Source organism: Lactuca virosa, chromosome 4, assembly GCF_052849685.1.
Source record: "Lactuca virosa cultivar CGN04683 chromosome 4, Lactuca_virosa_CGN04683_v6, whole genome shotgun sequence".
Taxonomy (NCBI): domain Eukaryota; kingdom Viridiplantae; phylum Streptophyta; class Magnoliopsida; order Asterales; family Asteraceae; genus Lactuca; species Lactuca virosa.
Window position 1 is genome coordinate 3,470,136 of NC_136429.1, and position 72,089 is coordinate 3,542,224.

Here is a 72,089-nt window from a genome sequence, read left to right on the forward strand (position 1 = left end):
TGAGAATGCAATTAACACAACTGCTATCTCCTCAAAATATTCTTAGTGAAAGTGTTTCCTCACACTCATTTTCATGAAATGGAGAGAAACCTTATGTCACTTAGATTTTATGGCTTATGTGTTCCTATCCATGTGAATTTGTTATTTTTAACCATTATCATAGGATAAGGTCTATGACAAATTCAAACTCATATGTACTGAACTTGTTCAATCTTAATTTCTTGCCACTTGGCAGCACAAGGGCCTACCATGTCTTCCAAGTTGTTGAGTAGATCACCCTTACTGATCAATGAACTTTCACTGATCAAGGTGCTTTGCCTTATGCAATCAATTGTGAACTCATAGAACTCACATGCATAGTCATCTTTAACTGGAATGGGCACATAAACAAGAATATGTCAACACGATATGTTACAAACCTTAAGTCGTGTGCTAGTGATTAACAACAGGTATATTCTTGATTAGTTCTTAAAACTTTTTAAGATATTTAAGACTCCCACTGACCTCTTTGACATATAAGATTCTCTTTGTCAAGAAACACTCCTTGATAAACAAATATTCAAGAGTTAGTGTCGGTTCTTATCAAGAAAAACACTTCACACAACTGGTCTTAGTTGGTCTTTGTCTTATCCAAGACATCACAACTTACCAATTTCAAATGTGCTATAAACCTACTTAAGATATGTCACTCACGGAACAATCTCGGAGTATGACTCTAAGACTTGATTTTGGAATGAAGTATGATTCACCTTAATTGATTAAACCATTTCAACAATTCCCGATTCCTCTTCTTAGCCATACAAATGCATTAAGGTGTCCTTAGAGGATCAATTGTGATATGGTTTCATAATCATTAAGATAATCATATAACACGATACTAGAGTACTCTCCTTTCCTTTCAGATTGGCGAAACTTTTATCTTTCTGCCTAATTTGGTTCTTCTTATTCGTTCTGCTCTACATTGAAATTTTTTCAATGATTCAGAATCACACTTAATCTTGTAAGCATAACCATATTTACCAAACTTTTAGTAAATCATAACGAATTGTCTTATTGTTCTTTGTGGTGGAACTGACCAGTGCACAATGATGTGTACTAGATACCTTAGTCATTCACTTGACTCACATGTACATGTGAACAAGGAATTAGTCTTAATTTCCCAATGATGAAAGTTCTCATTCATCACACAATACAAGTTGCATGATTCCAAGTTTCTGTCCAAATGAAACTTGGGTGATGAGAATATTTCCTTATTTGGTAAATTCTGACACTACCACAAACGATAGAATCAAATCCATTTTATTGCTAAAGAATAGATACATACAAACATCAATTTTCACAAATGCCATTGTAAGGAAATAAAGTAAGGTAAAATCAAAAACTTTATTTATTTATAAAATGCGGAAAACGTATCCTTACAATGCAATTACAAATGAAAACTATGTTACTACATATTTCTAAGCAATCCATCATAACTTCTAAGCAGCAGCTCAAAAATCTGATTATCGAACCATGCGATCGAAATCCATCTCTTCGCGATCAGACTCAACTTACTCTTCTTTTAAGCTTCATTTGATTCTACAAAACATCAAAATGTAATATCATCACATCATGTATTAAGAACCTACAAATAGGAACTTAATAGAGTTAGATAGTGGACTTACCTGAAGTAGAGTCAAACACTTTGACTTTACCATCCTTGTGGTCCTTTAGGTAGATAAGGCAGCTTCGCAACCAATGCCCCTTCTCTTGGAAATAGAAACAAACAGACCTTCTCAGAATGTCACACAAGACAATCTTAGACTTAGCCTTTCTCTTTACCATCTGGTCAAACGGTTTGACCTTGGCCGATCCATTTCCATTGGGAAGAGAAGACTTTTCTGGACTTCCAATGTTTCCATTGTCAATGTCCATAGAAGTTTGGGAAGTAGATCTTCCAATAAAATTTGCTTTACCAGTGCCCAAATCATTTCTGATTCAGTAACAATTAGCGAATAGGTAAGATCGATAAGGGTCATGTCGTGGTCTGTCATATAGTAATCTTTAATGAACTCACTATATGACTTATAAAGTGATTGAAGAACCAAGTCAACAACCAACTTCCTCGAGACATCGACTCCTAACATTCCCAGCCTGTCAATATGCAACTTCATCTCCAAGACGTGAGCACATACAGACTTCCCATCTTGGTGTTTGCTAGCCAATAGGTCTTGAGTGACCTTGAAATTTTCTAGTCAACGAAAATGTAGGTCAGGGAGCATTATTGGAGGAGGTGCAGGAAGTGAAGTATGATATTGAGGAATATCATCTTCATGTGGAAAGCTTTTTCCAAAAGATTTGGTAAGACCATAGTTGTCAGTAATAGACATCTATAAGGGAGAAATTCAAGTTTAGTTGATTTAAGTCCTTAATATAACACCCAAAATAAAATATTAAGGCTAGGACCCAACACAATATTTCACAATTTTGAAGAGGGATGCCGTAATCCAATTGCAAAATATTTGAAGGTAGGTAAATGACGATTTACCAATTTCCACAATGAAAAACGAAAATGATTTTAGTTTTTAAATGAATTGAAATTCCTAGATTCTTTGAGATTCATTGAACTTTTCAATGACATGTTTAAATCTCGATTATGCCCTTCAAGTTTGTGACTGGGATGTCGAGGATCACAAACAAAGCTACCCTTTGCTACATATTGTCAGTCCCAAATTAGTGTGCCGGTTAACCACACATGCTCCACTAACGACTTAACAAGGTGCAAAGTACAATTTCATGGAATAGCACCATTTTCACATTTTTTCTAAAGTAACTAAGATTGAGAATTTATAAAAGTTTAGTTACTTTATATTTCATTATACTTTTAATGAGGATTTAAATGTCCTGTCAAACCCGTTCGGCTAACGACCCTCCAATGGTCAAGAGTGCGGTGGGTAAGAGTGTATACCTAATAAAGATCATTTTATAGGCCACTTCCTTAAACACCCCTTATAGACCAGCTTCGTGAATGAGGCCTACTAACGGTAAGACTGACTTTTAACTTATACATATATATAATATATTAGACTTTTAATTTTATATAGTAGAAGGGTGTATTTTAGACATTTAAAATACTAGGTGGTTTAATCTATTAATAAATTATACTCTTAATTTAATTAAACTTAAACCATATGATTATGGATTTAATAATACTCTTTTAATTAAACATTTAATTAACTATTAATAAAGTCCATAAGAGTTATTCCAAAAAAAATCAAGATGCTAAATCAAATTAAAACTATTTAATTAATTTTAATTTATGAACCCATGAGTTTCATTTTTGAAAACTTTTCAAATTACTAGGGTTTTTATGAATTCAATGTTTCTTAATTAAGACTTTTCAACTTTTAAAACTTGAGGGCATAACTTATGAACTCCATGACTTAAGGAGTTAATTTGTTTTATGAGGATGAGACTTTTCATGTTCCATAACTTATGGAACTCTTCAAAAACATTAAGATCAATTTAACTAATATTTATTTGTAACTCCCTAAAAACTTTTGAGTTCCAAATTTGTAACTCCTTAAAACATTTAGATCAAACTTTAAACTAATAAAACAATCATATCATTTTATCTTTTACTAAATTGATTTAATTCAACTCTTGTAGCAAAATGATTCAAAATTTACAAATAATTAGTTTTTCATAAAATCAAGTAATTATCTTAAATTTTGATAATCATCATGTTATTAGATGGGGATAGTCATTATCATATTAGTACAATCAAATTTTATGAAACAAAACAATTTGTGGTAACGATCCTAATCCAACTCAAGCCAAAAAACCCGAAAAACTGCCATCTGTTGATCCAACTCGTCGAGCCAGGCTATGGACTCGTCGAGTTCATGCCCAAAATCATCCAACTCGTCGAGTGTAATAGTGGACTCGTCGAGTTCATGCTGACAGAATAATTTTTTTTCATTTTGCTTCAACTTTGAACAATTAGCTACGCATGAATATAATAGAAAACTACTCATGGCTCTGATACCACTGTTGGGTTTTGTGTACTATAACACTCCTATGGTGCACATACAACCCTAATAGCTTTGGATCTAAGTTTTCTCTAGTTATACATGCAATAAATTTTCCAAAACTTGAAACCTACAACTAGCATACAATACTGGCAATTGAAACATAAAAGTAAGTTAGAAGAATACCTCGTAATTGTAGCTTGTAGGAATTGGTCTTTCAAGAGCCTAGCACCTCAAGTGTGATGCCTCAAATGTCTTAATGTAACTGAAAACAAACATTTAATACAAAGTAGTGCATTTCTAATTTATTAATTTTTTTGCTTATTGTAGAATGCTCTGAAGTAAGAAAAAATGAACTTGTCTTGAACTTTTGGTTTGTCTTGGTTGTAACAGACTTTGATTTTACGTTTTGAATTTTTATTTTTCTAGATTGTGATAATATCATATTCATTTTTATTCAACATTCGTTAGATCAATTTCGAACCATGTAGCCCGAATCAAAGAGACCACAAATCATACTAATGGACAATCGTAATTAATTGTATAATTTAATTGACGTTGTAATCGTTATGGGGTATGATAAATTGATATACTTAAAATTTCATAAAAAATTACTTCTATTTTGACGTATGTTTTATTCAAATAAAGAATGCATATTTGGTATATATATATATATATATATATATATATATATATATATATATATATATATAAAAGATAACTAGAATTATAATGACACTTTCTTACAACATGTTTAAATATAACAATTATGTAGTTTAACTATCTAATATGTATTCTTAAAATATCAATTTTAACATCCCTTAATATTTTTAAAATTCATATAAGTTGATTTTTATAAAAAAATTCAAAGCTTGAAAACAATTTCATCATTTGATGTCACATTGTTTTTTATGGAATCAAATCCTTATTGATAACAGTTTCTAAGCTTGAATTTATATGTCATATGATCGGTGTTTTGTGGACTGTATAATGCGGTACTAATCTTCTCCTTTTGATACGACATTTAGACGTGTAATGTAGTTAATCTGTTATCAAATATATTTAATCAACATTGAAAAATATTATGTTTTTTTTCCATCAATGTGTTTGTGATACCGTATATAATCAGGACCGGTTCAAATTGATTGTTTTTCGTTTAACATCTTCATTTTCCCCTTAATTGATTGCTAAACTTAGTACAACACACTCATGTTCTTTCATCTTATGAAGTCCTTAATATGACTGAAAAAATTAATGTTTACTTTAAGGATACTTTTGGAATTTTATAGACACAGTTGTCTTTATCGACATCGTCAATTATATAAATTGGCATTGTACTTGCAATGCTCAATTAATCATGGAACATCTTACATCAATATTAGTGTTGTAAATAACTATGCACTAATTTTTATGTATAACTTATCATATTTTAACCATATAGAGTTAGAATGATAAATTTTTTATAGGGGTGGGATGTTTTTTTTTTAAAGTTTAAGAGTAGATTGGTCATTTTCCATTGGTTATATGTTTTGCGATGATAATAAACAAAAGTCCAGACAATCGCTATTAAATGTGGGTTTATTCTTTAGACAATCGATGTTTACTTATAGGCAAATGTATGTTGCATTGTTCAGAGTTAAAAGCAGTGATAGATTGGAAATATTAATTTTATAAAATGACAATAACCTTAGTAATAAGACATCTAATGTTGTATTCAAAGAAGTTTTTGAAAATCTGTAATTCATAACAATTATTTACAATATGTCTTTACTAATTTTTATTAAATTGGGTTCAATTACATACTTATTTATCAAAGCCTTTGTATATATGTAAAAGTACTACTTTAAAAATTGTTTAATGTTCATAATTTGATATTAAATTTATTTTTTTAATAAACCCGTGTAATACACGGGTCTCACACCTAGTATGTATGTATATATATATATATATATATATATATATATATATATATATATATATATATATATATATATATATATATATATATATATGAGATCAATTGAGAAAAAAAGGTTGAGAACGAGGGAATAAATCTGGACCACTCATTTAGAATTTTCCGCTTAAGCGCTCCAGCGTACCAGGAGGACGAAACATATTTTATTTATCTATGAATATGTATTCATATATGAATAAGTATATACCTATTCATATATGAATATGTATTAATATATGAATACGTATATACTTCTTTATAAATAAATATATATGAATAAGTGTATCCATATATGAATAGGTATGTATCATATCTATTCATAAGTGATTATTTATATATGAATATAACAGTTGGTGGTAGAGGTGGCAGCGGTAACGGTGGCGGTGACAGTGGTGGTAGTGGCGACAGTGGTTGTGGTGGCAGGGGTGGCGGTGTCGGTGACGGTGGCAGTGGTTATGTTGGTAGTGATAGCGACGAAGGTGGCGGTGACAGTGGTAGCGGAGGTGGTGGTGAGTGGTGGCGAAGGTGGTGGTGAGTGATGGCGGAGGTGACACTGGCAGCGACAAAGGTGGTGGTGGTGGTAGAGGTAGTGGAAGTGGTAGTGGGTAGGTGGCGGAAGAGATGAGAGGTGGTGGATTCATATATGAATATACGTAAATTTATATTCACATATGAATATTATCTCTCCCCTGTTGCGCTGTTACGACGAAAGGTTTTGCGGTAAGATATACATATATCAATCTATCTATCTATATATATATATATATATATATATATATATATATATATATATAGGTTCAAATGTGGATGACATCTATTATGTATATGTGTGTGGATAGTGTTATTCTATGAGAATGACAAAGATAATAAGTTATTGTTAATGTGAATATGTTTAACCTCACATAACTATTGTCATTATCATGCATTTTCACTAATTCTTTTTAAATTTTGTTCTCATGCATCGTTTTTCACTAATTTTTATTTTACAGAATACGATTATTAAGAATACATTCTGACAGAATGAGAATATATATATATATATATATATATATATATATATATATATATATATATATATAATACTATTGTAGACGATTTAATTAGTAAGAGTGTATGATATATATATATATATATATATATATATATATATATATATATATATATATATATATATATATATATATATATATATTGTAGAAATAATATTACAGAAATGTACGAAAACAAATAAGAAATAGGAAAAAGATGAGGCATGTGTTTAACACATTGTCCTTAAAACAAAAATTTTCCAACAATCCCCCACATGAATGATAATTGATCAAACATTTTCAAGCTACCTAGATAAAATCCAACAGTTGAATCATGCATAGGATAGGTAGGTGTTATCCTTTGAACCTTACCTTAAGATACATATTTATTTTACTAGCGGACCAGTAGACTCGATGTCCTTGAACTGTTATGCCGTGTGTGTAAATAATCAATATATGTCTCACATGATTCTCCCTGACCTAGTTTGGTTCTCATTAATGTATCCGTTATGGTCATGGACACTTGTCTGGTTCTGTAAGAGCTCTTAGGAATATGCCCATACAATTCCTTTTGAAGCTACCCCACTTCTCTCTCACATAGGTGATTCTATAATAATCATTAAAAGCTAATTCGTGATCATTTCCAATTTATCATCTACGACTATAAGCTTAACCTACATCACTGTTTGTTTTAGGAATGGGTTGGGGTTAACCCCCATAGTGATTCATAAATGTTATATGCAAGTAGGTTGTCCCATTGAACCTAGATCTTGGGATCTCTAGTCTACTAGGTTGGGTTTTCCTTCGCAATAACTTAATAATCTATGGGTTTTAGTCCCATTCCTCATAACGACCTCTCATTCCAAGCATTTCGTTAACGGATCCGCAATCTTATTTTGACTTTATGTAGTTATTAAAGATAATTCATCTTGAGGGTCATTGTTGAATGGTGTTATGTCTTTGAAAAATATGTCTAGACTCACCATGTACACATGTAGGAGATATTGGCTTATTATGGGACGTCTCCCAAGAACTTACAAAGTCCTTTAGTTTCATTACCTATCCTTGGATAAACTTGAAAATTTGTTCTCCTATATTTTCCAACAAATGTTGACCATTATCAATATGATTACTCTTACATCATAGTTACCACTATTGAATATGCATAATTGTGTCAACATAATACGATAAGCATATGTACTAAATGTATTTGTGAATTCACAATAACATTGGCCAGATGTAATTATGAATATACCATACACGATTCTCCTTGCAAATATCGTATTTTTCCATCCAATGTCTTCCTTTAACTATCTACATGTATAATTCTTAGGCATCCTATCTCAAGGATCCTACTATGTCACAAAATGGAATAACACTTTGAAGTATCATTAAATGGATCTACTTCATCACATGAATTAATGTTGAATAACATAGTGAAAATTTTGATACCATTGTTTTAAAACTCGATTTAAGTCATATAAAGACTTTACAATTTACACATTTTGTTGCTTACCCTCGGGTAAGATAACTGTTAGGCAGTTTCATGTAGATTATACTTCTAAATGTACCTTTAGATGTTTTGGTATCATATCAGGATGATATACTTCCATATTTCAAGAAGTTACAACCACATATAGATATAAGATCATAAAAATGAAATTAATCAAGGCATTCTTATTTTGATGAATTCCAACCAATATTATTGGATTAAATGGAAATAGCTTCTTGGAGTATATAAGTATTATTTGATTCTAAATTTCCAAACAAGAAATCGGTGCATATTTCTATTGAAATCATATACGATTAAGTTCTAACCGATTCTCAAATTCTTTGGATCTATCTTCTTTCTCTTTCCTCTTGAAAATCCATTTATAGCCTAGTGGTTTACATAGTAGAGGTACATCCACTAGCTCTCATGTGTGATTTGGCAAGATAGAATCCATTTCACTTTTAATTGCCTCTTTCCATTGACATATTTCAAAGGAAGTGAATTCCTTTTTGAAAGTTTAAGACTCTTTTTCAACCATATACATGCATAAATCATCTCCAAATGATTTCTCACTTGTCCCCTTTTTCTCACTTGTCCCCTTTTGGAGCACTTGTCTTTTATTTATCAAGACATGGAAACACATTTTCAAAGTATGATGCATTTGTTGATTCCATTAGTGTACAAGAAAACAATAAACACCATTGTTTTGCGTATAACCAATAACGATGCAACCAACAATCTAGTGTCCAGTCCTTACAACCATTGAGTTAGGTATAACACCCTTTGCGAGACACCCCCACATTCAAATGTATTTGTAAGATGATTTTTATACCCGACCATAACTTAGATGGTATTTTTTTCTCATTTTCTCTTGGGGTACCTTATTTAAAAGGTAATTAGTTGACAACACAACTTCCCACCGACATTGAGTGTGGCAACCCAAAACATAAGCAACAACATGACATTCATCATTTCATTTAAGATATGATGTTTCCTTTCGGCGATGCCATTTGTTATGGTGAATAAGGTGCCTGAAGCTCATGTTTAATACCATGACTTGCAAAAAATTCCTCAAATGGTGATGCATATTCACCTCAACATTCACTCTTTTTGTTGAGATGATTCTCAACCTCACTTTTGTATAATTTAAACTTGTACATCTTTACTTTTAAGTAAATTAACATAACAAAGTTTAATGCAATCGTCAATAAAAGTGATAAAGTACTTATATCACCGTTATATGGATTCGACTTCATATCACACACATTTGTGTGAATTTATCCAAGGGGTTTAGTTGTCCTTTCAACAAACTTGAATGATTGGTGTGTTAAATTTGACTCAACACAAGTGTTGCATCCATATTTTGACTTATATGAAAGTGAGGTATGTGTTCAAGTTTTATTAACCTTCTTAACATGTCAATATTAATATGTCCAAATCTAGCATGTCACACATTAGAAATTTAAGCAAGTAAGCGGAAGAGTTATCCAACTCATTGATATTAGGCTCATTAGCCAATATATGGAATTTAAAAATCCACCATCCTCATAGACCTTGCCTACAAACATACTTTTCTAGGTTAGTACAAACTTATTGGACTCAAACACCAAGCAAAATCGATGTTTGTTCAAAAAAACCATCCAAACACTAAGTTCTTCTATGGAACATACAACACATCATTAAGTGTTAGTGCATAGAATCACAATTTCAAGAATAATTTTTTTTTGCCTCAACTTGGACAACCTTATAATTCTTGAGTCACTCCCTCTTTGAGCACACATGGCGTGTAGCACCCATATCAATCATCACTCAATGAAGTTAGCATCCACAGAGTTTACTTCGGAAATCGTTCCACTTTGGATGGTGACATTTATGAAATCATTTATACTCTAAATATAAATGTTTAGAATTCTAATTTCCAGAAAATATGTTTGCCTCTTGCTTGGACAAAACTCAACATAATTAATAATCTATATTTGAACAATTATGAAACATGATTTCTGATGCATAAATTCTGAAATTTGATTTCTCATGCAGAAAACTGATGCATAGATTATGATATCAGAAAATATGATATTTTCTTTCAACAAAACTATTTAAAATGTGATGTTTTAAGTAAAACCAAGCTGTTTTTCTAATTTCCAAAACTGTTTTACATAAAATTGAAGTTGTTTTTGACTAAACAATGCCTTTTTGTTTTTCACAAAACAATGTAGTCTGTTCAAGACTGCTTTCGCCCCGCTTAAACCTGTGAAAAATGTAATCTAAGTTCATAATCAACTAGTCCTGTCTCTTAGCTTTCCAGGGACTACTTTCACAAGTTCATACGATTTTTCTACAATTTATTATGAATTTTACAAAACTATGTATCATAGCTTCTAAAATCTAACCACTCAGTGAAAATTGTATTTTTCACCCTAGTTAGTCTTGTTTACAGATTTCGGCCAAAATTAATGAAATGAAGTAGACTCATATACCAAACTTTAAGAATTGGTTTCAACAAAAAATGAGCATCCATGACAAAGTTATGATTTTTCAAAGATTGGGACAGATTAGAACATTTCACAACAACACGTAAATTGTGTTTTTAAGTTAAGCTAGCTTCTTAATCCATTAGGTACTTAATGAAATCAGTATCGAAGCTGTAAAATTCGATACTTAACAAAAAAAACATGTCTTAATGAATTATTGTCCAAAGGTGCTTCAAAATCACAAAACAATCCATTTTTTTCTTATGAAAATCGTACAATATCAAAATAATGTAAGTAAAATTGTTTCCGATTTCTAGTTCGATTCGTACAAACGAATTTTGCTTTAAGATTGTAGGAATAATATTTCGGAAATGTACGAAAACAAATAAGAAATAGGAAAAAGTTGAGGCATGTGTTTAACACATTGTCCTTAAAACATATTCGCCCGCTATCGGGTGTTTGTTTCCCAAGATACAACAACTAGAAGTGGTTCTTCTAGACCACCCGAATCCTCATTAGGCCTGGATTTTACCTTTAATTCAGCAAGAAAACTAATAACATATAATGGAAAAGAAGAGAGTTTTTGTATTCTTATTGGTGTGCTCAAATGGTTGTATAGCAGTAGTATTTATACTGCACATTTTATAACCTCCCATTTAAACACCTCTATTAATCACAAAATTAATGTGTGTTAATATGTAATTAAATTGTAATATTAATTACAATTTCAGTTACAAAGAAAAGAAATACTTGCAAGAAAGGTCCCTGGACTTTTCTTTTCTTTCTCCCAACCATTAAACTTTTTTATTTACTTCTTCCAACACCCTTACTTTAAGGATTAATTTCTCAATCATATAAATCCATTTTGGACGTGTTAAAGAAAATGGGAAAAGCCCATTTTTATAAATTGGTTAACACCAAATTTCCAACATATATATATATATATATATATATATATATATATATATATATATATCATACATTCTTACTAATTAAATCGTCTAAAATAGTATTATATATATATATATATATATATATATATATATATATATATATATATATATATATATATATATATATATATATATATATATATATATATATATCAAGGTTGCAGAAATCGCTTGACAGTAGCTCGACGGTCGACTGGGGTTAAGGGATTAATCGGTCTCGACGGGGATTAATCGGGGACCATTATTTATTAATAAAAAATTAAATATATACTAAGCAAATAACCATAAAAAAGTCATAACTAGTATTTAAACATTTAAGTCATAATCCCTTATATTACAAGTCCAAAATAAGTTTAATAATAATAGAAACACACATTTTCATATATTTAAATGTCCATATTTTTTTAATCTTCAAGTTCTTCCACTATTTGAACTCCATCCGACTCATATTCATCTTCTTCAAACATTTTCTCATCATTGTCGGATTCGAAATCTTCATCAAAAGTTCTCTCGGTGTTAAATCTCGGTCGGATAATTTCCCTTTTCTTGGTGTGGTTTCTCATCATAGCCAAGGTTTTGTGGTGAGCATAAATGAAGATGGTTAATTTCTTTGCTTGATCTAAGACTTTCTTAAACCTTGGAAGTCCACTGATACCTTGAAAAAAAAGATTATATAACAAATTAACGAACTATAGTATAAAATAAGACATGTAAAAAACTAAAATAGTAAATAATGTAATAAAAAATATAAATACCTTCGAGCATAAGGTTAATTGTGTGTGTCGCACTTGATGTCCAAAAAATAGTTGGTCTTTTCTCTTGTAGTAACTTTGCAGCTCCCATGTTATTCGTGGCATTATCGGTCACAACTTGAACAACATGATCGGGACCAACTTGTTGAATGCAAGATTCCACATAATCATATATGTATTGGCTTATATGTGATTCTTTGGAACATTCTTTTGATGATATAAAAACGGTACCCATTCTTGAATTTACACATAAATTCATAATGCTCATTCTCTTTCTATCAGACCAAGCATCTGTCATGATCGAGCATCCAATCTCTTTCCATTCTTCTTCTTTTTTTCAACAAACTTTTTGTTCTTTTAACCTCATGCTTTAGAAGTGGGTCACTCAAAGAATACCTGGTAGGAGGTGGGAGCCCTGTTCCAAATTGGCCAACAACCTCCAACATCATTTTGAAGCTATCATCTTCCAATGCATGAAAAGGAATTGCAGTTTTATATGCCCACCTACTAATGAATTTATGACCCGCTAAAATTCTTTCTTTCCGAACAACATCGTTAAGATCAACTTTTTTTCCCTTTCCCTTCATAATTTCAGGGTTTATTTTGTTTGCATAGCCATCCATGGGGCCTATATAACTTGGTGCTTTCATCCCTAAAGAATCTTCTATTTCATCCATTTCAACACTATCATTTAACACTTTTATTGCCTCCGATCTTAAGGCCTTACCATGTTCGTGTTTAGCTTTCTTTTTTTTTATCTTCCCTTCATTAATAAAATTCCGCATTCTCAATTGATCATCTTTTGTAGAGTTTGGACATCGACTTACATTTCCCGGCACATGACCAATATGTTGTTTCAATCTAGTAACCCCCCAGTAAACACTTTTCCACACAAGTTACATTTCTTTGTATCCATCTTGTTTTTATCCAGGCAAAAACCATATTCCCAACCAATATCATCCGAGTTCCGTTTATGAGCACCGCTTGCGGTTGATCCCACCGATGGTAAAGTCGAATTTTTGGATGTCATGATTGGAAACTCTTATATACACCAGAAAAATACATCAAAAATGCACCAGAAATCATACCATCACAGCATATATCTTCAGAAATCAATCAATCATAAATTCATAATAAGTTAATAACACAACAAACATGCACCTGAACTACAACAAATCATCAAAAATCAGCATAAGAACTACATATCAACATAATTCTTATTCTCATTAAAAATTAGCATAACAACTAGATAATAGCAAGTCAATAAGCATTTTGGCTGCATAAATCAAGAACAGATGCAACTATGCAAGAAATTCAAACAGATGCAAGAAATACTGAAATACATACAGATTCAGAAAAAAAGTTTGGTTTAAATTTGTAAAATACTGAAATACATACAGATTCAGAAAACAAGTTTGGTTTAAACTGTTGCTCTGTTTACATTAGCCATGGCTGCTGCTACTGGTTTGGGTGCTTTGCCATTCTTCTTTGTTGAACTTGATGCTCAATGAGCAGGAATATGTAATGGAATGGCTGCGGGAGTTATGTTAACAGCAAGTTTTGATTTGATACAAGAAGGACGGGATCATGGTAGTGGTAGTTGGGTTGTCATCGGTACCCAGCAAACAGATTGGAGTATTCAACATTTTTTAGAATAAATGAAAAACACATAATCACAGATATAGCGCCTCAAGGTTGCTGGAAGAAAAACGAATTTAGATGGGAGAAATACGAGATTTGTTTTGGAGGAAAACGAATTCGGTGCAAGGAGAAACAAAAATCGCATACCTGAAGGCTGAGTATCTATTCGCTGGAGGTTCGCCGAAGTATCTCTTCGCTGGATGTTCGCCGGTGCCCAATGGAGGTTCGTCGGAGTCTGGTGGGCGTCGGCTTCAGCTGTATCGCCGATGTAATCTCTTACGTTTGATTCAACGGCTGAAAGAGAAGTCAAAGACAAAAACGGCGATGAAATGCGATACTAGGGTTAGACGAATTGACATTTGACTGCCTTTGGAGCCTTTTTTTTTTAATTGTGACCACCTTTGACATTTGACTAATTTTGACTTTCAATGACCGTCGTTGACCGCCAAGACCGCCAAGCCCGTCGTTGACCGATATTGACCAATTACCTTCAAACACTCCTAATCCTAATCGGTTGGAGAACGCCAAACGATTAATCCACGATTAATCCCGATTTCTGCTACCTTGATATATATATATATATATATATATATATATATATATATATATATGAATCATACATAATTTGTTTGATATATACCTTTTTTGTATATATATATATATATATATATATATATATATATATATATATATATATATATATATATATATATATATATATATATATCAAACAAATTATGTATGATTCATATATATATATATATATATATATATATATATATATATATATATATATATATATATATATATATAAAAGAAGGGTGAAAAGGGTGGTAGGCTCCAAAGGGACATAGTTGTTCGAGGCAAAGCATATTTATGGAACATCTTTGTGGGATTATGCACCGACATAAATAGCATGTTGTTAGACTAAATGGTGACATCTTATTATTTTTAGCTACTACAATTTACCAACTCTATGTTAATTTGGTTACTTCACTTGGTAGGAACTCATTTCTTTTGAATATGAATGTAACAAGATTTGAAGTACTTATACCCATATTAAATTTGCTTTTAAATAGAAATGTGCTAGGGCTTGATTCCGTTGTAAACATTCTTGCACAATGTAGGTTATTGTATGTAACATCGTTCCAAGAATATATATATATATATATATATATATATATATATATATATATATATATATATATATATATATATATATATAATGTGGATGGACATTTATGGTGCGGACGCGTGGATAATGTTATTCTGTGAGAGTGACTAAGAAAATATGTTGTTTGATCATGTGGATACGTTCAACCTCATATAAATATTTTTATTATCACGTATTCTCATTAATTAAATAATCTATAAGCGTATTATATATATATATATATATATATATATATATATATATATATATATATATATATATATATATGATTCTCATTATGTCAGAATGTGTTATTGATAATTTTATTTTGTAAGAATGAAAATTCATTGTTATTTTGTTCAAATGAAGTCGAAAATCACAATAATTTCTTTACAAGAACATCTAATCGAAGTAACATCTTCGTTAATTGAAATGAAGGCTAGAATCTGATTATATTCTACTTTCTGTTTATTTATTTTTTCATAATCCGTGTTCATTTTAACTATTTCACTGTAGTTTTTTTGTTTTTTTTTTGTTGGTTTTAGTTATAGATGATCACTTTTGTTTTGATTTAGTAGCTTTTCATCTTTTTACTTGATTTTGGCAATATGTTCATTTTACACTTCATTTTTTTATATTATTTATGTTTGTGGTGATTTTTGTTATTCATAGTTGTTTTAATGCATACCGAAAGAGATTTCAAAACAAAGTATGTTAGGAAATTTTTTTTAAAAACAAACACATCACGAATATGGCATAAGGGATGCTATTGAAAAATATATAGTTAGAAAAAATCGATGTTCAAAGAGGTGTATGTTATGTTTTCTACTCATATTCTTTTTTTGTTCAAACTGCCAATGTTCATTTTTATTTGTGATCGTAACTGATTTTGGTCTTTTTTTTATTTCTATGTAATCAATGTGAATTTGAAGATGATTCTCTTCAAGGTAAAGATAAAAGGTCAATTAAAAGGAATAATAAATGTATGTTTTGTAATCATTAGTCATTATGTGAGTTAAAATCGTAGTTTTATATATAGAGAAAGGTTATATGAAAAACAAAAAAACCTAAAAATCATAAAAATGTATTAAAAAATTACTTAGAGATCACAAAACTTTTTTTTGACTTTACACATCAAAAAATCGCAGTTTTTTTAAAAATTTTGCTGAAAAAAAAAATTAAAAAAACGATTTTTTTTGGTTTTTTTTAAAATTTTTTCACCGAATTTGTTAAAAAAGTTACGAATTTTGTATATATAAAGTCAAAAAAAAAAGATTTTTGATCTCTAAGTATTTTTATTATGCATTTTTATGATTTTTAGGGTTTTTTGTTTTTCATAAAACCTAAACCTCTATATATATATATATATATATATATATATATATATATATATATATATATATATATATATGTGTGTGTGTGTGTGTATGTATTTAATCATATGCATTTGTGTTGTAATCATCAATGATTATGTCAATTTTTATATTCATTGACATTTTTAGTTCTAGTTATATGTTTTTACTTTTTTCTCCTTTTGTATTCATGAGTGACTTTGTACATTTGTAGTTATAATCCTAATTGATTGTGTTGATTTGTATATGTAGGAAATCAATATGAATCTAAAGGTGATACTCTTCAAGGTAGAGTGAAAATGTCGAAGAATAGAATTGAAAAATATGTTGTAATCATAAATGATTTTGTGAATGTTTAAATTGAATGAAATTTTTAGTTCTAGTTATATGTTTATTTGTAGAAGTAATCATAAATGATTATGTTTATTTTTATATTTATGAAATCAATATGAACGAGAAGATGATGCTCCTAAAGGTAGAGAGAAAAGGTTGAAGAAGAGGAATGATAAAGGTATGGTCCCTTAACATGAGAATACTTCGTCTTCTTGTTTGCACCATTCCTAATTTCCAAGTTAGGAGCAGTAGGTTTGGAGCTTTTGTTCTTAGCTAAACTAGCTTCGATGGTTTTCAACATACAATGAAGCTCCATAGGGTTCTTGTCGAGATTGTTCATATTATAGTTCAAGACGAACTGATGATCCGAACTAGGAAGCGAGTTCAAGACCATGTTAATGGCCAACTCCTTTGGAACTACGACAACCAAATTCCCCAGTCTGTCAATGCACAACTTCATATTTTGAACGTGCGCCCACACAAAATTCCTATCTTGATATTTGCATGCCATCAGGGATTTGACGATCTTGAATCTTTCTTGCCGAGCTTGCTCTTGGAACATTTCCTAGAAATGCTTGTTTATTTCAAATGCCCCAAGACTCACGAAATTCTTTTGAAGCTCAGGAGACATGGTCACCAAAATAATGCAAGCAACTTTTGTAGATTCATCATCATGTTTGTTGTAAGAAGCTATATATTTTTTTAGAGGATTCTTCATCCACATAAGGGAGATTCTTTCGAGGACATAATCTTTGCCCTCGTACCTCAAGGCAATCCTTAGGTTACGAATCCAGTCCAAGTAGTTTTGATCGGCGAGTTTCTCCTTGTGTAGGATCAAGATGAGAGAGAAGTTCTACTTTGTAGAGGAAGGAAAGGGAGGTGGTGGAGGAGGATTGTAAGGTCATACCTTATGATCTGACGAGTCAAACACTTTATACTCTGATTGCCAGCGCCAACGCCAACATCAGCATCAACACCAACGCCTCTAGCCTTATAAGCGTCAACGTGTAGATAGTTATCTTATGTAATATTTTTTATATTATGTAATTATATGGATATGTATAGAATAGATAGCATATCCGATATCTTTGTGACAAGGATCAATTTTAAGTATATATTAGATACAATCCCTTCAATCAAGGGATATACTTGTATAGTTTAGTATATATTCAACATTAGGGTGAAATCCTAATGTGAACGTCTTGGTGATCGTCTTTGTGACAACACGTTTTCTTGGTGAAAACAAACCCTTTCTCTGTGAAAGACAATATGGTGAATTTTTTGTGTTCTTTACTTTTTGTGTTCTTTATTTGCTTAGTTTAGTTTGTTCTTGTTTATTATACTTGAAGTGTATCTGATCGATACAAACCTTCAATTGGTATCAGAGTGGGTTTTTGATAAACTCAAGTAGTCATGTCAACTTCCTATAATCCCAAATCTTTCGGTCTCAACAAAATTCCTCCTTTCGATGAGCATAATTTCGCCATATGGAAAACCAAGGCCATGATTGTTCTTGAAACCATAGACTATGAGATGCTTAAATTTGTTGGAAAAGATTGTTGGGTATTAGATGTTGCGTCATTGGGCTTACAATATTTAGTCCAACGTGTACACTGTTTTGGGCCTGTCCAGCCGTCTCATTTATTAGGGTTTATATATTTATAGTGCATGCATGCACCGTAGGTTGTCAACGCTTTTGATCTTAAGTAATCTTTTGTAAACCCTTATCACGCCTCTACACTAGAAGTTCTTTGTCGAGATCTTCTGAGGCTTGAATCATTAAGCATACGTTGATTCATTGTCGTTTTCTTCTTTGTTTTCTGTTTTTGAATCTTATCGATCATTAAGGATTTTATCCCAACAATTGGTATCAGAGCAGGAAATTATGTAATATATACACATCTCTTCTGTTAAAAGAAGCTACTAGGGTTTCCGTTAATATTGGATCCTGCTTAGTCGTCATCTCACTATTGGAGCTTTTGTTCACTATGGGACAAAAAGGGAGATTAAAACTCAATGTGATCTCAATCGACTTCTTCTTGATGTCAAGGAAGTTCCTCAAGATGAGAAAGAAAAACTGCAGAGCAACATCAAAGCAATGAGAATCATCAGATTCGCATTGCAGGCCGATACATTTTGTCTTGTTAGTTCTTGTGACACAGCCAAAGCCATATGGGAAAGGCTTAAAGAGCTTTACTCAACAGATGCAGATCTGGAGCATTCTACTCAAATGATATTGCTCTCTGAATTTGGTGCTTTTGCGCAAAAGGCTGAAGAAAATCTTAGTCAAACGTTTAATCGATACAATCATCTTTTGAGTAGGATGACAAAACATGGCATTGGACATGAAATCATCGAGCATAAGGTAACATTTATGAATGGGTTAAGGTCTGAATGGATGGCGGTGGTATCAACGGTGAAAGCTCACGAGCAGTTCCGAAATTACACCTTAGAAAAGTTGGTAGGTATTCTGAAGTCACACGAAAGCGAGGTGACTAAAGAAGTAAAAGTTGTGTCTAGCATGGGTACATTGGCTCTGGTTGCAAAGGGGAAGCAAATTGTTGAGGATAAAGATGAGACTAATCTTTACGATACTGAGCTCTCAAATGAAGAGTTCGCTCTAATGGTATCGAATCCCAAGATATTCGCAAAGAAGAAGTTTCCCTCCAAAAACCAAAACTGGCAGGGAAGCTACAGTTCAGAAAAAGCAAAGGAGGAGAAAGTGAATAGCTTCCAAAAAGAAGAAGAAAAGAAAGAGAAACTGCTTGCAGGTGATTCAGGCTATGACTGCAACTATTGTCATGGCAAGAATCATTTGGCTAAAGAGTGCATGCTGAGGCGATTGAATGAGAAGAAAGAGGGAGAAGATGATGAGGCCTACTATCTTCGCAAGCTTGAGGAAATCAAACAGAAAAAGAAAGCTGATAAATCTATGCCTGCTTTGATTGTGCAGGGTAATAATGATGATGATGAGTTCGATGGAGTTGAGGTATGGTCCACTGATTCAGAAGATGAAGAGGTTAGAAGACCCACTCATGGAAAGAGCTTTGTGGCGAATGAAAAGGATTCGCATATGGGCGGAAAGTTTTTTATGGTGACAAATGACGTGTCACAAATGCGAGGGTATGCAACAGATGGAGGACAAGAAGAAGCGAATGGAAGAAAGGATGATAGCTGCTTCACTGTGAAGCCAATTCTTGCACAAATCAGCGAATGTGATCAGCTGAGTAATAAGGTACATTCCATTCTTAAATCTCTTAATGCTCATGTATCTAATTATGAAACTGAGTTAAACGATTTTAAATTCACCTTTTCAAGTATAAGTGAAAGTTTGAAACGAACTCGTCTAACAAACTCTAACAACACCAATCAAATCAGTAGGGTGTCGTCAAAAAGTGAGGAACGAAGGATGTGGATGGAGAAGATAGAGTCTGAGCTTTATAGGTCTAGGGACGAGTCTATTTATTTACAGCGAGACAACTTAAAGCTTTTAAAACAACGTAACATATTTTGTTTGATTGCTAAGAGACTTTATTTTAATATCACTCAATTGCATTTGGATTGTGAAATTGGTAAGAAAATTCATAAAATGATCTTGCCATTTTTGGAATTAAAGGAAGATGAAATTGATGCTGATTGTTATCAATGTGAATCCATCGTCTCATCGGACGAAACCTTAGAGGCTTATAAAATTGGACTTCACAAAATTGACTCATATATTCAGTCCAAGGACCACAAGGACATGCTGAGATACTTACTCGATGAAAATGACAGGTTAAAGATCAAAACCGAAACTGTACAAAAATTTGATTCATTAAGTTCGAAATTGAGTTTAGACAATAAATTAAATGTTGAAAATGTTTCTGAATTCGATGAGGACAGTGAAATGAGTGAAATATCTGTAAAAGATGAGGTTGACTGCTCGCAGTTCCTTAAAGACGAACCTGAAAAAGCGAAGGCTCTCATTTCAGAAAATTTGGTTGAATTCGCACGACATTATCAAAATAATCCAAAGGTTCTAAAGGAAGTTGCGATTTTCTTTCCAAAGGTCGAAACGACACCTAACCAATTTTTTGCAGTCAATGGAGTTTCTAAAGGTCAAACAGTTGAACTAACATCCTTAGTCGAAAATAATAATGTTGATGGGTGTGATGAGCACTTCTGGTCCACCCCGATTGACAATTCAGACGAAACAGTAGGTCTATCTGAGAAGACCTCTTGGAGAGTTAAAGGGAGGTATGTAGTTGAACCTTTAAACAAGGTTAACACCACCTATGAAAAGGGAAGTTCCAGTGGAACCAAAGACAAACTCACCACTAACTCCTCGGTTCAAGAAAACACTCCTGTGCGAAAATCACGGGCAAAAGCGAATGTTCACAAATCTGTTGAACAATTTGCATCACAAAAACATCAACGAAACGCGAGATACAACAAAAATCTGCAGGAACGAAACCAGTTTTGGAAGTCAAGAAATCCAAACTATGTTCACCATGAAAAGCGTTTCAATCCTCAAACGAACGTTGAATCAAATGCTAATTCTAAAAGCCAAAAATTCTCTTCAAACGCGAATCCAAAAAGCTTCTCATCTCGTAACTCTCACAACCCTCAGGATCCAAGACATACAATTCATCATCGATCCTCTATCTCCAAACCATCCTATCCCTCAAACCATAAGTCATCTCCCAAAACCACCTTCGATTCCAAATCAGGAGTTTCACACTCTTCCACCTCCTCGAGACACGATAAAGGGAAGGCGAAGATAGTTTCAGAGTCCCACACTCCTTTTAGATTTAAGTAGGAAGAGAAAAAGTTTGTTAAAAATCAAATTATAAACAAAAACAAAAACAAAAACAAAAACAAACGAACATGAAAGAAGCGAACCAGAAAGATAATCGTATCAAGGTTTTCACAATAAAGAAGAAAGACCAAACTACCTTAATAAAACGAACTTTTATGGTTGATCTCTCTATTGCTTATCTTGTTGTTGTAAAAGGCTCACATTGACCCAAACACCTTTGGGTTCCTAAATCTGCTTAATTTTTGCAAATTATACGTGACGAACAGTTTGACACTGAATGGTATATCGACAGTGGTTGTTCGCGTCACATGACAAGAAGAAAAGAGGAGTTGAGAGAATACAAGGAACTTAAGAATGGTGGTCTCGTGAAGTTTGGCAACAATGCACTTGGGGAAATCAAAGGGTATGGCATGATAACGAATGGCAAATTCTCAATTCGAAAAGTAGCATATGTTGAAGGACTGCAGCACAACTTAATAAGTGTTTCGCAGTTGGTGGTTGGTAATGGGTTAAAGGTCTCGTTTGACGATGAAGGATCTGAAATTATTGAAAATAAGTCTAAAACATTGCTGCTTAAATCAAAACGCAAAGGCAAGATGTATCCATTGAATATCAATCTGATACGAGGGAAGCCTTCTATCTATCTACTCACTAAAGCTGCTTTAGACGATAGTTGGTTGTGGCATAGGAGACTTTCGCACCTCAACTTCAAAGATATCAACAAGTTAGTTCTTGGTGATCATGTGCGAGGTCTTCCTCTCTTGAAATATGACAAGGATCATCTCTGTGCCGCCTGCGAAATGGGGAAGCACAGTAGGAAAAGTCATCCAACTGTAGTAAACATGAAGGTTCTTGAGCCACTCGAACTGCTTCACATCGATCTTTGTGGCCCATCTGCAATCGAAAGTATCAGCGGTAACAAATATATTATCGTTATTGTAGATGATTTTTCACGTTTCACTTGGGTGTTCTTTCTTAAGCAGAAATCTGAAGCAACTCTTAAGATCCAAGACTTTATCAAGCAGATTGAGTTACAGCTGCGAAAGGTGGTTCGCAATGTTCGAAGCGATAATGGCCTGGAATTTAAGAACCAAGCGTTCGATGCTTTTCTCACTGATAAGGGAGTATCTCATAATTTTTTTGCTCCCTATACTCCATAGCAAAATAGGGTCGACGAAAGACGAAACCGTTCGTTGTGTGAAGCAGCCAGGACCATGCTTTCATTCGCATCACTGCCTCTTTACTTCTGGGCTGATGCCGTTGCCACCGCTTGCTTTACACAAAACATATCGCTTCTCAATAAAAGATTCGCTGTCACTCCCTATGAAATTATCAATAAGCGAAAACCTAACGTCAAGTTCTTCCATGTTTTCGGCTCTAGGTGTTTCATTTTCAATTCAAAGGAACAACGGAATAAGTTTGATGCAAAGGCTGATGAAGGCATTTTTCTGGGATATTCGCTTACGTCGAAAGCATATAGGGTTCTAAACAAACGATCCAAAAAGATTAAAGAAACCTATTATGTTACGTTCGATAACAATTACTTAAAAAAGACAAAAGCGAATGATAATCAAGCTGAAGAGATCTTTCCTCAATCGAACCAAGCGACCATTCCATCGACGAATCTTTATGAAGAATTCATGCTTTTATTTGAAGAACCTGAGAAGGCCATCACTTCTGAAGCGAAGGCAGCTGATAATAAGGTTGATGAATTGGAGAAGATAATTGATGGTGCTGCAAAAGATATGCACAATCAGCCATCAACAACAAACATGCCTCAAGACACGAGCACTTTATTCCAGGGGGAGAACTGTAACTCCAATGCAAGTCCTCAGGGGGAGCAACCTACTCCACAAGAAACGAACACTCCATCACCGGAGGCGGGTTACACTTCGTCTCTTTCTCTAAATCCACCCACTGATTCCAATGACTCTCTTCCCACAGTGTCTCTTGAACCTCCACTCACAGGAGATACTTCAATTCCTGAAGAAGAGGGCCACTCATCATTCGAGGGGGAGAATAAGGATGCGAATGACGATTCGGATGTTCAATTTGAATTCGAAGACGTGAATCCTGAACTAGATCCATCTTATTATCCAAATTACCCTCCATTAACAAAATGGACCAAAGATCATCCAAAAACACAAGTGATTGGTGAATCATCTGCAGGAGTTCTTACAAGATCTCAACTAAAAGCGAAACAGACTGCTCTATTCTCTTAAGTGGAATACTACATGTTTAATTCGTTTGTCTCCAAGATTGAACCTAAAACTGTCAATACTGCTCTTGATCATTCTGATTGGGTACATGCAATGCAAGACGAGCTCAATGAGTTCTAAAGAAATAAGGTTTGGAGATTGATTCCCACTCCAAAGGATGCATCTGTGGTTGGTCCGAAATGGGTATTTCAAAACAAAATGGACAAAGAAGGCAATGTCATAAGGAACAAAGAGAGACTCGTGGTTAAGGGATACTGTCAGGAAGAAGGCATCGACTATGAAGAAACCTTCGCTCATGTTACAAGGTTGGAATCCGTTCGCATCTTCTTGGCATATGCAGCGCACAAGAACTTCGAAGTATTTCAAATGGATGTTAAGTGTGCTTTCTTAAATGAAGAATTAGAAGAGGCCGTATACGTGGAACAACCACTGGGTTTTGTAAATGAGAAGTACCCCAATCACTGCTATATATTGGACAAGGCAGTCTATGGTCTAAAGCAAGCTCCAAGAGCCGGGTATGAAACTCTTACTCGCTTCCTTAAAATGTCTAAATTTAAACAAGGTTCGGTCGACCCAAGCTTCTTTCGCAAGAAATGGGTGACCACTTAATGATCATCCACATTTATTTTGATGAAATCATTTTTGGCTATACGAATCCTAGCTTAACAGCTGAATTCAGAAAGTTGATGGAAACTAAATTTGAGATGAGCTCTATGGGTCCGATTAACTTTTTCCTTGGCTTGAATATAAGACAGGGACTGTAAGGCATTTTCATAAATCAAGAAGCATACACTAAGACCTTATTGTCTAAGTTCGGCATGACGGGAGACTCCAAAGTGAAGGTTCTAATGGCATTCAGAACGAAACTAACACCATCTCTGGAAAAGTCGGTTGTTTATATGACTCTTTATCGCCAAATGATAGGATATCTAATGTTTCTAACAACCTGTAGACCAGATATTATGTTTTTCGTTTGTTATTGTGCTAGGTTTCAAGCTAATCCACGCGAACCTCATATGGTGGCATTTAAGAATATCTTTAGATATCTAAAACGAACCACTTCACTCGGTATATGGTATCCTGCGAAATCAGGTTTATTCGTCCAAACATTTTCAGATGCTGATATTGGAGGATGTGGGTTAGACAGAAAAAGCACAACTGGAAGATGCCAATTTCTTGATGGCAAGCTTGTCAGCTGGCAGTCCAAAAAGCAAACATATGTCTCGTTGTCAACAGCCAAAGCTGAGTACATTGCTGCTGCATCTTGTACTTCTCAGGTCATATGGATTCAGATTCAATTATGATACTATGGCCTAAACATGAAGCGAATCCCACTCTATTGTGACTCCGAAAGCACAATTCGCATCTGTCACAACCCAGTGCAACACTCAAAGACGAAACACATAGCACTGAGGTATCATTTCATCAAGGACCATGTAGAAGATGGCAACATTGAGATTCATTTCGTTCGATCCGCCGACCAATTGGTTGACATATTCACGAAAGCTTTGTCGGAAGCATCCTTTAATAGAATACTCCAAGGACTGGGAATGATGGAAGCTGAGTCAGTTCCAAAACCACTTTCGCCTATGAAGTAGCCCTTTCTCTTTCGGGTTACCTGTTCACTTTCGCTTTTAATCTTTTTGACAAGCAAAATAGAACGAACGCTCGCTCTATTTCGTTTTCCGATTTTTTCGGTACACGAACTGAGACGAACGTTCGCCCTATCTCGCACCCAATTTTTTTTAAAGCGAACTCTCATGGTCTGATCTTTGTGTACATTTTGTATCTTAGGCTTTCTTGTTTCTTTCTTTTTCAGAAATTATCAAAATCCAAAAATATTTTCTTTTCTTATTTGATATTTTTTTTAGTAACATTGCAGGTTAGATTGCAAAAACGAATGATGGGGCATGTATAATTTCTATATCTTTGTACTAGCTAAAAGTACCTAGAAGCATTCTGCTGCATGTTGACCAAAGCTTCAACAAACTTAATGTGAAGCCTTAATGAACCGAATCTACCCTTCGTTTCTTCTAAACTAGGCTGTTAAATTCACATTGGTCACGAGCTACCTTACTCTTCTCATCTTGAGTTAAGAGTTATCTGCTTGGTCCTATCCGTATAGCAGAGGTACATTTACTTCTCTGGAGCCACCTTCACTTCTCTCCATTTGCCTTCATACTCATAAATGTAACTCTTGAGACTCTCAGTTATACCAGTGAGGTTTATGGTTACAAAAACATTTGAGTTAATGATCTTAGCTTCATTCACCACGAACTGAGTGAAACCCAATATGTAACACACATAAATGAATTGACGGTGAACAATTAAAAAGTTCTCGCTCTCACCATGGAATTAATGTAACTCCACCTTTGTGGATTGTACCACGAAATCTCTTTTCTTTTTGCGTGATCTTTATGAATTGTTCTAAAACCAAGACTTTTCTACCCACAAGATCCAGTTTCATTTTTTTTGAGATTTCTAAAATCATCCAGTCACTGAAATAATATCAAACCTACTTGTGGTTATGGCTACACCGGTCACACAAGTACTTCATTCAACTTTCGTTCTGATGTTAAGTTTCGTAGTTTGGGTTGTAGATTAAACCACCTTTTCAAGCCTAACTTCAAAAGATGTCTTTCATTGTTTCTTAACAAACAAATGATCGTACTTCAATGGGAAACCACACAGACACTTCTCAGTCTCTCTTGACTTAGAAGGAAGAGATTCATGCCCGGGATCCACAGTTTCATGTCTTTATTGACATCACTTCAATCCCACAGTTATAATTTGCTTTACTTCTTTATCTTTGGCACACTCTTGCACGAAGATCTTTATGATTTTCCAAAAGTCTAGTTCGTGACACTTATGGCATTTTTTAGTTTCGCAGATTCGTTAATACATGCACTTTTGAAGTTGTTTCTCAAAAATAAAAGATGATTATATATTTAAAAGAAATCAAGGAATCTGAAACGTTGGGGATTAACGTTGCTGACGCGGCAATTGAAGATAAGATTTTCAAAATAAAGGCGCGTGGAATTTTAAACAATTCCATTCCTCACGCTGCCTGATGTCACCTGACACCCTATCAGCCGCTACAGTTGTCACATCCCACTTTCCAGGTGCCAAATCAGGGATCGTCACGCAATTGTCACTTGGTTTTATCTTTCACCGTAAAAAGGGATTTCAATCCACGATTCAATCTTTACAACTCTCAAAGACTTTACGAACCCTAAAAGGCGATTTTTCTCATAACTGTTCATCCTCTTCTCCGACCTGCAACAATGGCTGACTCTTCCTCAGTTCAAGAACAATCTGCTCAGTCATCTCTTCTCACGATCAAACAGAATCAAAACTTGGTTCTCGATTTGGCTCCATTCAAATACGATGCATACATGTTGCCGATCGTCGAATGTCTAAAGTACTCGCCGTTGGTCACCGCCTTAACCAAGTTCGAGAGTGTTCCGATTTCGCTGATGTCAAAAGCTTATTCTTTAGTATCCAATGTCAAGGAGGAGGAACGGATAACCTTTGAGATACTTGACAAGAAGACTTCTATCACGAAGGCTAGGTTTTTCTCTCTTCTAGGGCTTTCCAATGACGATTCAATGGTCAATCCAGAGTCGATCTACACTGCTCAAATCTTCGACATGTTCTATCAGATGGGGTACATCGATCTCATCACCTCCATCACCAAGTTCAAGAAGTCTAACCTTCCTCTCCAGTGGAATGGCCTATTTACCCTTCTCTTCAAAGCCTTTTCTGAACGGTTACTTGTTCGGACTGCGAAAGTAAGTCCTTCATGATGATCCTTTATGGCCTCTACCATGGGATCAACCTCGATTATGGTTTCGTTTTATGGGCTCAACTAGTGCAAAGCACAAACTCCACTACTCAACACAGCGAGATTTTCTGTGGTCGATTTTGGACCATCGTGGTAAGGCGTGTAATAGACAAGTTCAACATTCAAGTCATGGAAGATTCTCTGATGTCATCGATTGCAACATTTCACACTACCAAGATCATCATCGCTGACAACTCCAAGTTCTCTTTTGTGGGTTCAATTCCTGAATCCATGTATAGGTGTGTGTCTGCGGCGAGCAAAATAATTGGGGAATACAAGAAGAATCCAGGTTCAGGACCCAGGGTCATGACTCCTGAGATGCAGCTTACTCTTGATGAAGCAGATAAATTCAAGAAAGGGGGAAAACTGAAGCAACCGAAAGAGGGTCCATCTGCCAACACTCTGGTTCCCAAAAAGCGAAAAACTAAAGGTGAATCTTCCAAGCCAACTCCCTCTTCTCCAAAACGAAAGCGAGTCAAAAAGCCAGTTCTAAAAGCTCGCATCCCTTCCTCATCTTCATCATGCGAATCTGATGATGCAAATCGAGGCGAATCTGAGGATGATGTCAACCGCAATGATCAGGAGGTAAAATTTTCTAATCTACCATCCCCTACTTCCACATCTATTCCTATCACAATTGCTCCTTGCCCACCTCCTGTTAGCACTCAACCACCTACTTTAATTCCTTTTCAATCACCTATCTTCACTGAAACCACTACCACTACAACTACCACTACACGCGATCCTCCTGTTAATGTCAACACATCTGATGTGGGGGCAAAGACTTCAGGTTTTGCAACTACTTCTACCACACCTCCCCTTTCTCCTCAACCTCCACATGATTCTGACGATTTTCTCGGTGCTGATGGACTAGATTTTGACACATTTTATTATAGTCCATTCTCTGTCCAAGGAGAAAGTGATGATGATGCCCCTATCACTCAGAAGCATCTCAAAGATCTACACGCCAAGCTGGATACTCTTATTGCATCTTCTATTGCCTCCTCCAGCCAAGCATATTCTGAAACAGCGGTTAAGAGTATGGTTGATACTCTTGTAAAAGAACATGCAGCCACTCTCGAAAAAGCAAACCAGGAATTTGCTGATTCTGCTACTTCATGTCAACAAGCGACCGTAAAAGTCGATAAACTAATCTCAGAAACAAAGACCTTTATGACAGAGCTCCAAACTGCAGCTCAAACGAATGCTTCTAAAGTGAATGCTGAGGTTTCCAAATTAACCACTTCGCTTCGCACTGAACGGGAGAAACTGGAGCAAATTCGTACAGGTATCTCTGCTGATAACACAACGTTTCACACTTCTATGTCTTCAAGGCTTACTTCACTCCAAGACAATCTGGCTCTTGAAAATAAAGTAATGGACGAACTTGCTCTCCACACCACTCAACTCCGAACTCAAACCATCAAGCTCAAGAAAGCGAACAAAGAAATCGAGGAGCTCAATTCTGAACGAACAGTAATGAAAACATGCATAGGAGATGTTAATTCGCTCCTCTGTAATCTTCTTGAGGCACATGATTCCATTCTGACCATTAGTGTTCGTAGACACTTGGCAGATAAACTCCGTCCTGCTTTTGCTATTCTTAACAGACTGGAAGGTGTTTCTGAGGCACCCATCCCTCCGAAACAAGGCTTACTTCACTCCAAGACAATTTGGCTCTTGAAAATAAAGTAATGGACGAACTTGCTCTCCACACCACTCAACTCCGAACTCAAACCATCAAGCTCAAGAAAGCGAACAAAGAAATCGAGGAGCTCAATTCTGAACGAACAGTAATGAAAACATACATAGGAGATGTCAATTCGCTCCTCTGCAATCTTCTTGAGGCACATGATTCCATTCTGACCATTAGTGTTCGTAGACACTTGGCAGATAAACTCCGTCCTGCTTTTGCTATTCTTAACAGACTGGAAGGTGTTTCTGAGGCACCCATCCCTCCGAAACAAGGGGGAGAAGCTGAGAAAGTTCAATCTTCAAAGGCAGGGGAATCATCAAAGCAAAACGAACCGAAGGATAATGTAGGTTCGGGTTCAAAGGGAAAAGATCCAATGGTTGATGTTGATGAAGATAGTGAAGAAGATCAACTAAAGTGAAAGGCTCGTGATCGTGAGTTAAACGAAAATGCTCACATTGTGAGAGAAGCCGAAGAGAAGGAAAGAAGAGAAAAATAAGCTCACGACGCTTTGGAGAGCTGAAAAACGCTCTTTCCATTGTGGACGTTAGAGTGAATGTTGCATGAGGTAGTTGAATTTCCAAGTGTTCACTAGTTGGAGCTAGTTATTTCTTTTGAATTGGAAAACACGAAGGATTCCCAGTTCGACATGCCAATAACACATAAAGCCTTCGTTTTTCATTGCTTTGATTCAACTGCAACAGTTCCTTCTCCTGATGCGAAAGTAGATAAAACCTTAATTGACTTTTATCTCGCTTATGCCAAACCACAATATCTGACCTGGAGTGCTTAGAAGTTTACAACAGTCAAAGTCACAAGGCCAATCGCTACAGGAAGATTTGTGAATGTGAAGTTCAAGGCAACAAAAGGCTCAACAAATGTTATACACGAATTCACACTTGTTGATTTACCCAATCTTAATCCTCATGATTGGATTCTGTTGCTCAACCTTCTGCTGAATGAAGAGCAAAAATATGAACCCATTCTGGCTCACCTAAAGCGAATGTTTGTTTCATATATATATTAAGTGGCGAAGCTCGATGTTGAAATTGCTGATGTTTTGAAACGAAAACCTACTGTCAAACCGATTGGAAAAGCTAGTGACATGAGCGAAATGCATATGGGTAAGATTGATATAGACCACATGACTGTGATGTTTCAGCATGGGACTGATAATCCTGGAGCTTTCCAAAAATGCCTCTTCACTTTACCAGACAAACACTTGTTCTCCACCATCCGCTTAGAACACATTTTGGAGATCATTAACAAGTGTGGCCTAAATGATGTTGCTGCGAAGAAGAACTTCAAGGATATGATTCGGTGGTATATCGCCTTTCGCAAAACTCTACTCGCTGTCATACCCAAACTTTTCAAGACAATTAAGAAGACTCAGCAGTGAAGCATCTCTCGCCTCAATTGACGCAAATGGGGAGATTGTTAGGTATTAGATGTTGCGTCATTGGGCTTACAATATTTAGTCCAACATGTACACGGTTTTGGGCCTATCCACCCGTCTCATTTATTAGGGATTATGTATTTATAGTGAATGCATGCACCGTACGTTGTCAACGATTTTGATCTTAAGTAATCTTTTGTAAACCCTAATCACGCCTCTACAATTGAAGTTCTTTATCGAGCTCTTCTGAGGTTGTGAAGCTTGAATCATTAAGCATACATTGATTCATTGTCGTGTTCTTCTTTGTTTTCTGTTTTTGAATATTATCGATCATTAATGATTTTATCCCAACAAGGTCCTCACGTTCCTATGTATCAACCTATGGCCAACAATGCTCCAGTTGGTCCTTTAAAGCAAAAAACAAAGCCTAACTATGACGACGATGACAAGAAGCTGATTAGTCTTGATGTGAAATCTAGAGCAGTGATAGGAAACTCTCTTCCCTATCACGTGTATTGTAACACCCATAAAAATCATGAAAACTTTAAACTTTTAAAACCAACCCATAAATCATCATTGTTTACAATGTAGTTTTCAAAACATGTTTAATATAAGAGTTTTCCCCAAAATCATAAACCAACACATGAGGAGGTGTACAATCACGCCTTGGCCTTCTTGCGGACATCTGAGGTACCTAAAACATAACCCAAAGCTGTAAGCCCAAAGCTTAGTGAGTTCCCCCCGAAGTACCAATAAACAAACAAATAACACATATACAATAACAGCATACTATGGGTCCAATCAACCATCGGGTTGGAATACCCCCAGGCCCCTCAACCATCGGGTTGGAATGCTAACATACTATGGGTCCAATCAACCATCAGGTTGGAATACCACATGCCTCTCAACCATCGGGTTGGAATGCCAACATACTATGGGTCCAATTAACCATCGGGTTGGAATACCCCAGACCCTCAACCATCGGGTTGGAATGCCAACATACTATGGGTCCAATCATCCTTGGGATGGAATACCCTCGGGCCCATTCAACCATCGGGTTGGTATGCCCCATCCTGTTGGCTTACGCACAAAGCAGTGAAGCCTCAGCTACTGAACAAACATGTGCACATATAAAAGATAATCATATAATAGTCTACAACCAGTCAAATAGATCTACATATTACTAAGCATAACATCATCCTATATACCAGGATACCGATCTAACATATCACTACAGTACACTAGCATGCATAACAAAATATCAATCCAAGGGGCTGACATTGGTGCCTTCGACCCGCAAGTATAGTGAGGAAAACTCACCTCGCAAACTGAACATAACTGTTGAGGCCCGACTCCGAATCTCAGCTCTCTAACCAATACCTATTTCCACCAAGTGACCAATTCCATCAAAATCGCAAAATACCCCAAATGCCCTCAAGGTCAAACTTGGTCATAGTTAACTGGTCAAACCCAATAAGTCAACTGAGTCAACCTAGTCGAGTCAACTTAACCGAGTCAACTCAACAAGGTTGACCCATACGAGTACGCGGGGCGTACTCCGGAGGTACGCTTAGCTTATGCGAAGCCTCACAGTTGATTCTAAGGGTGATTTACCGAGTACGCGGGGCGTACTCCCATGTACGCGATGCATACCCATGCATCCCTACAAACTCCATTTAGTTCTTAATGGCTTAAGCACTTAAGCCCATATTTCAGATCCATAATCAAAACACACTCTAGAGTCATAAAGTTTCTAACTTTATGACTTTACACGCCTAATAAGAGCTTAACACAAGGTCTTAATCCAATAAGACCTCCTACAATATGCATGAAGCAAATATAACCAAAGGGACTTCATTTTTATGGCTGAGGACCCCTCCTAGGGTCTGAAAGGACAAATGAAAAAGTCCAGAACATGCCATACTCAAGATAAGACTTTTGGGACCAAAAAGGTGACATAAAACTCCCATTTCTAGATCTACAAGATTACAAGACAAATGTGCAAGCTTTATACGTTGAAAGGCTTGCATATGAAAGATGAATCCTAGATCTAAGATGCTTCTTCCTCCAAGGCTCCTCAATGCACCTTCGTTCCTTCTTCAACACACCAAGAACACACACTTAAGATCAAAACACACACTCCAAGGGCTAGGGTTTGCAAAAACGTCTCAAGGGAAATGGAGGCTGAAGAGGTGAGGGAAAATGAGGCTTAACGTTGCTTAAATACCATCCAAACCCTAAAAATTAGGGTTTTCCTCCTAAAGCTAGTATGCTCCACGTACATAGGTGTACGCCCAACGTACTAGGGCGCACCATAGTACGCTCACCGTACACACACGTACGCATGGCGTACTCCTCCTGCCTTAATTACAAAATTGCCACTAGGGCTTCAAAGCACAATTTCTTGGAATTAGGGGCCAAAATGACATATAATAAAATTAAAGGGATGAATTTGGAGATACCAAAACCTCGGGATGTTACATGTATCATCTTTTTTAAAAATGTGATTCAGCTCAAGAGATGACGAATACGCCGACAGTGGCCTATGAAGGCAATGTGGAAGTTTAAGCCACTGCCATTAATAACCTTAATCGAAGATACAAGCATTTCTTCGCTCAACAAGGTGAATCACTAACCCAAACGTTTAACAAATTTAACTGATTGGTTAATGATATGTGCATGCTAGGAGTTGTCAAGCATTCTTCTTAGTTGGTTCTGAAGTTCCTGGACTCTCTTGGGAAAAGCTGGGAACATCACGTTGATGTCCTTAAAAATAATGAAAAGATCGATACCATGGATCTGAACTCCTTGTTTTGAAACCTACGAAATTACTAAGAGACCAAATCTCTTCGTAAGGATATCATGAAGGAATCAAGCAAGGAAAATTTTGTAGCATTGGTTTCTCGAAAGGAAGCAATGAAGCACATTAGCGACTAAGATCACTCAGATCATGGTGAGGAGAGTGGTGAAGATATCACTGATGAACTTGTTGCCAGCGTTGCACTTAATGTCAAACGTTACGAAGAAAGCAGATCAAATGGGGTTCGAAGAGCTCAATAAGGGAGGCAGTTCAGTGAGGAGATCCACTTCAGAGAAGAAGAACTCAAGTAACTGTTTTAACTATGGAAGTCCTGATCATTTTTCCAGGGACTTCAAAGAGAAGAAAGAAGCTCAAAGTTTTGAGAACTATGAAGTTTTTCAAAAGAAGCTGCCTCACATGAAGAAGGATAACATCTCTATACCAAAAACTTTCATTGTAAAACAAGAGGATCGTAAAGAATGGGTGGAAGAAGAGGAGACATATGAAGATAAGGGGCTGAATCTTAAGGGTCTAATGGCTCTTATCAATGTTTCCCCTAATGGTAATCTCAACATGTGTGACGCTGATCCCTATCAAGCTATCCAAGGATCAAGTCAAAATCTAGAAAATACTTGGTTCCTAGACAGTGGGCTCTCTATACACATGACCGGTCTCAAGTCCTGATGTGTGCTTATTTAGTTATATCTTTCATACATTATCTTTATATTTTATGCTACATTTTGTGTTAATTCTAGAACGAAAGGTACTTATTATGTTTTTAATATGTTTTGTATTAGCGAAGACATGATCGGGACAAAAATGAATCATACAAGAAGTTAGAAGCAGGAAAACGGGAGATAAGGCAAAAAGAAGACAAATAAGGTTTTGGTGGACAACTTGACCCCTCGTCAGTGTTTTGACCATATCTCATGACTCGTAATTCCGATTGACGAGCTGCAAAGTGTTCTGAAAACTAGACACAATTTTGAACAAATTTTGTGTTTTGATAAAATGTGGATTTCCAACGAACACGCCGTGGTGAATGGAATCTTCGCGATTCTTGACGCTGACTTGGGGAATACATGATTTTAATGAAGAACACGCCATGTTGGATATCAAACACACTGTATTGACACTGAAACCTATAAATAGAGCCGAAAATTAGCCCAAATTATAGATCTAAAACCCTATATCGATTCCTGCGATTATAAACCCCCAAGAAACCGTTTTGAGGGTCTAGAAGGGGACCGGAAGGCCGTTAAGCTGACAGGAGCGAAGATCTGAAGGGTTGGAGAGCAGATTCATGCCGGTAATCATGTGGTTCGTTGTTCCGACAAAGATTAGCGTTCAAATGTGATTCTATATGCATTTACTTTCTGATTTGGGTGTTAAAACCCTTTGCTTTGTATTTATGATTGAATGAAACCTTGATTTTGTGGAATAATTGCTATTTGGAATTTTTATTCGTGTTTAATTTATTTTTTCAAGTTTGATTTCAAGATCCATATATGTTATAGATTGTTACGTATTCCTTATTGCTGAATTGATAGAGTTTAGATGACCATCTGACTTTGTTGATTTGAATTAAATCTATCCACTAGTGTTTTGACCAAAACCTAGGGTTTGGGATGAAGTAATGAACTTTAATGTGTTTGCATGAGTAGAATGACCATTCTCTGCATGATTTAATTTCTATGACCATTAGGGTTAAATAAGATCAAATCTTGCTTAATACGAACTAAATACTGGTTTGCATGATTGTTTGTTGACCTGATCAATGAATTAATAGTTGTGTTGAAATCAAAGGATTAATATTAGTGAAAATGAACCTAATCGTATTAGAAATCAGTGAACATGAATAAATAAGTCTATGTGCGCAATTATCGATGATTTTAAGATATAATCTGTGTAAACCAAAGTACCTAAAGAGATTTGTCTTCGATCAGTTTATCGAGATTTGCTATTTAGACGTTTGTTGAGATTTAATTCCATAAAACCTTTCTTTACTGCTTTCGTGCGTAACCTATAATTAAACACTCCAAATTAATTCACTACCTTTCCCCTTGTGTTCGACACTTGTTCTTACCACGTCTATACTATTACATGACTAGGTTCACTTCCTAGTGTGTGTGTTAGTTCGGTTGCGATAAATTCAATTTTATAAATTTAAAACTTGAGCATGTAAAATATATATATATATATATAAATCACACATCAAGTTTTTAGCGTCGTTTTCGGGGAACGGTTTCAATTAATTTAGTTTGTTTGATTATTCGTTATTTTTTAATTTTAATTTTAATTTTAATTTTCGTTGATATCATGTCACTTGTCAGGAAGGTTTTTGTTGTTATTTGCATGAATTCGTGATCATACGCATTGCTTGGTTTTACTTTTTGCATGGGTTTCGAGATTACAATTGATTAGGGAATTCTTGACTTGTTTAGTCTACTACTTTGGTGACTTGTCCAACTCAATCCATGAGGCGTAGTATAGCAAGGCATATCGTGGTGGTTAAGTGGAAGACCAAACTCTTGCTACTCTTGACTAGTTAGGTCAACTCTTGTTCTAATTATTAGTTAATGGTGCAAATAAAACAAAGGAAATAGCCTAACAGGTCCCAAAAAATTTTGTTTTCACAAACCACTTCTTGCATGCAAGGGATTTAATCAACAATTGTAGCTTGATTTTGACGAAGACGAGTGATCGTGATATGCTTTTTAGTTATTTTGGTTTGCTATTTTTTTTAGTTATTAGTGAGTTTTTATTTTTATTTTTAGTTTGTTTAAATTTTGTTTTCCATGTTGATGCTCTTGATGTTTCAGATCTTTGTAGAATTTTTGCCCTTCGGATGCTTTCAGAAATTTCAACAATTGGGGTCTAATGATGATTTCTCACGAGAAGAAGCTGAGAGATATTTGAAGATTACAATTGAAGACTTTGTTTTTGGATAAGTGTGGGGTAGGAGATGGGAAACATTTTACTGAAGATTTAGAAAGGTGTACTACACTGGTACCCTTTTTATTCAAAGAATCGACGATTGGGCAGAAACACTTTAGTGACGAAATTACCATCAAATACATCGTTGTAATAAATAAACAGGGCGTGTGTAGGTCAAATTACACGATCCCTCGTCCAGTCAATAGAAGAACACGGCGTGTTTCCATATAAACATGGCGTGTTGAAGGTTCAGTCAACATTTTCAAGTCATTGCTTCACACCTACTCAAGGCATGCATTTTCTAGGACTCTTGAGTCCATTCCAGGAGCATTCCAAAAGTAATTTTTCCAGTTGTGTTACGAGCTGTCAACCACACGAGATGAATGCCAACCAAGGCATGGATGATATGTTCCCACACCAAAGTCAGTTAAACAAAGCAAAGAGAAGAAAATCAACCTCGCCACTTCTATCCCAGGGGAGTCTGTTCCTTTTTCTCCCTTTTTACTTGTTCTTTATTTTGCATAACATGTAATGGGGACATTGCATTAATTAAGTGTGGGGTAGGGGTTGGTTACATTAGAATCCAAGTATTATTTTTGAAAAATTGCATCATCATGAAAAAAAATTGCTAGGTTAATTCAGGAAATTAAGGTAAAATTAAAAGCAATTTTAATTATTAGGATTTAATGCTAGTATTGTGTTTGATGATTCAATGCGAAACTAAATTTTAGTTGAGCCAACATATGTTATAGTGTATTTGTGGCCTCCTTATCCTAGTGAAATCATGGAACTAAAACACGACCTTGCTTAGTTTGAGGGCCGCAATATGTTTAGCATCGTGTACCAGAAATGTATCCAGGAGAGATTATGTAGTCATTGCACATTAGACTAATACCTCTAATCAATAAAGGTTGAAAATAAATCCCCTTTCTTAAGTATATGTTTTTATAGGGTTTTTAGTTTTGAGTGAAAAAAGTGAGAATGTTAAAAAAAAGAGTGTTGTAATGTTTGAAAGAATCTACAAGTTATGAAGACATGAAGAAGAGCTACAAATTATCAAAGATTTAAGGCAAAAGTTGTTATTTTATTTTATTTGTATTTTTATTTTCTAGGTTATTTTTCCATATGTATGCTTGGCGGTTTAACCAAATATACATTGAGGTTAAGAAAGTTTTTTGCAGATGGATTTGGAGGGATGCATAAAATGAGCGTTGTTCAAAAGAAGCTGGTGAGTGTTTATGAAGATTGTAAGTATTTAGGATTGGGGAGGTTCTTAAGAAAAATTAGACACAAATACACGCGGTGCGGTCATTCCATAATGGTTGGGGTTTAATTTGGATTGTCTTATGTGGTATTGGTATTTTAAAATTCAGTTTTGCTTGGGGACAAGCAAAAAGTCAAGTGTGGGGTATTTTCAGTTTAAGGGAGGCAGTTCAATGAGGAGATCCACTTCAGAGAAGAAGAAATCAAGTAACTGTTTTAACTGTGGAAGTCCTAACCATTTTTCCAGTGACTTCAAAGAGAAGAAAGAAGCTCAAAGTTTTGAGAACTATGAAGTGTTGCACAAGAAGCTGCGTTACATGAAGAAGGAGAACACCTTTATACCAAAAGATTTCATTGAAAAACAAGAGGATTATGAAGAATGGGTGGAAGAAGAGGAGACATATGAAGATGAGGGGCTGAATCTTAAGGATCTAATGGCTCTTATCAATGATTCCCCTGATCGTAATCTCGACATGTGTGATGCTGATACGTCTCAAGCTGTCCAAGGATCAAGTCAAAATATAGAACATACTTGGTTCCTAGACAGTGAGTTCTCTAGACACATGACCGATGTCAAGTCCCTCTTAACATACTTTATGGAGAAAGATGGTCCTATGGTGGTTGCGACAACAATGAAGAAGTTGTTGGGAATTATGCAAAACATATAAATCCTATGTGTGCATGCAACCCTAAATAATTGATCTATGTTTTCTCTAATTGAACATACAACTTTGAACAACAAAATAGAAATCCTAGAGCACTAGTATATAATCAAAGAAATATAAATAGAGTTATAAGAATGATAACTCAATTGTTATATAGTAATAACAATGAAAAACCTTTTGTTGTTGAAGCCTTGAGAGCAAGCGTCACAAATGTCACGCCTCTAATGGTTCACACCTAACACTAGCAAAGAAAGATGATTGAGAAGGAAGAGATATGCTAGAATTTTCGGCTAGGTTTTCCAAAGCAAGAGTTGGCCGAAAATCATAGGGTTATAACCTATTTATAGTGCAGTCAGGAAACCCTAGATAAGCCCAAATCCAATATCAACTTAAACCGAGTAATTATCCATTTTCCTGTTTATCCACCTGGGACAATTCTAGAAGCCGTTAAGCTTCAAGAAACCGTCCACCCCATATGGAGGGTTCTAGAATGCCTCTTGCTCAACAATTAAACAATTACATTTCAGTCCCTACACTTTTAATTAATTCCTTTAATCCCAAAATTAATTCCAATTAATTTCTGATTAAATATTAATTAAATATTACTATTTCTAATTAATATATTATTTTCATAATATATTAAAAAATTATTTATTTCAATTTATTAATCAAATAATAAATCAAAACTCTCTCTCCAAATATCATCATGTCTAGTTGCTAGTCTTGAGAGCAACCCAAAAGGACTGTGCTACTATCAATTTAAGTTTATAAAAATTATAGTTATGGGCTTAGACACCTAATCCAACCGTCTCCCACTTGGATAAGTCTAATAATTATAATTACCAGTATATTCTTCTAAACTGATCAGTAAATTGTAGCTCTCAAAATCCGTTGTCGAACTCTGACCCAATCATTTACGTGTCCTAAGATAAGTGATAAAATATTCCTCTGTTCTACAAGATACCGTACAAACATTAGATATGGATTATAATCAATCTCATTGTCCAAGTTTTGTTTCCTGATTTCTGATTTATGACGACTGAAATCAGACTATCAATTGAACACATCATTTCAGTCCAGGCTTGGCCAATCACTTTAGATGTCGACATCAAATCATCGAGGGGTCTAAAGATATCGCTTTTCCCGTTAGGGAAAAAGAAACGAATAAACTTTGACTCATGTGCTTGCACTATTTATTCATTCAATCATTCACAACAATACGTTTTATAACATCAAGTTACTAATGCGTTTACATATTATCAATGCACAACTGACTTGTAAACAACAACTCATATCTCTCCGTTTCAAGAATATAAGATATTATCATCTCATAATTACTCATGATAAAATCCATAAAGTAATTCTCTGAGCGTGGGTTTATCCAATACTCAAAATCCCCATTTTCTAAGTACTCATGAACATTGCAGCAAAGCTATCGCTATGTCTAATCCCCATAGACAATCTACAATTCTATTCATGATAGTCTTAATTCGCTACTTACTTCCAAAAGTACGAGTGACTATGGATGTTTCGAATAATCAAAATATTCAGGAAGTAAAACATGCAAAGTGAAACACAATAATAACCTAATTAACTATGATCTCAAACTACTAAATATAAATAAAACTCTTATTATTTAATCACCATATTAATTAGACTTTATTCATTGTATAATGTTTCGAGTAATCAACTAAACACTTGAATTAAACATCAGCCATGCCATGTTATAAACATACATACTATGTCTCTCTATGGTCCTTCCGTTGTGAACAGATCGACTGGACACTATTCCAATGATCCTCATTTCACAATTCCAAATTCTTGTCACTACTAGAATGTGTTAGAGTTCAACCTTACATGCAATGATATTCTGTAACGTTGAGGCTTCAAAGTCACAGAGACTTAGCCAACGATATTACAAAATGTTCCATTTGAACTTTGTTACTAAAAACAATTCCAATGTAGTGAATTTTCAAATTCAAGGCATATATCTTCCTTGCATTAAAGTTTCTGACTCACATGTAGATTTTAATAATCAACTACCTCTATGGAAACACTTCCATATTCCCATATGTCCGCCAATTTTGACCAAGAATGATCCCCATCTGAAACATGTCACTATGGTTCTTCCATACAATACTATACTTCAACTGTCCACAAGCAACCAATCCTTTGGTATAACCTCAAAATGTTCTTGACAGTTGCTCAACTTTACTCACATAAAGTTCTAGTCCTTTTTCCCTCTTAATGCCCAAGTCATTTGAAAAAATTAGAGCAAGTGAATACTATATCACATGCAACCGATCCTCTATTCGAAGCATATGGGACTCGATTCATTATGTCTTACATAAGGACCTGATATCTGATCAGTGTCCTGCTATAATATTTCCATATATCGACTTTCCTATGTTGAACCATTTTAATACGATACTCATATATGTCCAAGACTAAGTTATTTTAAACTATGCCATCTAAACTTTTAGATCCAAAACAAAGTATAAGTGCCCTCTCCCTTAAGTCTTTACTATAGCGAAACAATTTCCGAACTTTGCAACTTGAAAATGTGAAACTTTGTTCCCTACAAATAGTATTGCCAACTTGCAACACTTAGCATAAAATTATGCTCCTAATAGCATAACAATTATGCTCCCAATAGCACAACATTTATGCTCCCAATAGCTTTGACATGTATCCAGCTGGACTTCTAGAAATCAATAGTCTTGACTTCCTTACTAAAGTGCAGATTTTTTATACGTTATGCTTCGATAAGTATTTAACTATACTTCTCAAGCTTTTACACCTTTCATTAGATAGTTTATGTGTATGTGTATGTGTTTAAACCCTTTCAGAACATATAGCTATATGTCTTGAAAGTTCAAACATTTACTTGCCATTTCTCACAATTCGAACTATGAAAAGGGATGCCGTAATCATATTGCAAAATTGAGAATGCAATTATCACAACTACTAACCATAATGATATTTATCAAATCTTTAAAATTTACTAGCGAAAGTGTTTCCTCATAATCATTCTTATAAATCAGAGCGAAAACATTTGCCACCTAGATTTTTATGGTGTCGTCCATGTGAATCTATCATTTGCAACCTACAATCATAAGATAAGGTTAGGGACAAAACCAAATTCAAATTTAGCTTTGATGGACTGAACTTTGCTTATTCTTTATTTCTTGCCACCTGGTAGCACAATAGCCTACCAGTGCTTTCGTGTTGTTAAGCAGTTCACCCATATTGACCAATGTACTTTCATTGACCAACATGCTTTGCCTTTTGCAGTCAAATGAGAACCATAGAACTCAAAGCAATGCCAACCCAACTGGAATGTGCACATAAACAAGAATGTGTCAACTTAACACGATAGGTTATCAACCTCAGGTCGTGGGCTAGTGATAACTTATAGGTTTATTCTTGATTGAATCCTGAAACTCTTCAGGATCATTAAGACTCCCACTGACTTCTTGACATATAAGTTTCTCTCTTAAGGAACATTCCTTAATGAGCAAACCCAAATATTCAAAACTTAGTGTGGATTCCTCACAAGAGAACACTTCATTGAACTAGTCTTAGTTTATCCTTTGTTTTAACTAAAACATCATAACTACCAATTCCAAATGTGCTAGAATAAGAAAACATTATTGCTCTACATTTCGTGAGGTGTTATAAACCTTCTTGACATATGTAACATCCCGTTTTAAATAAAATAATTAAATGATAAACCCGGAACCCTGAGAAGCAATTTTTATTATTAGTTTATATTATTAGAGCTCAAAATTAAATAAGAATTGGTGGGGTGTTGGTTTCGGGAAGCCAAATGACAATAATTAAATCTCCGAGGGTTAAGGTTTAATTTCAAGACTTATTTTGAAAGGGGTTTTAGAAGGTAGGGTGTAATTGGTAACATTTTGGACCTGAATTGTAAGGATTTTCTGAAAGAGGGGCCATTTGGTAAAATATTGGATCAAAGTTGAAAGTATTTTAAGGAGCCAGGGTTTAAATGGTAAGTATTGGACTTTGTTTGAAGAGTTTGGAATGGGAGGGACCAGTTCTATCATTTTCTCTAAGTTTGCATTGAGTCGGGGTATTTAACTGTGACCATTCCCGTCACTTGCAACCCTAACCCTAAAATGAATACAGTCGCCACCTCCATGAGTTCAGCCTCCTCCCACCCTTATACCTCCATTCCGGCGTCGTGACCTTCCTCCGTTGAGTCGCACACCACCATGAGACGGGAGTAGAGCCAGTGCTATGGTCGTGGGGAGAACTGATCGAACTGGTTGCAGTTGGGACCCGTCGACTGCCGCCGCCGCCATGCGGCTATTTTGCCTTGGCTGTTGACCGCCGACCATTTCACGCCACCAGGTGGGTGGTTACGTTCGTTGGGTACTGCTGTTGCTAATTGTTTGTCGGTAGGAAATGTAAGAGACCACCATGGCCGCCAGCCATGGTGGATGCCACCATATACCACCACCGGCCACCACAAGGTGGCTGTGTGTGTATAATTTTATTATTGTGTGTGTAGCTTAGCGTGTGGGTAATATTGAAAATTGCATTGTAAAAATGTAATAGAGTAGGAATAATGAAAAGAAAAGCTTAAACCACCACCGTAGGGTGGTGGCTGCCGCCACCGGCCGCCGTGTCGGGTGGCGGTGTGCTTTGATTGCGTTTGGACCTTGTTTGGGGGATGTTTGGACAATGTGGGATCAATGAAACCCTAGTGGGCCCAATGGAACCTAATGGGCCCAATAAGGCCCAATGTGACCTAAAAGCCCAACCAATAGACTAATGGGCTAGTATTGGGTTGGAAAACCTTAATTAGGGTTTGGAAAACCCTAATGGCATAAAATCCTAATTTTTGAGAATTAATCGGGACACACACGAGATTATTTAATAACTTGAAATATTAAATAATGATCATTGGCAAATTAACCTAAGTCAATATTAGACTTAATGGATTAAGCCCTTAATGGGTTAAGTAGGAACACTTAAACCTAATTGTCATTTTATGTGAAACCCTAATTTGACTTGGGCTTTGTATTGGGCCTTTTACTGGGCTTTGGTAATTGGATTATTAATGGACCATCCAAGAATGATCATATAGACTAGAATATGTTGATGGGCTTTAGGGTAAGGCCCATATGAGGGGTTAGGCCCAATTTGGAAAATTGGGCCATAGATGGGCCATAGTTTGGGCCTTTATAATTATGTGATATTGGGCCATGGGAATTAGATTGGAATAATTGGATGGGCCTTAAGGAAAGACCATGAAGAGGTCTGGGCCCAATTTGGAAGATTGGGCCATATGTTGGGCCTTGACCTATTATTGGACTTTTGGGCTTTTGTAGTGTGAGTTGCACCTTGGGCTTGGAACCCAATTATTAATTGGGTGTTGTTTGATGTTGACAGTTCAGGAACCTGTCAACCAGCAGCTGGAGTTTTATCTGTGGGACTTCAGCAATGCCAGGTGAGTTATCCTCACTATATCAACAGGGTCTAAGGCACCAAGGGCGGCCCTTTATGGATTGTATTCGGATTATTGCATGTTATGCTTATTGATTTACATCCTGGTAGTTAGGATGGTGATATGCTATGCTTTAGTGACCCAGTTGGGTCGGTATCCTGGTATATAGGATGATGCTATGTTAGTGACCTGTTAGGTCGATATCCTGGTTATGGATTGTTGCTATGCTTTGTGATCGGTTTGACTGTTATATATATACATGCTAGTGTTATATGATTTCTATGTGCACATGATTGTCCGGGTTATAGGATAATTCTATGTTAGTGACCGGTTAGGTCTGTATCCCGGTTATTGGGATGTTGCAATGATTAGTGATCTGTTAGATCGGTTCGACTGTTATATGATATGTGCTAGCGTATGATATTTATGTGCGCATGTTTGTTTGATTGGGGGTTGGGTTGAGGCAGTCATGCTTTGTGTTGTAGGCCAACATACCCGGTGAGCGGTCCGGATAGGCTGTAGGCCCTGCGAGGCGGTCCAGTCGGGCCGAAGGCTCGGGAGCGGTCCAGATAGGCTGTAGGCCCTGCGAGGCGGTCCAGTCAGGCTGAAGGCTCGTTATGCATGATGTTCTGTATTTATTATATGATATGGTTATATTTGTATGGCGTTGGTATTTTGGGGGTAACTCACTAAGCTTCGAGCTTACAGTTGTTGATTATGTTCCAGGTACATCAGATGATCGCAGGAAGGAAAATGCGTGATCGTACACCTCCTCCTATTTCATGGTTTTATGAATTGGTCTTGGGAATACTCTGATGTTTAAACTATTTTGAAAACAAACTGTAATCACTCAATGGTTTCTAAATGCATTAAATTTTTTTAAATTGGCTTGAATTTTATGGGTGTTCCAAGTTAGTATCAGAGACTTGGTTTGAGTGAATTGGAGGAACATTCGTGTGAATCCGGTCTCAAATCAAGGAAAGATATTAAAATGATTTTTAAATGGTTTTCAAAATAAGTAAAGGAGGATGCAGGGTGTATGATCAGCCGGAGCCAGTAAGTAGACCCCAAAATACCATACAGTTATTTGATTATGTGATATGTCAGAACAGCATGCTAGTGCTAGGTTAGGGATCTTCAGGAATTGCATGATAGAATTGCCTGATTACATGATGCCTGCTAGCCTAGGATTTCCTTTATATGAGATTGACATCATTACTGTAGTTTCTTAGTGTATGTATCACGGTTATACATAATTAAGATCTTATAGCCTGAGAATGTTTGATTTGGCCTTATGTTCTGTTCTTGTTTGATTGGGAGCTTAGGGTCGATTGGATATTCGAAAGTCTATAGGGTCCAGCATTATGTATGGCTAGCATACACTAGTGCTGCAGGGTTGGTGGAAGTTTCATTGATGGGTGGGTAGTGAGAGGCCGGGAGGCCAGTTATGATATATTCAGCATTCCTCTAGGAGTGATGATTGAGCGCTCGCTATGTTTATGTATATTGTCAGGGTGCTGTGGTGATACTTGAGACAAATATGGGTAGGTGTGGAAGGTAGTAGGGGCCCATACTACTGAAAGCACAGGACCCATACGTGTAGCAAGGAAGTCACAACCCCTGGGGTTTAGTTAGGAGTTGGTTTCCTGTCATCATATAGGTTACCAAAGATCTTTCTAATGTACTATCAGAATGATGATTACGAGACGTTTTGCGACCGGATCCGGATCAGGATCGGGAGCTGGCAGCCAGGATAGGCCAGTATTGTCAGAGGATCGTATCAGGGATATTGTCCGGGGTCAGATTCCGGAGATTTTTGGGTCTATCAAGACCGCTATGGTTGAGTATTTCAACGAGCGCTATGCAGCCATTGATGAGACGGTTGCCACAGCAGCGTCAGCAGCTGTAACGACGGCAGGAGAGGAGCTGGTCGAGCTTTCCAGTATCGGGACTTGTTATTGGTACATATTCTGATGAGCAGAGGGCTGCAATTATCTGGGATCAGGGATATGTTCTGTACTTGTTACATTTCGCGGGTTAAGACGGAGAGTCTAGCACATGCGTTCTAGATTGAGGCTTCGGGGTTTTGCTCGAGGCCGGAATGTGAGTCGCGGGGACTCCGGAAAGGAGTAATGATCATGTTCAGCTGGAGTTATGCAACTGGAATTAGAACGGTTAATTGATAGGATTGGAATGTTGTTTTCTAGGGCAAGGAATGTGCCCTTTCAGTTTACGAGCTCGATGGATTGAGCAGGCTTGTGACCCCAGGATCCGGTTGTATTCTAGCTCAGGGTTAGTTGGTCGCCGGGATTGGCGACAGTAGTTTAGCGCTGGTAAGCGCGGGTGGGTCGATGTGGCATAAGTATTTTGGAGGTCCATTTCGCCTTGTATCTCTCGTATCGGATGGTAAGGATTGATTGTACGATCTATTGCACTGTCGGGATTGGAGACTATGTCTTGGGAGTAGTTGTGGCCCGGTTTAGGGTAGAGGTTGTTTCAGCTACTGCATTTCAGCTGTGGATGATCGAGCTGGTGAGTGAGTCAGGGTGTGAGACCCTGAATGATATGATTTCTAGAGCCGAGAGCGGAAGAATTGTTGGAGTACTTTGGGAAGAAGGGTATTATATGGGAGGTCTGCGGACAGAGTCTCGTAGGATGGTTATTCAACATTGTCAAGATTCAGTGGTTATAGTAACCGTTATTGATTGGGGGATGAAAGCGCCAAAGGAAGTAGCTCGTTGTTGAGGTATTAGTTTGAGTATCTATCTTTTGGTCTTCAAGATTTGGATGCGGGATCATTCAATCATTAGGGATTCTCGATTTCACTAGGATTCAGGAAGTGTTCGTCTGGTTCTTAGAAGTGTGTGATCATTTGGGATTGGCTAGTAATGGAGCACTAGATGGAAGGAGTTGGTTGTCATCGGATCGATAGTTGGAAAGTGAGAAGGATTGGGAATTCTTAAATTTTCATGTATTGTGAAGACTTAGTTGAATCTAAGTGGAGGAGAATCGTCTCGGAATGCGGAAGCATGATCGGTTTTGAAACTGGGATAAGTTACACATCGTTTTCGGTAAGGAAGACAAACCTAGTGGCTGCTTGGTTTGAGTGTTGTGTGAGTTGGGAGTTCGGTAAAACTCCTCAGCATGTAAATCGCGTCTTCTCGGTGCCTGATAGCAGAACTTGGGAAATCAGGTTGGGACTCTAGCCATGAATTAAGTTCAGTGGTGTGTTAGGTCGAGCGCGTGCTCGACCGGTATGGAAAGTCTTGTAAGACTGCAGGGGTAGCCGTAGCATTCACTAGCGATCAGTTGGTATGGAAAGTGTTGTAAGACTGCGGGGGTAGCCGTAGCATTCACTAGCGATCAGTTGGTATGGAAAGTGTTGTAAGACTGCGAGGATAGCCGTAGCATTCACTAGCGATCAGTTAGTATGGAAAGTGTTGTAAGACTGCGGGGGTAGCCGTAGCATTCACTAGCAACAGATAGTGCTAGAGTGATGTAAGTCTGTGGGTGTAGCCACAACATTCACTAGGTTGGTAGATAGCATGAGCGCATTGCTAGGATGCGGAAGGGACAGTAGTAACCACCAGTTCGAGTGTATCAGTGAGGATATGGAAATCCACGGATGGGTTTAGGGGTTTCCCTAGAGGGATTAGACCGGGTTATGCCAACGATAAGACTGTAGGAACGCCACTACAGTTAAGAGATCAAGGAAGCAAGGAATTGCTTAAAGTCGTTTGTGATATAAGTCTACCGTTGCTCAGGTAGTAATCACTTTTAGCCTTGGATTTGGTGACGTCAGGATGTGACGCTTAGATCCGAAAGGTTGGATCAGGAGGTTGTTAGAGTCGCAGAGGCATATTAACTAGTGGCAACTAGTTCCAGGGAAGGATTTCGTTCGGAAGTCGTGTGAGGCAACTATGTGGGAGCCCTTTTAGCTCCGTGACCGGGCCGGGATCCTGTATTTCAGATGATTGGCGAACGAGATGAGGCCAGGCAGGCCTCGGTGGATTTTAGAAAGCAGTCATGTGGCAGCATACTACTTCAGGCAGATCAGTGTGCAGGCAGTTTCCGCTTTTGGGCAGTATTGGTATTTGTGTTGGGTTGCAAATACGTACGGAATAATAGATTGCTTGGGTTAGGCTAAGTGACCTGCAAGGATAATTGGGTCTTTGATTTTAATTTCACGCCAGGAGCCCAAAGCAGACAATATTGTGATACGTGCCAGTGGGGGATGTTACAGATGATTCAGTATGAGCAGTCTATCAGGAAGCCAGATCATCTCGAGACTCCAGATTTCGGATTGAGTAAATGTGATCATATTGTAAGGGATTCGTTATTTTCTAGGTTTTAGAACCCTACGAGGGTTGGTTACAGTTGCCTTGGAAAGGCTGGGGTTATGCTAGTAGTTGTGACCATGAAGCTCAGGTTGTCGGGCGTGTAAGGAATGATAAGAAACGATTTCGAGGACGAAATCAATTTTAAGTGGGGGAGAGTTGTAACATCCCGTTTTAAATAAAATAATTAAATGATAAACCCGGAACCCCGAGAAGCAATTTTTATTATTAGTTTATATTATTAGAGCTCAAAATTAAATAAGAATTGGTGGGGTGTTGGTTTCGGGAAGCCAAATGACAATAATTAAATCTCCGGGGGTTAAGGTTTAATTTCAAGACTTATTTTGAAAGGGGTTTTAGAAGGTAGGGTGTAATTGGTAACATTTTGGACCTGAATTGTAAGGATTTTCTGAAAGAGGGGCCATTTGGTAAAATATTGGATCAAAGTTGAAAGTATTTTAAGGAGCCAGGGTTTAAATGGTAAGTATTGGACTTTGTTTGAAGAGTTTGGAATGGGAGGGACCAGTTCTGTCATTTTCTCTAAGTTTGCATGGAGTCGGGGTATTTAACTGTGACCATTCCCGTCACTTGCAACTCTAACCCTAAAATGAATACAGCCGCCACCTCCATGAGTTCAGCCGCCTCCCACCCTTATACCTCCCTTCCGGCGTCGTTACCTTCCTCCGTCGAGTCGCACACCACCTCAATTGGAGCCCAAACCACCGGAGCAACCACCTATTGCTCACCCTAGCACCGGGGAAATGAAGTTGCGAGCAAAGCTGCCGCCGTTCGTTGTTTGAATGCCTTCCAGACTTCGCCGCCTCGATTTTGTTGAAGACGAAGTTGCTGCCGCCACTTCAATCGTCAACGAGAACCACGAGTGGGCATCTCTCCGCTGCTGCTGCTATTTTGCCTTGGAGATGCCACCGATAGCGTCGGCGGTGGGCGTTGCTGATGCTCACGACTCGTCGCTACCACTGCCGGACGTCATGAAGAGAGAAGGACTTCGTGTGGGACGCCGGAGACCATGAGACGGGACTAGAGCCAGTGCTATGGTCATGGGGAGAACTGATCGAACTGGTTGCTGTTGGGACCTGTCGACTGTCGCCACCGCCATGCGGCTATTTTGCCTTGGCTGTTGACCGCCGACCATTACACGCCACCAGGTGGGTGGTTACATTCGTTGGGTGCTGTTGTTGCTAATTGTTTGTCGGCCGGAAATGTAAGAGACCACCATGGGCGCCAGCCATGGTGGCTGCCACCATATACCACCACCGGCCACCACAAGGTGGATGTGTGTGTGTGTGTAATTTTATTATTGTGTGTGTACCTTAGCGTGTGGGTGTTATTGAAAATTGCATTGTAAAAATGTAATAGAGTAGGAATAATGAAAAGAAAAGCTCAAACCACCACCGTAGGGTGGTGGCTGCCTCCACCGGCCGCCGTGTCGGGTGGCGGTATGCTTTGATTGCGTTTGGACCTCGTTTGGGGGATGTTTGGACAATGTGGGATCAATGAAACCCTAGTGGGCCCAATGGAACCCTAATGGGCCCAATAAGGCCCAATGTGACCTAAAAGCCCAACCAATAGACTAATGGGCTAGTATTGGGTTGGAAAACCTTAATTAGGGATTGGAAAACCCTAATGGCATAAAACCCTAATTTTTGAGAATTAATCGGGACACACACGAGATTATTTAATAACTTGAAATATTAAATAATGATCATTGGCAAATTAACCTAAGTCAATATTAGACTTAAAGGATTAAGCCCTTAATGGGTTAAGTAGGAACACTTAAACCTAATTGTCATTTTATGTGAAACCCTAATTTGACTTGGGCTTTGTGTTGGGCCTTTTATTGGGCTTTGGTAATTGGATTATTAATGGACCATCCAAGAATGATCATATAGACTAGAATATGTTGATGGGCTTTAGGGTAAGGCCCATATGAGGGGTTAGGCCCAATTGGAAAATTGGGCCATAGATGGGCCATAGTTTGGGCCTTTATGATTATGTGATATTGGGCCATGGGAATTAGATTGGAATAATTGGATGGGCCTTAAGGAAAGACCATGAAGAGGTATGGGCCCAATTTGGAAGATTGGGCCATATGTTGGGCCTTGACCCATTATTGGACTTTTGGGCTTTTGTAGTGTGAGTTGGACCTTGGGCTTGGAACCCAATTATTAATTGGGTGTTGTTTGATGTTGACAGTTCAGGAACCTGTCAACCAGCAGCTGGAGTTTTATCCGTGGGACTTCAGCAATGCCATGTGAGTTATCCTCACTATATCAACAGGGTCTAAGGCACCAAGGCCGGCCCTTTATGGATCGTATTCTGATTATTGCATGTTATGCTTATTGATTTACATCCTGGTAGTTAGGATGGTGATATGCTATGCTTTAGCGACCCGGTTGGGTCGGTATCCTGGTATATAGGATAATGCTATGTTAGTGACCTGTTAGGTCGATATCCTGGTTATAGATTGTTGCTATGCTTTGTGATCGGTTTGATTGTTATATATATATACATGCTAGTGTTATATGATATCTATGTACACATGATTGTCCTGGTTATAGGATAATGCTATGTTAGTGACCGGTTAGGTATGTATCCTGGTTATTGGGATGTTGCAATGATTAGTGATCTGTTAGATCGGTTCGACTGTTATATGATATGTGCTAGCGTATGATATTTATGTGCACATGTTTGTTTGATTGGGGGTTGGGTTGAGGCGGTCCTGCTTTGTGCTGTAGGCCAACATACCCGGTGAGCGGTCCGGATAGGCTGTAGGCCCTTCGAGGCGGTCCAGTCAGGCCGAAGGCTCGGGAGCGGTCCAGATAGGGTGTAGGCCCTGCGAGGCGGTCCAGTCAGGCTGAAGGCTCGTTATGCATGTTGTTCTGTATTTGTTATATGATATGGTTATATTTGTTTGGCGTTGGTATTTTGGGGGTAACTCACTAAGCTTCGGGCTTACAGTTGTTGATTATGTTCCAGGTACATCAGATGATCGCAGGAAGGCAAAGGCGTGATCGTACAGCTCCTCCTATTTCATGGTTTTATGAATTGGTCCTGGGAATACTCTGATGTTTAAACTATTTTGAAAACAAACTGTAATCACTCAATGGTTTTTAAATGCATTAAAAAGTTTTAAATTGGCTTGAATTTTATGGGTGTTACAACATAAGGACTAGTAGTCCTATGAGCTACTAGATGTCAAGAAATTAATATTGAACAAGTTCAGTCCATATGAGTTTGGATTTGTCACAAACATTGTCTTGTGATTATGGTTATGACAAATTCACATAGATAGGAACACATACACCATTAATCTAAGTGACAAGGTTTCTCTCCAATTCATGAAAATGATTGTGATGAGACACTTTCACTAAGTAGATTTTAAGGAGATAGCAATTGTGATATTTGCATTCTCAAATTCGATTATGATTACGGAATCCCTCTTCATAGTTCGAATTGTGAGAAATGGCAAATGGTCTAAACATTTGAGACTTATTGCTGTAAGTTCTAAAATTGTTTAGACACACATGTAAACTATCTAAGGAAAGGTGTATGAGTTTGAGAAGCCTAGATAAAGTCTTATTGAAGCATCTTGTATCAGAAATATGAACTTTGGTAAGGAAGTCAACAAGTATTGATTTCTAGAAGTCCAGCTTATTTCTGGGTACATGTCAAAGCTAGTGGGAGCATAAGTGTTATGCTAAGTAAGAATATAATTATTATGCTAGTTGGAGCATAATCATTATGGTAAGTGTTGTGAGTTAGCAATGCTATTTATAGGATATAAAGTTTTAATTTACAAAGTTGTAGAGTTTGAAAAGTTGTTTTGCTATAGTAATGGAGAGGATACTTATACTTTATTTCAAATCTAAAAGTTTAGATTGAAGTATTAATCAAACTTAGTCATAGATATATATGATTACCATGTTGAAATGTTCAACATTGGAAACACTAAATCCTTGGGTTTTGTGACTTCCTTGATACGTTTATAGTCATGTGTTTCCAGTAGTACACACCCATACTACCTTCCACACCTACCCGTATTTGTCTCAAAGGATCGTCACGAACCACCCGGCTGCCAAGCCCTAAAATACTAGGATACACATAAATCTTATACTCACTCTCTCATGTGTGGCTAATCTTTCCTTATATTGGCCTTCTATGACTCCTACTCACTCATGGAACTTCCACCAACCCTACTGCCGCTCGTTCATGCTAATCATACATAACGCTGGATTCCATACATAGTCGAATACTTGATTCTAACCTATGCCCACAACCAGACAAGGAACGGGAAATAAGGCTAAATCAAACATTCTCATGCTATAAAATCTTAGTTATGTAAAAATTTGGTTCACACACTAAGCAACCACAATAATAATGTCAATTCCATCTAAAATAACAAGAAATTCTCCTAGGCTATGAGGCAATATAAACCATGAAATTCTATCATGCAATTCCTGAAGATTCTTATCCTACTAACTAGCATGCGGATCTATCATATCATCTATACACAAAACTGTTGGATTAGGTGTCTAAGCCCATAACTATTTTTGGTATGTACTTGATTTGATTATGAGCATGGTCCTTTTGGGTTGCCTTCACTCATGCAACTTGATAGGGTGACAAGAGGAGAGAGAGTAGGATTTACTATATGAATAATAAATTGGTACTCAAAATGGTTTTATAATTTTATTAATATATTAAAAGATTAATATATTATTTGGAAATCATATTATTTAATTAGTATTGATCAGAAATTAATTTGGTGATCAAAAGAGACTGATTAAATAAAGGGGACTGATATTGCAATTAACTGTTAGTTGCAAGATTAGGATGATGGACTCCATAGAGTGGAGTGGACGAAATCCTATAGGGAAGCCGTATAGATTTCATCCATGGGCTCTAAAGGAAGGATTTCATGGGCTGCTTGTTGCCTAAGTTAGGTATTAGGGTTTCCACCTAAAACCCTAGCAGCCACAACTATATATAGAACCACATACAAGTGGATTTTCGGCCTATGCATTCAAGAAAGAAACCCTAGCCGAAATCCTTCTCTCCTAAGTCATCCTCCTTGCATTGAGTGTTTGTGACTCCATTAGAGGTGCGACATTTAGGGCACTAAGCTTTCAAGAATCAAGGACTTTGTGGATTGTTCTTGTTATTGCTACATAACAAGTAAGGTAAAGTTTCTAACCCTAATCATATGTGATTTTCGAAATATGTATGCCAGTCATAGGATTATTCCTTTGGTATTCATAGTTGTATGTTCAATAAAGAAAAACCAAGATCCAAAGCAATTAGGGTTGCATGTACACCATAGGAATGTTGTTATGCTTAAAACCCATAAAAAACAAGTGTGGATATCTTGGGGAATACTTTCTTTGGCTCCGGCTGATTGTACACATCACATCCTCTTTGTTGATTATTTTAGAGTTAATTTGAAAATTATTTTGCAGATCCTTAGTTTGAGTCTGGAATCACACGAGTGTTCATCCAATTCTCTTAAACCAAGGCTCTGATACCAACTTGTAACATCCCAAAAATCGTGATAAAAATTTTATTTTTCAAAACCATATCAAAATCCATAAATCATATAAATCATAGTTTCCAAATGTCATAATCATAAATCAGAGTATCCCAAAATCATAGGTCACATAAATATCGAGGATGATATGCACAATCACGCCTTCGCCTTTCCCCTATCCTCGTATGTACCTGAAATCGTAAAATCAAACTGTAAGACAAAGCTTAGCGAGTTCCCCTAAAATACTCCACACAATAATAATAAGTACAATACATGTGTATAGAGTTTGTTGGCCCATGGCCTCAACCCATTCGTCCAGGTTTTGTTGGCATATTGCCTCAACCTAACCATCCAAAGTTTGTTGGCTTATAGCCTTAACTCAACCATCCCGGATTTGTTGGTCTATCGCACGAAACAGTACCACTTCAACCCACCCATCCAGGGTTTGTTGTCCTCCTGCCTCAACCCAACCACCAATATGTCAACATATGCAACAAATAATGATAATCAGCAAGTACATGTAATCATATAGTTCTACCAATCTAACATATTACTACAACATGACAACATCCTATATACAAGGATAAAAAACACAACCTAGTGGGCCAACATTTGTGCCTTCGATCCATGAGTATAGTGAGGAAAAGTCACCTCACACTCTAGAAGATAGCTGAACTGATCACTGCTTCGAACACTGTCTCTACAGATCACCTATACAGTAAACAGGGACCCAACCTCAATATACTATTCAAATTACCCCAAATGGCCTAAAGTCAAACTTTGTCAAAGTCACCTTCAGCTGGTCGCCACTTCGTGGCCATGTCGTGTCATTGAAACGACAAAATAGATGGGCTCTTGGGTTTCTAAGGCCACGCCGTGGGCACTGGGTTTCTAACAGCTTAATGGGTTAAGTCATTTTCTTCGATTCTAAGGGCTCCAAAGCTCAGATCTGGTCCATTTTATGGTCTAAATGGATAAAGTTTCCAACTTTATCCCTTGAGACTCTCTAAGAGATCAATATCTCAACTCCTAGGTCCAAAGAGGGAAAAAACATAACATGGTTTAATCATTAAGCACTCAATCTTGAAGATCTCTTCTCCAACAACTACAGAAGGGTTGCTACAACCATTACTAACATAAAAAATCATCCATTTGAAACATGCATGTCCAATACATGTCTTGAGCCCCTATTAGGTCAAAACAAGGGTTAATGACCAAGATTCCATGCATGACATCAAAACTCATTCCTACTTCAGATCCAAAACACCAAATACTCCAAAAGGCCTGGATATTCATAATTTGCAAACGTTATGATATCTCGCCACCCAACCCCATCAAGACATGAATAAAAAGGACAAAATCTAAATATCTAGCAACTTAGCAAGGAAAAGGTTGAGTCTTGGACACTCACCAAGGTCCATAAGATATGCTAAAAGATGTAGATGATGCTTGCAAGGTGAATCACCACAACAAGGGCTTCCTTCTCCGTTAAAGATCACCAAAAGTACCAAAATGAGTTCACAAATGCCATGGAGGCTAGGGTTAGGATTTCTGATCTTGATAGGGTGATAGAGGCTGAATGATCACTAAACCATAGCCATAATGTCCTTTAAATAGGGCCCAAATCCCAAGAATTAAGGTTTCCTCACAAAACAGCTGTCACACCGTGACACCTACGGCCATGCTGTGGTGGGTCATTTAACTTCCGCGATCATAAAAATATTGACACATCGTGGTGAAGCTTCACCATGCTGTGACCACCCAAAATAAAAGTTTAACATTTAGAAATTCAGTTATACCTGGAACGGGTGTTACATAGGGTAAACCCTAAAGCAAATTATTCTTTCTGTCAAAAATCGTCTAACCTGTGTCTCTGTCTCTCTATTTCTCTCTGTCTCTCTCTCTCTCTAGAAGAAAATCACACCCTCTCTCCTAGGGTTTGGTGATTTTCGTATAAACCCTAATTTGGGTTAAATCTATTTGCTTTTTGGTATTTTGTGTTTGATTCCATTAGAGGGGTGTTCTTTTAGATCCTTCATCTTTAAAACAAGCTGGCACATACTAGATCGCAAGAAAGTGAAACTAATATTGTAATCCTTTACTTTTGTTATTTTTCAAAGTAGGTTGCTATAACTAGAAAAAACATAGATTCTAGGATGCATGTGCACTTAGGGATATCTTCAATAATTCTGCTACCTTTGAGTTGTATACTTAATGCAATAAATCCTCAACACAACCCTATTAAAAAAATTTGGCCGAATTGGTAAAAGAGGATAGAACTTGAGTCAAATTTATAAAATCGACAATTTTGACAGAACTGGGTGCTATTTGTGGCATGTGGCAGGTTAGGGAAGATTCATATCCTCATGAGGTAAATGACTTTTTAAATATTTTTCATAATGCATGTCCACATACTACTAGTGTAACGACTCAGATTTTCTAACATAATATCTAAGGGAATTATTAGAGTTTTATCTACTAAATGCGGAATTCTACTAAATTAAAACACTTTACATACCAGGGTTAATCACATGTTTACAATATATATATATATATATATATATATATATATATATATATATATATATATATATATATATATATATATATAACTTGAACAATAAGGAAACAAAATATATTCTAGGTCCTTGTGCTCCAATCTCCTCACGTACTGCGACTGCTACCTGAACCTGCAAAACATGAAAACCTCTACTACATTAGACCATAGGTCTGGTGAGTTATATTCTAATATGTTTTCATGTTTCATCTACTCTTTCTTTCTTTGTCTTATTTCTCTTACAGTATAATATAATATCTTTATTTCATAACATACACTACTATTCTTTCTCATCTCATCACATATGTCTCTTCTAAACTTTTCTCTTTACTTCTTGTCATTTCTCATCTCTACTCTTATTTTTCTTTCTCATCTCATCTATCTCTTTTCTTCTATCTCACCTCATGCCTTAGCATTCTATTCTTTAATTTTCATGCTCTATCTTTTACTAATATTTTCTTCTTATCTCTTACTCTTTCTTAGCCTCTTATCAGGCTAATATCTTACCTTCTCATAGTCTCTTCTCATGCTCATCTCATATTCTACACATATTATATCTTTTTTTTCTTTCACATACTCCATCTTTTCTAATATTTATCTTCTCTTCTCAACACTCTATGTACGCTCTTCTCTAACTCTTACTTTGTTCTTCTCATATCTATAACCCTTAGCATGCCTTCTCATACTCTACTTACTATTCATCTCTCTACTCTCAACTCCAATGCCTCAACATTATGTTCTCATGTAGACTTAACGGTCCCATTGCATACTATAATCTTATCTATCTTTATAAGGGAACAACATCTAACTACATTGTCGGGTACACTCATCTAGATTTACTCTCCGCTCAAATGATCCATTATGGATCCTTAATCATTCTTCTTTTCTTGACTCCCTCGCAGATTCCTTACTATTAATCCCTTATGGGTTACATCTAAGTTCTTAAAAGAACTCCCTTGTCTTGTTCAAATCATGGAACCTTTTCCCTATCGTCTCTAACCATACACGATCTTTATTCCCACATGAATCATCTATCTACATCCCCAAAGGTATCATCATCTCTTTCCCCGCAAGGACATAATCTTATTCCCGAAGGAATCATACTATATATTCCGAAGGAATCATACTCTTATGTGACACCCCGTTTTCGGTATGTTAATATTTTCATATTTTAATTATTTAGTTTCATTAATTTATTTTAATAATGAAAAGGATAACTAAATAACCTAAAATCAAATAGAAATGGAGAGGAAGAGTTGAACGGGGCACGTTTAAAACTTAAAATGGTAGACGTCTTGGAACTTAAGGACCATTTTATGTAAAAAGTGCGAAAATGAAACCCTAATATGATTTAAAAATGAGAATGGCCTCTATTTTGTCATTATTTTCGTTCTTAGGGGACCCCCAAACCCTAGAAATGAAATCCTTAGAGAGTTGAGGCCAAAGAGGAAATTTTTGGAATTCCCGTTTTTGAAGACCTTACAGTAGTGGTTGGACGATCGGAGGAGATTAAACCGTTGGATATTCACGAAATTTGAAGAGAGGATTCTCAAGATATATATTAAAGTTTTTGTCGTTGGAATTTTTATTTCAAGGTCTAGAGCTCGATTGACAGGTCGTCGATCATGGAAGAAGTTTTAGGGTGGTTGTCGAAATCGTTTTATGTGCAAGGTTTGTATGGTGCCTTCGATCTCACCAATATAGGTATAATTTATTCCTCATTGAATTTATTTTATATTTATAGATATTTTATCTTAATTTGGTGTTGAACCATAGTCAAAGGATTAGGGGTTTGGATCGAAAACCCTAACCTTAGAGTTGAAATGTTGTTGACAAGTCAGTAATCTGTCATGATATTGTAAAAATTATAGAAACATCATCGAAAGTTGGAATTAGGATCCGTAAAATCTAAAAGTTTGTATTTTTATTCTAATATAGCACTGATTTTTTTCCTTGACTTTATGTTGGCTATAACTTGGGTGAAAATCGTCATTTTCACAAACTTATCCAGAATTAGCTGCATTGATATGCAGTTTTGTAAAATCCGTAATAAATTGTAGAAAAATTATATGAACTTGTGAAAGTAGTCCCTGGAAAGGCATTGACCTGAAATTTATGAATATGGTTTCGTAGTCTATTTTTGATGGGCTTAAGGGGGGAAAACATGTCTTAAACAAGTTGTTGTTTCGGGTTAAAATCTAGAAATTTAACCTAGTAGTTTAATTATATGTTTAGGGTGAATAGTAGCCATTTTTGATCTTGATTGTTATTTTTAGGAGTATTGAAGGGTGACTTGGTGTGAGTGGGTACCGGGCTGCAGTTGGAGGTTTACATTGCTACTTGAAGTGAGTTTCCCACTACACGGTGTGATGTTGTGCATTCTTTGCTTTAGCTTGTGTGTGATATACGATGTTTATATGGGTAGCATTAGGTTGGGTTAGTGTCTACTGGGAGTATAATATTCTCTCATGTACTGACGAATACATATATTAGGGCTCAATGTATCTAAATGGGGGATTGGGGTAGCCAGTGTGTCCTAAGGGCTCGACGAACTGAGCAAGGGGGATCGGGGATAGCCAATGTGTCCCGAATGGGTTAGGGTCCGGGGTATCGGGCTTAGCCAATGTGTCCCAAATGGCTTAATGTATTGGGTAAGGGGTATTAGGCATGGCCAATGTGTCCTAGTGGGTGTATGTTATTATTGATTTGTTCTTTGATATGTCTACATGGTTGTGTGGTTGATACTATTGTTATATGTGTATTAGGGCTAGAGCTTCTATGATATGATACTGTGTATGTGTGAAATTCACTAAGCTTTGTTCTTACCCATTTCCCTTAAAAATACTATTTCAGGATCAATAGGTACTCAGGATGGCAGTGTGTAACAGTACACACTGGATCAGAGGGATTGGTGGAGTTTTAATATTGCATTGGATTATGTCTTCTCTGATTTTGGGAAATTATACTATTGAATGTTTTTTCAAATTACTTGATCTCGGGTGATTGCTTTGAAACTTCTTTTGAATAAAATATATGGTTTTTAATATATATATATATATATATATATATATATATATATATATATATATATATATATACATATATTTATTTAAAAAGTTAGAAATTTGTTGCAAATATTGGGATGTTACATCTTATTCCAGTAGGAATCATACTCTTATTCCCATAGGAATCATACTCTTTTTAGGTTCCCATTTTGTCGATTGGCTTGGTGCGGAAATATAATATCAAGAAGATAATCGTATGAACAATGAAGAACATAATATGTGAGTAAAATTGTAGTGGATAGATAGAGAGATAAACAATATTACAATAACAACTCTCATGGATTGGGAGAATCCCCACCCAGAACCTCTCTCTAAACTAATGTCTACATAGTGATTCACTATGTAGACATTAGTTTAGAGAGTTTCTGGGTGGGGATTCTCCCCATCCATGAGAGTTGTTGGAAATCCACTTGGTTTGGTAAGAGATGATTCTATATTAGATATTTAATTATTTATTTTTTATTTTTAATGGATATTTTCTTACTTGACCTAGTTGCATAAATGTTTGAGTTTGTAGATACGTGTATATAACCTCAATTCCAGTTCAAAAAATACAACCATACATATTGTCACAGCAATAAAACAAGAAGGTAAGTTTTGTTTTAGGTATATGTTTTTTAATATGTTTCTTTATTTTCATAATGTTTAAATTGTTTTCAGTTCACAAACAAGCTGAAAATGGTGAGCCCAAGTTTAGTGCATGTTTCCACCTTCTTGATTCCCCTGTTAAAGCACTTCAATATATGGGCCATGGACACAAGCTAGCTATTTTACATGAATGTGGTTGTGTAAATCTACTTTTCTGTGAAAAGACGTTTATACCCTCCTTGTCCTCTACACCTCTCCACAGCCTTACCAACTAATGACTGAAATACCCTTGTTGCAGGCTGCAATAGAGGTTGTGATTACTCGTTCTCAAAAACAAAGGAAAAAAGGGTACTCCTGGAGAAATTGTGAATATTCTTAAAGGATTTAAAGGAGGAAAAGCAAAAATGGCATCAACTTTCCTGCAGATTTTTTATTGAGTGTTAATAATTTGGATAAAATCTTTTTAAAGAATCGATTTCCAGATCCAGTTGAAAGCATTATTGATGACCAGGAAGATGTGTAGCTTGCTTTTATGAATTACAATTTTAGTCTCTTATTGCTATTTTATAGTTTATAGTTTGTTGTTGTTATTGTTGTGTATAGTTTGTAGTTTGTTGTTTTTATTGTTGCTGTTTTGGCTCTTGCTATTGTGTTATTTAAAAGTGGAAAATGTTTTTAATAGCTTGTTATTTAAAAGATCAAATTTTTGTAAATGTTTTGGTTTTATATCGTGTACTTATATTGTTTGTATAGGTTAATTTACATAATTTAAATGGCATGTATAAATAACAAGTTTTAATACTCAAGAAGCCGGGTACCCGAAACCGGAACCGGAACCGATTCCAGCGGTTCCGGGAGCGGTTCTAATTTTCTAGGAACCGGTGTAGGCGGTTCCGGTTCCAATACCAAAAACTTAAGAACTGCCGGTTTCGTTAGCGGTTCCGATTTCGGCTAAAATAGGCGGGTACCCGGTTATGCTCATCCCTAATAGTGAACACTCTTATAAACAAATGACCCTCACCTCCACTTTATATACTAGCGGAGGGAATATGCTTTTCATACAAGGAAATATTCTAACCTAATAAACACTCATCATTGTAGAGCATTTTCATGCTCCAAAAATCTCCCCCTAAATGTTCGGAAATGGTGAGGGTAAGGCAGTGATAAAAGGCAGAACATCCGACGGGCAGGTCCGGTAGTATTGGTGCTGAAGTGTATCGGACAAGTTGAAGCTGTCGTGATCTCGAAATCTAGCAATGAAATCTCTATCATCAAAGAACATAAAGAGGAACCCAATCTCTAAATAAAAGTATGAAATCCTAATCTTCGAATGTGATCAGTCCCCAAGAACCAATCATGTTCACAGTCTCCCCCTCGACTGTTGAACTGAAGAGCACAATGTCGAATCACACAACGTCTTCAATATTCCGAACTCAAGTGATAATGCACCAAATAATCTCTGATAACCTGCTGAAAATGTGAAACATCCAAAAATAAAGTCCGAATAACCAATAATGTGAGTCCGAAGACATGGTCTAGCGATGCCAAAAATTTGATCGAGAGATCAAAAATAAGTGTCACGCCGCATCGCCAAAATAATGTCCGTCTTCAAAATATCTCAAATCCAAACTCAAGAAATCATAAGATCTAATCCGGATGCAAACACAAATGAGAGATCCCAAAATGTAGAGTCTGAATAAAAATAATCATAATTCGAAGAACGTCTAGTAATGCCAAAAATTCGATTTGTAAAGATCAAAAATCAGTGCCGCATCACAATACTAAATCGATTTCCGTCTTCAACTGTCTCTAACGTCAAAACTCCAATAATAAACCAGAATGGTTGCTCATGTTTCTCCTCCTATTTTTGATCGACTATGCAATAAAGATAAAAAATAATTATGAAACCGGGCAAGAAAATATGTCAGATATGATGAAGAATTGCACGCTCCCTCTTGATATAAGCATCTACCCGTAAAAACGAGGATATAATTCGCGGGTCACGGGTAGACTTGGTGATGTATTGCTGAACTGAACAAACACTATAGAATATATATGATAAACCCGCTGTTGAAGAATCATAAATGCTGAACCGAAGTAATGTCGATAACCGAAATGCAAACCCGAACTCCCAAATAATGGTCAGAATGGAGTAAAAATGCAAACCTCGGAAAAGATCCAAACTTCGGAAAATATGGGGATCCGAATCTCTGAAGCATAAAAATATGAGGCTGCAAATGCAAGTTGCTCAGAAACATAAAGAACACACAAATAATAATCTTTGAATCAAATTGTGTCTTCACTCATAATCAACAAGAAGAATGAAGTCATGAACCATAGGGCTAAAATTGGTGTAAAAAAATAATTGGTTTTAATAAAAAAATGGTTTAAATAAAAAATTGGTATTAAAAAAATAATGGGTGTTAAATAAACTGACTTGGTTTTAAACAAAAAATAGTAAAAGAATCATGGTGACCTCGGACTAAAGAGAAATCTAAAGTAACCAAAAAAAGTTAAGGTGGATCCGAGGATAAGGATGGATCCGAAGAGAGGGAGGGTTAGAAGGTTGAACCTCGGAATGTAGGAAGGTTGTGGAGTGATATCTCAGATCTTGTAGAGGACCGAGATGGGTGAGAGAGTAGGGATTCGGAAGTGGTGGCTCCGAGGTGAACTTCTGATTGATGGTGAGTCCGAGATGCGAGGGCGTCTCGGAATGAGAGGCATCTTGGATGGCAAGCTCCTCGGAATGAGAGGGTATCCCGGAAAGTGAGGCAGTCTCGGAATACGACGCTTCTCAGAACAACGATGCGTCTCAGAATGCGAGGCATCTCGGATTGGAAGTCATCTCGGACAGAGTTGATCTCGGATTGCGAGGGACGCTCCAGAATCTGAAGCGAGACTTTCCAGCTTGTGCTAGACTTCGGAATTATTACTGTTTTGGAGATGTGGTGCAAGAAGAGGTCCGAAATGATGATAGGGTCTCGTATATGAGAGGCTTTGGCTTGGGAAAACATCTCGGAATTGAAAACTTTGTCACAACTCAACACTAGATGACAAAATTGATGGGTTTTGAGCATTACAACATTCCTATGTGCACATGCAACCCTACTTGCCTTGGATCTAGGTTTTTCTCAAGTTATACATGCAAACAAGATTTCCAAAGCAAAAACCCGAATTCTAAGATATAAAATCGAAACTAATAGGGTTTAGATCTTACATTTTCTTGTTATCTTGTAATAAACAGTAATCCTTCTTCAATTCCTTGACCTTCAAAATCCTAATTCCCCAAGCGTTGCACCTCTAATGGAGTCACAAACACCACAAGCAAATAATAAGGAAGAAAGAGGTAGAAATCGGCTAGGGTTTCTCTTGGGAAGCAGGTATGTCGATTTCTAGAGGCTGGGGTTCCTTTTATAGTTGAGGCTCATAGGGTTTTCAGCTGGAAACCCTAATTTCCTTGCTTAGGCCCGAAGCAGTCCATGGACCCCCAATATATGATAGGCCTTGTACGAAAACTCAATGGGGCTTGCCATATATTTTCGTCCACTCCCTTTCAATAGACTCCATCAGCCCAAAACTGCAACTATCATTGATTTACATAATCAGTCCCCGTTCTTTTAATCAGTTCCTTTAACCACTAAATTAATTCCAAATTAATTTATGATTAAACACTAATTAAATAATATGATTACTAATTAATATATTATTCTTATAATATATTAATAAACCATTTATCAACCTCTTTCTCCAAAACTCATCTTGTCCAGTTGTTATGATGAAGGCAACCCAAAAGGACCATGCTACAATCAAATCAAGCACATACCAATTATAGTTATGGGATTAGACACCTAATCCAACAGTCTCCCCACTTGGATAAGTCTAATAGCTATAACTGCAAGTATGACTTCAAATTTCGATTAGCAATCGTAGCTTTCAAAATCCGTTGTCGAACTCTGACCTAGTCAATGACGCGTCCTTTAGATAAGGGATCATATAATCCTCCATTCTGCAAGATATCGTGTGGACAAAGACATGGAACTTAATCATTCTTAATGTCCAACAGTTTGTTTCCCGATTTCTGATTTGTTTGACAAAGAACTTAATTGAACACATCAATTCAGTCCTGACCGGGCCCAAGATATCGCTTTTACCCTCTTAGGATAAAATGAACAGATAAACTTTGACTTATATGCTTGTACTATTTACTCATCAAATCATACACAACAACATGTTTTATAACATCAAGTTACTGATGCGTTTACGCATTATCAATGCACAACCAACTCGTAAATAACAACTCTTATATCTCGGTTCAAAGATTATACGATATTATCGTCTCACAATCACTCGTGATAAATTCCATGAAGTGATTCAAATGAGCGTGGGTTTAATCCAATAATCAAATCCTATTTCTGGAGCACTCATGAATGTTGCAGCTAACCTGTGCTATGTCTAAGAACTTAGACAATCTACAAGCCAATTCATGACAGTCTTCGCTCATTACTTAATTCCAAAGTATGATCGATTGTGGATAATTTGAACAATCCTATTATTCAGGAAGTAAAACATGCAAAAGTGAAACAATAGTAAACAATTGACACAAGATAGTCAAAATTACTCATAAATAAATCTCCATTACTTAATCATCAAATGTCAATTACATTTATCTATTACAAGTTTCTAAACATCTATATAATCATTAAATCTAATATCGTCCTTCAGGCCAATGCTCCTCGCATGTTGAATGTGCTTGATCCTACTTAGACCCTTTGTGATGGGATCTGCATGATTCTCTTCTGACGATACCCTCTTGATCACGAGGAGTCCTTCTTCTACACGATGTGTGATGAAGTGATATTTTTTGTCGATATGTCGGGATCTGCCATGATCCCTTGGTTCCTTGGTTAAGGAAACCGCTCATTCATTATCACATAAAATCTCCATAGGCTCCTTTATGGCTGGTACAACTCCAAGATCTCCATTGAAGTTCTTCAACCATATAGCCTCCTTTGACGCTTCGCTCGTTGATATGTACTTTGATTCGCACGTTAAATCAGCCACGGTCTCCTGCTTGGAACTTTTCCAAGTCACTGCTCCTCCATTAAGGGTAAACACCCAGCCCGACTGAGAGCGGAAGTTATCTCTGTCAGTCTGAAAGTTGGCGTCACTATACCCTGTCACTCTCAACTTATCACTTCCACCAAGTACTAGGACACAGTCCTTAGTCCTTCACAGATACTTAATAATGTTCTTAACTACTTGTTGGATAAGGTGTCTAAGTCCATAACTTATTTGGTATATACTTGACCCGACCCGGCATGGTCCATTTGGGTTGCACTTCACCCAAACTGTTTATGGATAATTTTATGAGAATTGTATACTTACGATTTATTAATATATTATAAGCTATAATATATTAATATAAAGTCATGTTATTTAATTAGTTTTAATCTTGAATTAATTATGAATTAATTTAGTGATTAAAAGGAAGACTAATTAAATCATGGGCTATTATATTTATATGGTGTGGGCTAATACTCATTTGTTAATGGGCTAAGCTTATATGGAAGTCCATGGATGATCCATGGAGCTTTTAACCCATGGATCCTTGGAAAGGAAAAGACATGGGTTATTAGGGTTTCACCCTAACCATGCACACTATATAAACAAGCTCATGTTGCATGAAATAACACCCTAGTGTGTGTGTAATAGTGGTGGCCGATTTCTAAGTGTTAGAATACTCTCTCATACATTTTCCAAGTTTGTGGTGATTTGTGATTTCCATTTGAGGCATTCACATTATTGGTGATTGGCTCTCAAACTCCAAGGAATCAACAATCAACAAAAGGTATGTAATTCATCTAGTCCTTTTATGTTTAAAAGTACCCCATGCCATGCTAGATAGGTTATAAACCTTGAAAATTAATATTTTGCATGTACCTTAGACAAACATAGATCCAAGGTTTATTAGGGTTGCATGTACACTTAGGAAGTGTTAGAATGCTCAAAACCCAACAGTGGTGTCAGAGCCTAGGCTTGTTTGTTTGATACTTGATGCAAAATAGTGATAAAAAGTCGATTTTTTGTTGTCTGACTGATGAACTCGCCGAGTCCATGGGGGGACTCGCCGAGTTCATGTGTAAACTCATCCTACTCGCCGAGTAGGTTCGTGCACTCGGCGAGTAGGAGCCTCAGAATGCAGATTTTCGACTTTTGCTGCTGGAAATGGACTAGAAACATTACCCTAACTGTTTTGGTGTTTTAAAACTTGTTTTAGTTGGTTTAATGGTTGTTCTAATCCATTTTACAATAGCTTATATCAAAATTTCATGCTTTGTATGTTTTCATATAATTCTTGAAACTTTGATGATCATGTTCATGTTCTTATGAATTTAGAAGATGATAGGAATTATTTGCTGAATTGTTTAGGATTAATTCTTGATCATTTATGTGTTTTAATGGAGTCCATAATTTGTCCTCAAGTTATGGATATCCAAAGGTCACTTCTTTTAAACACACACTTAAAACACATAAGTTACATAAAATGAAGAGTCTTCATTTTTATGAACCTTTAATTCATAAGTTATGAAATGAAAAGTTATGGAGAGTTACAAAACTTGCCCTCAAGTTTTGGAATTTGTAAAGTTTCACACACTTTAATAAACTTTAATTCCAACCCTTAGAGTTTTAATAGTTAAAATTCAACACTTATACTATTTATAACATTAATGGTTAATTATTATATATATGTATAAGAATAAGTCGTTCTACCGTTAGTAGGCCTCATTCACGAAGCCGGTCTATAAGGGGGGTATAAGGTTGTTGCCTATAAAATGGCAACTTAATGGGTGTCCATTCTCACCCACCGCTTCCTTGATCGGTGGAGGGTCGTTAGCCGAACGGGTAGGACAATGACTTTAAATTCTCATTAAAAGTATAATGAATATTATAAAGTAACTAAACCTTTTATAAATTCCCAATCTTAGTTACTTTAGGAAAATGTGAATATGGTGCTAACCCATGAAATTCACACTTTGTACCTTACCAAGTCGTTGGTGGAGCGTGTGTGGTTAACCGGCACACTAACTTGGACTAGTAAGGATCACGAAGGGTGACTTAATGTTTATCATAGATCGGTGGAGCGTGTGTGGTTAACCGGCACATCGATTAGGTGATCATATTAAGGGTACCAAGTGAGTTTGCATGGTTATTCACACCTTGTTTTGTGATCCTCGGCATCCCAGTCACAAAACTTGAAGGGCACAATCGAGATTGAAACATGCCATTGAAAAGTTCAATGAATCTCAAAAGATCTAGGAGTTTCAAATCCAATTAAAACCTAATAAATTATTTCGTTTTTCATGGTGGAAATTGGTGAATCGTCATTCACCTACCTTCAAATATTTTATAGCTTGGATTACGGCATCCCTCTTCCAAGTTATAAAATATTGTGTTGGGTCCTAGCCTTAATATTTCATATTGGGTGTTATATTAAGGACTTGAATCAACTAACTTGATTTTCTCCCATTGTAGATGTCTGGTTCAGACAACTATGATCTTCCCAAATCGCTTGGAACAAGCTTTCCTCTTGAAGATGATGTCCTTCAACATCATGCTTCACTCCCTCCACCTCCTCCATTTATTCTCCCTGACCCACAAGCCCGAAGACTTGAAAGGTTCAAGGTCACTCAAGCTCTACTAGAAATGAAACATAAAGATGGAAGACCTGTGTGCACTCATGTCTTAGGAATAAAGTCACACATAGACAGGTTAAGAATGTTGGGTGCTGTTATTTCAAGGAAGTTCGTTGTTGACTGGGTTCTTCAATCACTTCCTGAGTCGTATGGTGAGTTTATTAAAGACTACCATATGACAGATCCTGACATAACCCTAATAGATCTTTCTTATTTGCTTGTTGCTGCTGAATCAGAAATGATTTGGCGCAATGGTCAAGCAAATATTGATGGAAGGTCTAATTCTCAAACTTCCATGGACATGGACAATGGTAACATTGGAAGTCCAGAAAAGCTTTCTCGTCCCAATGGAAGGGGATCGACCTTGGTCAACCCGGTTGACCAAAAGGTAAAGGGAAAGGCTAAGTCTGTGATTGTCTCGTGTACCATTCCCAAAGAGTCTATATGTTTTTATTGTCATGAGAAGGGACATTGGAAGCAAAGCTGCCCTGAATACCTGAAATGTTTGAAAGCAAGTAGAGACAAAATGTTTGACTCGGCTTCAGGTAAGTCCACTATCTAACTTTGTTAAAATTCCTAATTGTTGATTCTTATTACATGATGTGACTAGGTTGCATCTTGATGTTTAGCAGGATCGAGCAAAAGGAAGGTTAAAATAAGAGTGTGCTGAATCTGATCACGAAGATGGATTTCTATCGCATGGTTCGAGGATCGGATTTTTGAGCTACTACTTAAAAGTTATGATAGATTGCTAGGAAATATGTAATATCATAGTTTTCATTTGAAGATGCATTGTAAGGAATATTTTTCCGCATTTTAATAAAGAAATAAAAGTTTTGTTTAGTTTATTTTATATTATATCCCCTTACAATGGCATTTATGGTAAATTGATGTTTGTATGTTTCTAGCAATATTGGAAATATGAGTTTGATTCTCTCATATGTGGTAGTGTCTGAATTTACCAAATGAGGAAAGGTTCTCATCACCCAAGCTTCAGTTAGACAGAAACTTGGAATCATACAAGTTGTATTGTATGATGAATGAGAATTTTCATCTTTGTAAAATTGAGACTAATTCATTGATCACATGCATATGTGAGTCAATTGAAGGACTAAGGAATTAGGTACACTGGGTGTGTGCTGGTCAAGGTCCACCACAAAGATCAATTCGTCATGATTTACTAAAGATTAGTAAATATGGTTATACTTATAAGGTTAAGTATAATTCTGTAACATTGGAAAAGTTTCAATGTATGGCGGAACGGATGAGAAGAATCAAATTTGGCAGAAAGATAAAAGTTTCTCAAATCTGAAAAGATGGGAGAGTACTTTAGTATCATGTTTTATGATCATCTTAATGATTATGAAACCATATCACAAATTCATACTCTAAGGACATCTTAGTGCATTGTTATGACTAAGATGAGGGGTCATGAATTGTTGGAATGGTTAAAATAAAAAAGATGGATCATACTTCGTTCCAAAACAACTCTTAGAGTCATAATCCAAGATTGTAACATTGAGTGACATAAAGTAAGGTTTAAAACACTTATCAAATGTAGTGTAAAATGTTTTCTACTCCTGTACATTTGAAATTGGTAAGTTGTGATGTCTTGGATAAGACAAAGACCAACTAAGACCAATTGTGTGAAGTGTTTATCTTGATAAGAATCTGCACTATCCCTTGAATATTTGTTTTGTCAAGGAATAGTTCTTGACTAGGGAAACTTATATGTCAAGAGGACAGTGGGAGTCTTAAAGATCCTGAAAGGATTTCAAGATTTAATCAAGAGTAAAACCTGAGTTTTATCACTAGCACACGACTTAAGGTTTGAAACCTATTAAGTTGACATAATTCTTGTTTCTGTGTCTGTTCCTATTAAGTTATCTATGCATATGAGTTCTGTTAGTTCTAAACTGTGTGCATAACAGCTTGGAAGCATTGGTGGGCCTTGTGCTACCAGATGACAAGAAATTAAGATTGAACAAGTTCAATCCATGTAAGGCTGAATTTGTTACTAACCTTGTCTTGTGATTATGGTTTTGACAAATTCACATGGATAGAAACTCATACACTATAAAATCTAAGTGTCATAAGGTTTCTCTCCGATTCATGAAAATGATGGTGAGGAAATGCTTTCACTAAGAAGATTTTAAGTAGATAGCAATTGTGATGTTTGCATTCTCAAAGTCGTTAGTGGAGCGTGTGTGGTTAACCGGCACACTAACATGGACTTGTGAGAAATGGCAAAGGTCTAAACAATTAAGACTATGATTACGGCATCCCTTTTCATAGTTCTGGAAATTGTTTAGACACATATGTGAGCTATCTAAGAAAGGGTGTACGAATCTAAATTTCAGAAGTCCAGCTGATTTCTGGAAATATGTCAGAGCTAGTGGGAGCATAAGTGTTATGCTGATAATCATCATGTTAGTAGGAGCATGATTATTATGTTTAGTGTTGCAAGTTAGCAATGTTAATTATAGAAAAACAAAAGTTTCAATTCGTAAAGTTGTAGGGGTTGAAAAAGTTGTTTTGCTATAATTAAGGGAGAGGAAATTATACTTCATTTCAATTCTAAAAGCTTAGATTGAGGTTTTAATCATCTTTAGTCAAGGATATATATATGAATTTTATGTTGGAATGGTTCAACATAAGGAAATTCTATATATATTGCGTTCTCAATTCGATTATGATCACGACATCCCTCTTCATAGTCGATTTTTGAAAACATGGAAAATAAAAAAAAAATATTGTAGCAAAAGACTGATCCATTATCAGATCTTTATGTGAGACATCGTGAATCGTGTCCCATATGCTTCGGGTATAGGATCGGTCACATGTGCCATAATATTCATCCTTTCTAAATTTTCCAAATGCTCAGAGCATTAAGAAGGGAAAAGTCTAGAATTGGATAAGACTAAAATGATTAAGCAATTGTCGAGGACTATCTAAGGCTCACCAAAGATTGGTTGCTCAGGGACAGTTGGAAGTATAGTGTTAAATTTTGGAAGGACCATATGGATATATTCTGAAAATAGGTAGCTCTTGTTCAGATATGATAATCAAAATAGGAATATGGAAATTTTCCATATTGGGCGTTGGATATTAAGAATCTATGAGAAAGTTAGAAACTTTTATGCAAGAAGGATGTTCAAAGCAATGTACCTTGAATATGAGAGTTCGTTTCCATAGAGTTGATCTCCTTTGGAATCCTCTGTAATGACTGATGACAAGGTTTTGGTAACCTTGTGCATAATCATTACGAGAGGATCAGTGCATATAAGTTTAAAATCTAACAGTTTTTGGTAAATGGTAGGAATTAGGAATTCTTACATTTACAATAAGGATTTGGGATTGTGAAATGAGCATCATTGGAATCATGTTCAATTGATCTATTTCACAAAGTAAAGATCATAGACAAACATAGTGTGCATACTTGGAGTATGGCATAACTATTGTTTAGAAAAACAAAGTGTACATGCTAGGAGCATGGGACGACTGTTGTTTTTGTTCAAGTATTAAGTTGATTATTTGAAACATTATACAATGAATAATGTGTAATCAATATGGTGATAAATAAAAGGTGGTTTTATTTATATTCAAAAGGGTTCTGAGACCATATTGGATTCGATTATTATTGTGTTTCACTTTGCATGTTTTGACTTCCAGAATAGCTAGGTTATTCTTTCCGAATGACTAAGTTATTTAAACACTCCACAGTCGTTCATATGTTGGAAGTAGGTATGAATTAAGACTATCATGAATCGAGTTTGTAGATGGCTAAATGTGTTTAGTCATGGCAATGGTTGCTACAACATTCATGAGTACTCATAAGTTATAAGTATTGGAATTAACCCACGCTCACTTGTATCACTTCATGGAATTTATCTCGAGTGATCGTGAGACGGTAATATCATATAAGTCTTCAAACCTAGAGATATGAGTTGTTACCTATGAGTTGGTTGTGCATTGATTGCACGTAAACGTATTAGTAACTTGATGTTATAAAACGTGCCTTTGTGTATAATTCAACAAGTAGTAGAAACAAGTATATGAGTCGAAGTTTATCT